General features: G+C 38.9%; 1 protein-coding gene and 1 long non-coding RNA gene across 2 annotated transcripts; one reads left to right on the top strand and one right to left on the bottom strand.

Annotated features, from left to right (window-relative positions):
* Positions 1–5,699: 5,699 nt before the first annotated feature.
* LOC140225929 (uncharacterized) lies at positions 5,700–24,207 on the bottom strand. The gene is made up of 3 exons (XR_011900771.1): positions 23,901–24,207; positions 9,435–9,479; positions 5,700–7,138 (listed from the first exon to the last, which is right to left on the bottom strand). It is a non-coding gene; the product is annotated as an uncharacterized lncRNA (long non-coding RNA).
* Positions 24,208–25,996: 1,789 nt separating this feature from the next.
* LOC140225930 (meiosis regulator and mRNA stability factor 1-like) lies at positions 25,997–34,463 on the top strand. The gene is made up of 7 exons (XM_072305972.1): positions 25,997–26,149; positions 28,242–28,363; positions 30,083–30,459; positions 31,320–31,463; positions 32,408–32,568; positions 33,356–33,479; positions 34,275–34,463. The coding sequence occupies exons 2-7, from the start codon at positions 28,342–28,344 to the stop codon at positions 34,446–34,448; spliced, it is 1,002 nt and encodes a 333-aa protein (XP_072162073.1). The 5' UTR covers positions 25,997–26,149; positions 28,242–28,341; the 3' UTR covers positions 34,449–34,463.
* The last annotated feature ends 29,133 nt before the right edge of the window (positions 34,464–63,596 follow it).

Here is a 63,596-nt window from a genome sequence, read left to right as displayed (position 1 = left end):
ACTTGATGTATTGAGAATAATCTTACGTCTGGAAACGCTTGGGTCTCTCGAATATTTTAACTCATCCGATTATACAAAGAATTCTTAATATTCAATTTCGGAATCAATCAACCCATGAGCATTCCTCTTTTAATTCCTTGGTTTCGTCATTATTTTCATTCATACAACACAAATACCTATGAAATAAGACCAGTATTTAAAATGGTATCCTTTTCTTACTCACAACAATCAAAATATTCCAAACAAAAGGTTTCAAAAATACCGATACAAAAGCCTGGAATTATTATAAAGGAGACCTATTCTTCCTTGAACACAACAATACCTATGAAATAAGAGTAGTTTTTTCAATGGTATCCTTTTCTTATTCACAACAATCGAAATATTCCAAACAAAAGGTTTCAAAAATACCAATATAAAAGCCTGGATTTCTTATAAAAGATCTCCTTTGTTTGTTGCATAATAGAATTCATCCATACAAAGAAAAGATCATCCATCAACCTTTACCACTATTATTCTCTTTTCAATATTTTATTCAATAGAACCATCACAATAGTCACCGAACAATAGAACCAACACAATAGTTACCTAACAATAGAAACCGAACAATAATGACCTGTCAAACAGAACAATAGGACCTGTCAAACAGTTTGATGGTTCCCAGTGGCGACTATTACTACTGATACATAACTCCAAAGTCCCGCCAAAATTCAGAAACAACGATGATTTTCCCAGAACTTCCGCAAACCATAACTCCAATAGGGGGCACTTTTGGGGGGAAAACCCTTATAGGTAGGGAAAAGAGTCTTACTTTGATCCGATGATCACGTCATTTGTATAATCTAGAGTCCCTTTATACTGAGAGTCAAGACAATTTGAATCCATTTCTGATTGGTTCCCGTATTTTAGGCCTCCACAGTGTCAAAAACGGGAATAAAGATTACATTTTCACCAATTGCAAAGATTATAATCTGGAATGGACCAGGGAATTACGGGTTCGGCAAGGAACAAACGGAACGAGAGGAGGAACGGAGAAAGGCATTTGAGAATGGGCCGATCAAAGATTACGAAAAACGTTCAATTTCTGTAATCTTTATTCCCGTTTGTGACATCCATGAGCTGAATTGTCTTGACTCTCAGTATAAAGGGACTCTAGTATAATCTGAGTTCCACTGGCGAGGCGCGAGTGATTGATTATCGATAGTTGCCCATTCAAAGCTATGATAAAAAATCGATTATTAAGGTATTCGTTGTGAACACCCTGTTTATCGATCCTTTTCCTCGGGTTTCAAGGGGGAGATATGGATAATCAATCACTCACGTCTCGTCACGGGAACTCAGATTATACAAAACTGTAGAACAATCGAAATATCGCAACGCCACGCCACTGCTGAGTCCCATTTGTTCGGTGTTGAAAATACTTGTTCATACCTCATCTAAGAATTATTTTCTAAACTTTCCAATTTTCTACGTAAAATTTTGAAGAAAGAACGGATCCTGTTCTTTTCCAGCCCTCAGACCCATTGCAAAATGTGATCCTATATAGAGACTTACGGCCATGTGCTAAAAATTGAACCGTTGAAGATCAGTCGGAACGATTAAAATTATATTGAACGGAAATTCTCTCTCGACAAGGAAGGGGGCTAAAAATATTGCGATTCCCTCCCTCACTACGTTTCTGACCCCGAAATAAAGACAATTTAAACAAAATTTCTTGGAAGAGGTGTTCCGAGAGCTCCGGTCAGCGACCGACCAGCCAAAACCCCAGGGGCGGACTGGCCCTAAATTAAGTATGGGGCGGGCCCCTAGGGGGGTCTGGGGGGCCCCCAGTAGAAGGGGGGTCCGGGGGCCCTCCCCCGGAAAATTTTGAAAATTAGGCCCTTTTAGAATGAATTTTACGCTATTTTAGACCCTATTCTTTAATATTATTTTTGAAACATTATCCAAAAAGAGACCAGAAATGCAAAACTTAGTATATTTTCTTAAACTGGATGAAAAAAATGAGAATCAGTTGTATACTTGGAATTCAACTTTTATTTTCCTCTTCCAACGAAAAATTGTGCCAAAGCTAAATTAGTATACAGAAGATACATAGAATCAAGTAGAATAGTAATAGTGACAGTCTAAAAAGAACACATTCTGAAAAACACAGTTCGGATTTTTTTGTTCGTTTGTTTTTTTAAATGTACTTTTTAGCCGCCAAAATTGACAACTGTCTTAATTTCTTTTGAACGTTTTATTGGATCCTTTCTTCGCTCTGCTCATAGAAAAATCAGTGCCGTTTACTAGTGAAATGACGCGTAATGAATGAATAAATCGATGGTTAAATTCTGAAAACACGTAACTCGGAATCCGCATCATGTCAAAAGAGGCCTTATGTCGCGGGAATTTTTGAATTAGAAAAAAGTCATTGGGGCTGCCCATACAATACGTAACGTATTAAGGGGGGAGGAGGGGGGTCAAGCCCAACGTTACGTAACTCTTTTTTGCCATAAGACCTTTTTTTTCCTTGTTAATTTAAAAAACTGACCAAAATAGGGGGGAGGGGCGAGGCTTGTGTTACGTATTTATTTATTTTTTTTGAGGGGGGGGGGATGGTTCGAGCTTGCGTTACGATGCGTTACGGAGGGGGGATGGGAGTAAAAAAATCGGAAAAACTGCGTTACGTATTATATGGACAGCCCCCATTATGGATTTCGCTAAAGGGGGGAAAAATCGCCGAAGGCCCCTACGAAATCCCTTGAGGAAGGTAGGAAAGGTTCCCTACTAGGGGCCTCCAAAGTTCAAAATTGCATAGAAATGCGCCCTCGAGGCCTCTCTGAATCAGTACCAAAGGGCCCCCGGCAAAAAGGACCCTTTTGTCGAATCGGCGATAAAGAGCCCGGTGTCTTGAAGGTCCTTAGAGGCGGTATAAAACCGCATCAAGGCCTCTTCAAATCGGCAATAAATGGTCCCTTGGAAACGGCAAAAAAGGACTCCTTCGAATCAGATAAAGGGGCTCTTTTAAGGTCCTTAGAAGCGGCAAAAAAAGGCTCCATCGAGTCTTCTTCGAATCGGCAATAAATGAGTCCTTCCGGGCTCTTCCCAAATGACAAAAAAGGACCCCTTTGGACTTATTCGAATCAGAAAAAAGGGCTCTCAAAATGCAACGCCCTTAGATACGGCATGGCATAAAAAAGCTCCTTCAGGGCGCTCTCCGAATCGGCAATAAAGTGTCCTGTCCTCTCAGGAGTCTCGGGCCCCTTTCTCGAGGACGAACCGAAAAAGCCCTCGGGCGCTTCTTCGAAACGGCGAAATACGGCCCTTCAAATCGGCCAAAAGGGGCCCCTCCGGGGCCCCTTTTGGCCGATGAAAGTGGGGCGATCGCCCCATCGCCACCCCGGCCAGTCCGTCCCTGCAAAACCCTGTTTGACCTCAACTTTGGAAAGCTTAGGACGCCGGGCGATCACAAAGCGTGCCACTTGGTAACGCGGCAAGGGCAGACTCGCAGGAGAAATTTCCGGTCCGTGAGAGCTTTCCTGGCCTCTCGAGTCGGAGCTCCTCAAGATTATTTCCTGTTTTGTTTTCTACCTCTTGTTCTTGCAATTGTTGCTGCGGCTCCGCCTGGGGGGAGGGGGGAGAGGGGGCGGAGGGGGTGGCGAAGGCGTCATCAACTCCAAATAACTCCCCCGCCCTTGCGGGACTTAAGTACCCTTAAGTATCCGCATCCTCCCGTCATTAACTCGTTACGTAACGGGACGGGGCCCGTGATGCTGCCGCGGTGGGCGCCGTAATCCGAGCGTCCAGGAATTCCAGAATCGGATTCACGGGTTTAGCCAGAATCTCCCTAACTCCATCGAGAGATGCCATATTTTTTCTGACGTTTTATTTCTACGCCCGAAAAATGAAATGAACACTGAAAGAAAGCTCCGGCCGTAGAAGCCGTACTTACGGGTTATACAGAGATACCGTCCGCGTTCCGGGCTCAGAGGCCGAAAGTTTCGGGTGTAACACCCGGAGTAGTCGAAGCTACGGCTTCAGCACCCGGAACTTTTGGCCTCTGAGCCCGGAACGGACAGTATGTCTATGCAGTCTGAAACTTTTGTTTCACTGAGGAGGGGCTTATTTTTGTTAAAACCATCCAAAAATGGTTGTTCATTAGATAAAGGACCTTTTGGGATGTTCTAATCGTCAAATGTTTGTACAACACTCTTCAACGTTGGTAATCTTAACTGAATTCTAATGTTTTTTGAACCGAAGTTCCTTTTTTAGTGGACGGCCCTGAGTAGAGACTCTCCAATGTTACATCCCAGAAATGCTGTTTTATAACCGAGAAGAGCGGTAAATGCAAACATGAAATTTCGAGAGAATAAACCTAATATTCTCCGAGTGCAAAATGTCATCGAATAAATCCTCCGTGCTTCTTCGAGCGTTCAATTATCATCTGCACGACTCCAAGAAATCATTCGAGTGATGAAGAATGGACGAATTTCATCTTTAGCTACGAAAACGAGGATTGTTCATTTCACGTTACGAGAGACAGTACAAGCCACCCTCTGCGTACTTTTTTTTTTTTTTTTTCTGCTGGTTTAATGGTTTTTTTTTTTCTTCTTTTTTTTCTGCTGGTTTAATGGCTTCGTGTCTATGGCACCTTCAGCCAACTTTAGACAATGTTTAGTGTCCGTAGACATCAGGCTCCATGCTCCAGGCTTTTCTAATTTTCAGGGATTAGGGCCGAGGAGAATCTGTTTCTGCAGATCTACTTACTCGTCAATTCCGTGATAATTAGACGCCACCACCGGGATTCGAACCCGGGACCTGTTGACGTAGAGTCAGACGCGCTGACCACTAGGCCAACCTGGCCGGCCTCTGAGTACTTGAGTGGTTACGTTATCGAACTACAGGGCGTGGCTGGGGAGCCCCCCCCCCCCCCCCACACACACACACACACAGAAAAAGCGTGACCGTACGTAGCCACTCAATGCTAGACCCCTGCTAGAACCCCCCTCCCCACAAAATTGTTCCAGTTACGTCCACGTTAAACAACTGACAAACTTTAAAGGTTTAAAGAGTCAGCAAAGAGGGAGAGGGGTACTATTTCGCACAATGTAGGTAACGGTAAATACTGTGTTCTTATGGATTATGTGCACTTCCTGCTGTTTTGTCGGAAATTGTGTTGTTTTTGCGTACTTTCTGCAGCTCTCTAGTTCTCGGATTTTTTCTCTTGGGGGGGGGGGGAGGGGGGTACACTCCACGAATTTTGCTATTTAAGGGTGATCATTCAGTTAATTGGACGTATTTCTGTTAAACGGAACTAAGCGCCATGGAAAAGCATTGCGAGTATAGGACGGAACGAGCATCGCGTTCCGTAACACCCGCCAGTCCAGGCCTCCCTCCCTCTCCCTTCCTCCCCCTATGGCGCTTAGTTCCGTTTGATAGAAATACGTCCAATTGAAATTAGATTTGTAGAAAGAACTCGATATAGAATAATAAATTGTTACTGCTTTAGGACAGCTATCACTATCGGGAAGTTTCGTGGAATTATAGAATTCTCTGTCCTCTAGGTTTTTAACCATAGGTACAATGTCCTGACTTTTTTAAGATTTTGGACATGAAAATGCCTTAAACGAGGTATATCTTGTGTGAAGTTCGAACTCTTCTGAAAAATAATTTGGAAAACTACGTCCAAAATAGTATGAGGAAAAAGTAAGTCGATAAGAATATAGAATTCACACATTTTATTAAATGCCATACATTTTGACATAAATTTTCATTCGTTGATTTATAAATTTACGAAAAAGACAGGAAAAAAATGATAAAATAATAGGGGAACAACGTAATGAGATCTACGGTAGTATGAGTTCATACTATCAAACACACAAGCGAATTTACAACTCTTTTTCAAGAAGCCTTAATTTTCAGGGGTGAACTTGGACACTGATAAGCCTTGATCAAGTTTGAAAGAACAGCAATGTTACTACAAAAGAAGGAGATGCTCTGCCACCATATGAAAAAGAAGGTGTTCTGGCCTTTGAATTCGAGCTGATAGGCTGGTAAAAGCCAGGCCAGCTGCATGAAAAGCCACAAACAAGTTAGGATGATCAACTTACGCCTCTCTATTTTAATATTGGGCAAGCAAACTGGGAGAAAAGGAAGGAACCATACAAAATATTGAGCTGTCAGAACAGGATTGTACATAACCACGGTGAACGTGAGACAGAGCAAGCAGAATGGTACCTGCTTCACACTGCGAAGTCTTAAGGAAAACGCCAATAAAAGGACTAGTTGGGGCAAAAACATCATGATTTTGAAGACATTCGTTTGGTTTAAAGTTGATCTTAGGTACAAAAAAAAGAAATAAACGGAGAAATTATGACGAATGTCTTTCCTGACCAAGTGATAGATGTATGTTTCGTACAAAAATTGATGACCGTACAGGGCGAAAAAATAAGCTGTGATAATAGCTAAGGTGACAATGCACGTCAAAACAAATTTCAATCTTGGAATATTCAACTTAAATAACTGAATAAATCGAATTAATTTTCGAAAGTAAGATTGCTGCTTTCTTCCATGATGACTAGATTCTAGAGGTACGGCTAAATAATATACTAAGCTATAAACGATGGGAAACAATCTCAAATGGATGGATAAGCCATGACAAATTCCAGCGAGGGCATATCGCTCCTTCAAAAATAAATACAATGTCAGCAAACTTAAAAAACAAATTATGGAGTCCGAATTTCCTCTGGTCGAAATGACTATGGACACTGGATTGTAAAGCCATAATAAGGAATAACCAACGGCCGTGGAGCGTTGAATATCATTATTTACCAGCAGAATGACCTTCTCTATGAGAAATGCTATACAGATATCAAAGCAAGAAAACAGGATTTTCCCGAAGACATGGTGCAAAAAAATCCCTGGAGTCAGAAGATATGCGAGAAGGGGCGTGTAACGATAGGTCGATCTCGTGTACGGCGAGACATTTTCAGTGACGTAACGAGCAGCGTCCATGAAGACCCCATAGTCAATGTCTGTAAAGGGCACACTAAAAAACCGATCTTGGAGCTCGCCGTATCCAATGAGCAACAATCTAACAAGGAAGCCAATGATGCAGTGTTTCGACAATGTGCGCATGATTCAACTTCTTCCAAAATTTTCACTGAAAAAAATCCACCACAATGTTTCAATCTAAGGTATTGGAAAAACTTCACAATTATTTCAGGGTGTCTACTAAAACAGGCTGGTCAAAAATAAGTACTTATACAGTACTTTTTCAGTACATTCTCAAAAAATTCAGTACCTCCTCCAACAGAAAAATCCCGTACTTTTTCAATACTTCCATTTGATGAAATGAGAAGAATTTCAGAAAATTGAAATTGTGGCAAAAATGACACCAACAAAAAAAACAAAAAATTCCGGACCTTTTTGCGGAATTTCCACACTTTTTCAGTAATTTCGGACCGCCCTTAAAAAATCAGTACTGTTTCCGGACTTTCCTGAAATTCCGGACTGGTAAACACTGTTATTTCTTCGAGTCAAGTCTACAAAGAACCATTGCAAGATGGTAAAAACTGTTACAGCAACAGAAAGACAACTCAAAAAATTTTCCTCTCTCTTTTTCAAAATAACAAAAGCATTCAAAAGTGTTGACAGTGCATAATGGTTTGACGGTAAAATTACGATTGAGTACGATTTACTGATTTTTCCGCCTTTTCCTTTCCGCATCAAAAACTAGCCGACTAGGCCCTTAAATTCGAAGATTCATGGTAGGAAAGATCTGACGCTATTGACATCGTGGACTAAGTTCGCCTGCCCTCAATGTGCTTAAGTGCCTGATTAGTTTGTTTTCGTCTCAAGATTATCACTGCGCGGTTGCGTAGCGTATTAAGGACCCTACGCGTTTACGAGCTTCCTTTCGTTTATTTTGACGTCAAGAATGTTATATCAAGAAGGAACGCAATGTAAAGAGTGGAAATTCAAAACTTGGTAAGCGCCATCCGGTGTTGATTGAATTGTGCAACTGTTTTTCTCATTTAAAGGACATCCAAAGATCTGAAAATTATATATCTTGTCATGAAAGCGGGAGAATTTCCCCATAATGATTCACTTAAACGAAGGTACATGTATTTAGGCTCGGTTACAATGGAGAACAACACGCACAATATTAGCGACACTTGATGGCGCTTAACAAGCTTCCAATTTTCTATCTGTGAGCATTCTAAGGTTGCCAAATATCCTCGGATAAAATATTTATTTATGAGAAAAGTTATGCATATTTTGCGTTGAAATATTCAGATACTTCGGATCAGATTGTACAAGAAATTCACTGAGCAACAACTTGCAGAAGGATATGCTCAGGTTTTATTGTTGAAGAAAATCGGCATTTCACCTAATTTAAGAAAATCTGCCGACGTCCTGAGACTTATACTGCTGTGCTAAGGAGGAACGTCGTATGAGCATTCAAATGCTGCCAAATTTCCTCCTGGAAAATATTTATTTTGGAAAAAAGTTATGAATATTTTTCTTTGAAATTTGTTAACGTTTCAGATCAAATTACAAACAAAGTTATGTGAAAAATCGAAAGAAAGATATTTAAAAATTATCGTTCCGAAAATTCGTGATCTGTCGCAGGAAATTTGGCAACGCTTGAAGGTTCATACGGCGTTTCTTCCTTAGCACGGGAGTATACACGACAGGGTTGGTTAGTGTGATGTCGGCTCTACACTTCTACAGACTATGTCGACGGTGAAACTACCAAACCACGTATCTCGTTTGCGGTGTTTAAAAATCTACGCTCGCATTTTATTTTTTTGAAGTAGACCAAATCAATATCATTCCTTGAAATTTTCACAGAATTTTCTCCGCACGAAGAGGAAAAATCACAGAAATTTTCAAGACTGAACGTTAAGTAGTTTTTCATTTAAAAAATGAAGTATGACAGGAAGTCTGCGACGTCGCAAACCGAGATACGTGGTTTGGTAGTTTCACCGTCGATGTGCCCTTTCAAACATGGATAGAAATTAAGTTCATCGAAATAGCCGAGAATGGATCTTATCATCGTGGCAATACTGAAACTTGATTGTGACCTAAGAAGAATAAGTGCTTCGATTGCGACGTTTTGAAATTTTACTTTTCACGGGATAGTTAACCAGCTTTGTTAGTGGGAATTTTCACCAATTTTCTCCACGCAACGAGAGATCAAAGGTTTCTTGTTAAATTCTTTGAGTATTAAAAAATAAAGTAAGAAAGGAAATAATGCAACGTAGCAAAACCGAGGTACGTGTTTTCTATTTTTGCTATCGATATGATAATGAAGCTAACGGTCCCAGACGGAGTGAGTTACAATATTCGCTCGTTAATGTCATGATGTGTTGAGTGGCATTCAGAGCAAGCAAATGAGTCTCGGCTATTTAGATGAACCTGATTAGTGGTAATGATAATGTAGATGTACTTACGATAGAATAGGTTCAGCGACATAGACGGGGTTATTGCCCGACGATCTGTAACAGAAGAATCATGAAATCAGTCGGGGACATAATATAAAAAAGAAGTGCATGAGACTGAAAATACAGCATCCCTTTCTTCATCGAGAGAGAAAGGAATATGATATTATTTATCGTGATGTGGCGATGCAAAGAAGTTAAAAAAAGGGAGGTCCAGTAACTGAATAAGTTACGTAGAATATTTTATTATTCGAGACAAATAGTTTGGGAGCAGAAAACTTGTAAGGACTGCTTCATGACCTAACAAACGTTTGGACGTATTTCTGCCAAACGGAAGTATGTGCATTAAGACATGAGCCCTGAGACCCATTAGAATACATGCATAACAGGGCTCACGTCATGATGCACTTAGTTCCGTTTGAGCTCAGGCTCCACGAGGAACGACTAAAATCTCAATTCTGCAAGAAAATTCCATTCGATAATTCCGTTCTGGAACCATCAATAAATAAGGCGGAAAGTTTAACAGAAAGCTCAAAGCCAAAGTCCGCGAATTCTATCCAAGGGCTAAAACGTGGAATTCGCGGGAAAATGAGAACAAGTAGAAAGAAGTAGAACACTTCGGTAAAACTACACAAAAAAGAGGGTTGTCGTGTCTTTTCTCTGCAATCTTCTTGGTGATTTTACACAATGCATATTTCTTTTTTTACAGCTCAAGAATTTTCCTCATGAACGGCCCCGAAGGTGCGTGTAAATCCCGATCACAGTACGTCTACGAGCTTTGAAAAATACTATTCTTGACTTTTCCAATATTATGAAGACCAAGGTAACAGAAACTTCCGACCGTTGAAATCAACTTATTCATCGATCAAATCGACGATGAAATTTAGAAGAAAATTGATTTTCTGGGTTTATCATTTTCAAAAGTTACAATTATCTAGGATCCTCTTTCTGACAGTCGTAAATACTTCAAAGAATAAGAGAAATAAAGCAAATGTAAGGCTCCTTCACTAATTTCCCTGAAATTTCTCTATTTCCCCGGAAATTTTTTGAGTTAAAAAGTTTTCCTTGACTTTTCCCGGTTTTCCAACCTCTGCATCATAATTATCTGTAGCGCATGCTATTAAACGCCAGTTCAGCTTATATCCAAGATGGCTGACATTCCACCCCCCTCCCCCTCCAAAATAAAATCAGGCGCAGGAGCACCCCATTGAAGAATGCTCAATCGTGCTTCAACTTTAAGAGAGCATCACTACCACACTGAGGAAGAAAGACGCATGATCCTTTGGACGTTACAAAATTTCCTCTGAAACTTACGAATATTTTCCTTCAGATTCTGATTAAATTGTAAGTCTGCTGCATTATGTCTGAAAATTCCAGGGATAACCTTAATACAGGGTTGCCACAGAATTTAGATAATTAAGCTCCCTGACATTTTCCTGATTTCCCTGACACATTTTGGCGAAATTCCTTCACCACTAAAGCTATGCCATATGGTTAAAAAGGCAGAATTAGAAATATTTTTCAGAAAAAAATTGTCGTTCGAAACGTCAAGCCCATTCCGAAAAGCAATTGAAGGTGACTTGATGCTTTTTCCCCTCACATTTTCGTCATTTTCCCTGACATTTCCCGGTATCCCTGACAGTAGCAACCATGTTCAATACCTAACCTCAAAAATAAACATTTCATGGGTAGAAATACGGCAACAATGAAATGTTCATACGGCATTTTTACACAGCAGGAGCAGGGCAGAACCTCGGAGCCGCGCGAAGGCGAGACTGGTAAATGGACTGCCACAATTTCCATACTCCTCGGAAAAATTCCTCCTCAGGGTCCTGATTACTTCCTTCTTCTCGGTGAAATATTGAATAAGCGACGACGAGAGGAAAGCGTGGGCCGACCGGAGTCCGGGGGGAGGGGGTGGGGGATGAAAAATCACGGCACGAAAAAAAATGAATGGACGACCACAATAAACGATACAACTCAGGGCGCGAACATAAATAAATGACAAACGAGGAAACAAGCCCTGAACCGAGGGGGGTGGCGGGGGGCTCGGCGGTTTATTCGCGCAGGGGGGGGGGCAGAGGGAGGGAGGGGGTTGGAAATCCGTGCAGCGATGCTTGGCTGCAAATTGCGAGGGTACGGGGGGAGGGGGGTTGCTTTGGGATTAGTGGAACGGGGGAGCAGTGCAGTGGAGGCACTCTGGCATCCAGCTCCAGGCTTCAGCTTTGACTACTGTGAGCGGAGCGTAGAAGGATGCTGCAGTGAAATTTGAATCCTTCCGCTCCAGATCCTGCCCTGCTTCCGATTTTTGAGCGGAGATTTTTAAGATGAATTAGGTTGGTACATAAGCAGTGTCCGAAACTCACAGGCGCCAACGCGCCAAATGCGCCTAAAAAATGAAGGCTCTGCGCCAACGTGGCCCCTAAAAATTGCCCCCTAAAAATACGGATTTTCATAGGAAGTCACATAAAGAAAGAAAAACAAATATATTTGAATGAAAGAAGACTCAGAATTTTCAGCACTACAAGTGAAAGCTTTTTCTATTCTTCACGTTTTCATTCTTAGTGCTTTTGTCTTCCTCAAGTTACAGCTAATTACTGGTTCTGTTTCGAAAACATCTTGCGTCTAACTTTCCACTGAATGCGCCGTAATATATAGGCAAAGAAGCAATTTGGCCTCTAAAATATCTTCAATGGCGCTTAAAAATCGGGCTTTATGGGCCACATGGCTCCTAAAACTCAAAGCTGAGTTTCGAACACTGTTCAAAAGGAAGCCATCGATGTGTTCCAGTACGCTTACATTAAGCTGTAGAGAGAAACAAGCAAAGCTATTTCGAAAGGTATCGCATACGAAAAATACTAGGCGAATTTTATTAGAACGCCTGGATGCAACTATTCGGGTTTCGCGGATGTCCGTGTTGCATACGCACGGATATGCAGGCGTTTTGAGTCTCCGCGCACTCACCGCTCCACGTCGCGTCGATACGACGGCGGGCAGTACTGCCACGATTCGCGTGTTTATTTTCAATTATTATTCTATAAAAACTATCCATTTGCTAAATACAATCCTAGCTTTAGCACACTTAAATTACAAGGTCAAAACTGCAATAGCGGAAAAATAAAACCGACAAGCATGGAGGCTACTTCAATAATAATCATCCATCGCATTGCTAAGGCGCGACGATACAACTATTCGTCCTCTCCGGAATGCGTGGGGTATCACGCCACAATTGAAGGCGTTTTCGAAAATGCAAACTTTCCGTATCAGGATTCTTGTTTCGCATAGATAGGGTGCCCACTAAAACTGGCTGGCAAATGTTAAATACTTATAGAGTAATTTTTCAGTGCCTTACAAGCAGAAAAACTCAATATTTTTATGGTACCGTAGAGTGACGAAATTCGAAAATACCTAGTCGAAATTCACGCGCAAATCGCAAACAAATGAAGTAACCAGGAAGTTCGAAGCTCGTGGGTAGCCTGAGAATCAACTAGCTTCACAATCTCGATCTGGCGCAAAATACTGCACTAAGAATCATTGCGCGACGGATTGCATATTTTCCGGGCTGTTTTAAAAAACACAACACCAGTGGCATGAAGCAAGAAATTCTGGACCTGTATAGGAAATTTCCGTACTTTTTCAGTACTTCCGAACCGTCCTAAAAAAATCAGTACTACTTCCTGACCAGTTGACACATTGGGCCTTCAACGAAAATTCCTAAACTTTACGGAACGACAAAAAATGTTCTGATCCCTAACCTCCTCGTCTCGTCTGTAGTGACGAAAACACTGAAAATCGGGCGAAGCTAACAAAAGAGACTGACTTTTTGAAATTCCCTGATTATGGAAACCCTGAGGCTTCCTTCAAACTCTCTTCCCAGGATCGCCACAGTATTTGGAAGATAAAATTCCCTGACATTTCCCTGACACATTTGAGTAAAATTCCCTGACAATTGACATTGCCGGATGGTTGAAAAGACATAATTTGAACAATTTTTCACGCAAAAGTTGTTGTTCAAAACGTCAAACCCATTCTCACAGGCAGAGAAAGGTGAATTGACAATTTTTCCCGGACCCTTTCATCAATTTCCCTGATTTTTCATCAGTTTCCCTGACATTTCCAGGTTTTCCCTGCCTTTTTAAAATTCCCTGACATTTTCCGGTTCTCCCGGTATTCCCTGACTGTGGCAACCCTGAACCTTCCTTCGAATTCCCTTCCGTGCTGAGTTTTGAGCCACCCTGTGAAAAACTAAATTTGGAAATTTGAAGAATGCCAATTGTTTCTGCGACAAATTTAATGCGGATGAGTATATTAAACAGCGCTTAATTTACGTCAAAAAAGTGCTTTAAGCCCGGACATGGCGTGTGGCGGCCGTCCAAGTGACTCAAATTGAAGGAACAATCGAATCCTACCCGGACTCAAAATCCGAGTGTGGGTCCTCGGGGATGAATCGTGTTGGTTACTTTGACCGAGCCGAGCACCGAGGAGTCGAAAGTATGCAGCATGCAGCACGTGTCTGCCCGCCTGCTCGATAATCGGGATTTCTCGACAGGATCCGCCGGGATTCGGGGCGGAATTCGACAACCCTGCTTAGCGCCGAGCGGAGGCTGGAGCGGAATGGGCGGAAGGGTGAAGGGATACTGGGATAGGGAGGAGGGGGGAGGAGGGATTAGGATAGACACCGAGTTCTGCAAGCCGGCTCGGCTCGGCTTCGCGCGCACTCAAATCGATTGCCCGCACCTTTGCCAGCTTTGCTCCACTCCGTTGACCTTACCATCCTCCTTCCTAACCTCAAAATCCTTCTTCTTAATATTTTGGTGGCTTTCACTCCAGTAGAGGAGCCTACAGCCATCTGGAGACATTTATTATAATTTTTTAGGAGTAGGATTTATTAAAAGTAGGGTTGGGAATATTTGTGGTGGTTGTCTTGAAGAAAAAAAGGGTAGAATCTAGAAGAAGAAGATCAACACCATTTTTACACCCTGAGACCCTCCAGAACGACTTCCTATACCATAGTTAGACAACCTTCAAATTCTACCAAAGGTGCTCCATTTCCCGCAGCTAGAACCGAAATTCGGAACTTTTTAGATTTTCCTGAATTTTTCCCGGAACTTTTGAAATTCCCGGAACGTTTCGGATCTTTTGCATTTTACAGAATTGTCTCGGAACTTTTGAAGAAATTTAAAAAGATTACCGGAATTTTTGACGGCCATGGATTGGGAGCACTGCTACCATAGTTCCTAAATGTGATCCGTTTTCAGCAGCAGGGACGGTCTGGACTTTGGTGCCAGAGTGCTTCGGCACCACAAAAATCTTGACGGGTGTCTCAGAAGGGCCCGGGAGGACTTCTTTAACTCCGGAGGACTTTCTGGTAGTCAGTAGGGCCCCTCCTGAGAGGAGGATCAAACGTATCAGCGACCCCAGAATTTTCGAGCCACTGTTCAGAAAACGGGATCCACGGGATCTCATCATTCGCATAAACTCAAAATTTAGTTACTGATGACAACGTAGGGAGGAGAGTTCCCCAAGCATTTCGGAACAAAAAACGGGCTTCATGTGGCCTCAAGATAAGAAATCAAGCACTTAGTGAAGAATTCTTAGGCATGACTAAGAGTATACAACCTGATCACCAACGGCTGAGAAATGGGGGGCCGAGAAATAGATGGAGAAAAAGGGAATTTTGGCAAACCATCTCGCAAACTGTTAAAAAATTTTCTCACGCAGGATTGAGATTTACAGGGGTGCAGAAACGGTTCAATCGGCGAATCGCAGACTGATCGCGGAGCAAATGAAAAGGCACCTGAAAAGGGGTAAAAAAAATGTGAAGATAGGAGGCATAAACCTGCTGAGCGAATTCTTTTTACGAAGGAGACTGTGTAACGCGCTCTCTTATGCGAAGAAAATAGTTAAGCGCGCTCTTTGATGCGAAGGAAATAGTAAAGCGCCATCTTTTATACGAAGGAAACGATAAGGCGCACTATTCTTATGTGGACGGCAATGCGAAAGCTGCCTCCAAAAATGTGAAGGCGAAGAACTTTCTGCGCCCCTGATTGAGAACACTGATCGTCGGCGGCTATGAAAAACTGCACACTCGTTACTTTTGCGATAAACATGATCATGCATAGAATTAAATACCCAAATTCCACGTTCTAGAGTTACTCGAAACCATAAGTTTCTGATCCGCTCAACATGATTTTCATGCTTTACCAAAACAAAAACCAAATAACTCAGTTTGCTGTACTACCGTGCTGAGGGAAAACGCCGTACGAACCTTCAGGCGTTGTCAAATTTTCTTTCATAAAACGCGAATTTTTTGGTAAACTTATGAATATTTTCTTCCCAATTTTTAGGATGATTTTGTTCGCAATTTTTGGATGATTTTGTTCGCAATTTCTCCTAAAGATTCTGAAAATTTAAAGGAAAAATAATCATAAATTTGCTCAAAAATAAACATTCCCTCAAAGGAAGTTTGGCAACTCTCGAATGTTGAAGCGGCGTTCTTCCATAGCACGACAGTGCACCTCCTGCGCGCAACGGATCCACTGCTCCAGTAGCCAGTTCCTAAAATATTCCCTCCCTGGACACAACAGTTTTGACGTCCGTGCGTAATTTTTGCGTCAGCCCTCATTGAAGGCTCTCTGAGAGCGCGGAGACGTGCCATGTATTCCGGGTGGCTTCCTCGTTCGTTGCTCATGTCGCACAGTGGATCGAGTTAATGGGAGAGGTCGGACAAAATTTGGAAATTTTAAAAGCTCATAACTCCGTTTATACAAAACTTTGACGTTCTAAAAGTGAGTCCACCCTGTAATTTCCTTCCAGAAAGACCCCTAAAAATTTAAAACAAGACGAAATAAACATCAAAATTTGCAGTTAAAGTCAAAAACATCATGTCCGACCTCTTTAATTGACTCGATCCACTGTGTGTCGCCGACTCTCCTATGGGCGGAGTGGGCGGGTTCAGATACTAAGCCAAGAGGTTTCTGTCGGTACATGATTCGGTGACCCATTTTAAATATGCTTGATGCGGGTAATGGCAACCGAGTGTCGCGAAATCAAAAGCCCGCTTCAATCCTTCATGCTTCCTCCGCCCGCGTCGTCGACTTTGATGTGTCACGTTCTTTGAACAATCTATCGCGAGCTTCTATTGAAGCAGGCTTTAATCGCTGGCTTGAAATGGTTTGTTGACGTTCGTCCCCGTTGAATGCCTTCCACGAGGGCCCTTGTACAATCGATTTCGAGCAAGAATCAGGAATTTAAAATTGAACCATAACCTATACTTATAATTTTTGCAAGGAACACCGTGAAGCTGTTGGTTCTCTTTGAAACCTATTTCAGGGTGTCCGCTGAAACAGGCTGGCCAAAAATCAGTACCTTTACAGTTCTTTTTCAGTATATTCCTAAGAAGTTCAGTACTTTTTCAGTACCTCCGATGGACAAAATTCGGCAAATTTCAAAAATCTGTATTTCCTGCTCAAATTGCGACAAAATTGACAGAAAAAATGAAAAAGTTCCGGACCTTCTTGCGAAATTCCGCACTTTTTCGGTACTTCCGGACCGCCCTTAAAAATCTGTGCTATTTCCGGAAATTCTGGACTTGTAGACACCCTGCTATTCTCAGGCACCGAAAAACTCTTGAAGTTAAGGCCGCAATGGAGGAGTGCACATAGGAGTGCAGAACAGGCCTTAACTGAGGGAATCTTTCTGCGAGTTCAGGAGTTCGATTGCATACAAAACCGAGTGTATTCTAGTGTCACTAGGGTGAAATTTTACGAATATGTAGGTCAATCACAAATTCCCAATGCTAGCTGGAGCAATGGCCCAACTATTCAGGTCCAAAAGATGGATACGTTGGAGGAGACTACGAAGGAAGAAAAAGAGTCTCAAACTGTGCAGCAACATTGAAAAAAAAAAAATAATAAAGTGATTGCACAGATCAGGCTTAATCATGTTTTGATAGATACATCGAGCTCTTCTCTAATGCTGCCTGTGGTCTGGGTTTATCTCAGGAAGCTTCCTGTTCACAAATGAATAATGATGCAAGATTTGTAAAAAATGACGATGGATAAATAATGATAATGGGCCTGTTAAACACCAGAGATATAGTCGGCTGAATAATCTGGGTAAAATCGCTAAAAAATCATGATCAGCACAAATAAAATTGACTCATTAACGCCCACTTGGCATGACACTTGTTCCGCACTTTCAAAACTACCACTGGTACAGCTGGCATTTTCCCCGTTTTCCGACTCCTTTTTTTTCGAGGGGTATTAATTGGATTGCATTTTGCAATTAGGAACTATAATTTCTGGCTCCGTTTAGAAATAACGAATGTACCATTAGTTTCCCTAAACACTTAAGTTTTTTTTACAAATGAGCCAGAAATTATAGTTCCTAATTGCAAGATGTAGTCCAATTATTCAAGGGAGAAATGTATAACACCCTAACCTAAATAAACAAACAACCAAGGAGGCCGTTAAAACATCTTATTGGCGCGTAAGGTTTTGACAGTATGAGGCGTTTTGATTCGGGTTTTTCCACCCACATGGAGCGAAAACAAGGCTTAAAATTTGTGAAATCGTATGTGAGAGAGTGTAATGCCAGTTAGCAAAGTTTGGGCATTCCACGTGAAAAATAGTATATTTGCCTAAGTGCACGATGCCTATAAATGCGAATTTACCTCTTGCAGAACACAAAGTACGAAATGAAAAAATACTCGAAATTATGTACAGCCTTATAAGTTGAGCCGAGAGGAACAAATGTACCCCGGATCAAGTCCTAAACTCGCGCAAATGGGTGGGTTTCATAAGCACGTTGAGCGCCCGAAGTTGATCGCTACGGCGCCTGGATGCAACTATAAGTGTCCGGCGGTTATCCGCGTTGCATATGCAAACAATTGAAGGCGCACTAGCAAGAAACAGTACGCCGACCGGCCACCGATGATTGCATTTAGTGTCAGCGCGACAAGGCATCGAAATGCGATATATTAAAGCATTGGTAAAATTAGGTTTTGCTGAAGAATGATAGAGTACTTCCAGTGCGACTTGAGCTGTAAGAGTTATTGTTAGGTTTGGGAGTTGATTTTGGCAACAAACAACGGCAACAAACGAAACAATGGCACCAAAGTATTTCTCGCGCCTTAAGTCAAAAGTCCTGGGTACACGACAAAACTTGGTTTTGAAAGGTTTTCTTACACTTGTGATTTGATTTTGAACTGGGACTGGTGCCACTCGCAACTTACTCTCGTACTTATTCTCGCAAAATACACGAAGTTAAATGTGTCGAATTGAAAATCCATCTCCGTGAGGACGTAAGTTCATAGGCAGGGTGTCTACTACAACAGGCTGGCCAAAAATCAGTACTTTCACGGTGCATTACCAAGAGATTCAGTACTTCTTCAGTGGGTACCTTTATTTGACGAAATTCGAAAAATTTCAAGAATTTGAATTTCTCGCTCAAATTGCGATAAAATGACAAATGATGAAAAAAATCCGGACCTTCCGCGGAATTTCCGCACTTTTTCAGTACTTCCGGACCGCCCTTAAAAAATCAGTACTATTTCCCGAGAAATTCAGTACTTTCTCAACAGAAAACTTCAGTACTTTTTCAGTACCTCCAATTGACGAAATTCGAAAAATTTTAAAAATTTGAATTTCTCGCTCGAATTGCGACAAAAATGAAAAACAATTCGGACCTTCCGCACGTTTGCAGTGCTTCTGGACCATTCCTAAAAAATCAGCACTTCCTCGACAGAAAACTTCAGTGCTTTTCCAGTACCTCCACTGGACGAAATTTCAAAAATTTGAATTTCTCGCTCAAATTGCGTCAAAAATGTCAAAAAATTAAAAAAACCCGGACCTTCCGCGGAATTTCCGCACTTTAACAGTTCTTCCGGACAGCCCTTAAAGAATCAGTACTATTTCTTAAGAAATTCAGTACTTCCTCAACAGAAAACTTAAGTACTTTTCCAGTACCTTCAATGGACGAAATTACAAAAATTTGAATTTCTCGCTCAAATCGCGACAAAAATGACAAAAAAGTTAAAAAAATCCGGACCTTTCGCGGAATTTCCGCACTTTCACAGTTCTTCCGGACCGCCCTTAAAAATCAGTACTATCTCCGGACTTGTGGCCAACCTGATAAGGTCCAGTTAAGTACACGATCAAATTGAGCCATCAATTTGGGCCTCTCATTGGTCGCATCCTCACCTCAGGTCTTTTTCCACCAATCAGAGCTTCAATTTGATCGTGTAAATGGACCAATACGGCGTTTTCTTTCTGGCGGATCGCGGCGTCGCAGGGGCCGAGGGCAGCGCTCTCGCGCGGCAGCGAGCGACGTCGGCGTCCCTTTGGTCCTGCGCAGCTTCATCGGGAGCGGGCCAAGCTCGTCGAAGGCGAAGCTCCAGGAGTTGGCTCTCGTCCCTGATCCCGACGGAGCTGCTCCCTGCTCGCCCGTCCCTCCGCGCATCCCCACCTCCGCCACCGCGCCCTGCCCTCGCCGCCCGCGGGAGCTTTGACACCTGACACTCGCCGCTCGCGCTGGGTTCGCCGGTCGCGGCTCCTGGCACCTGTGCCTCGCACGCCGGATCAAGGTCGTCCATCAATGAAGCCTCCCCATCTCAAGTACCTATCTTCGGCCTGAATTTCACCGACTCACCCAGAAAAAGCTTGTTAGTCGAGGAATTTCCAACTAACCGTTCATCATCGAACAGGGCTCAGGCTTTTTTTCATTTTTCAATTCCCTTGCTTTCTTCGCTTTTCCTCAACTTCACTGGAAAAAAAACACATTGGATCCAGAGTCCAGACTCTTGAAAACATTGACAAGAAAAATGACTCTTGATTCAATCAGATTATTTTAAGCTTAAATCAAATGGAAATCCGCTTAAATTAATACGCTTGGTTCTTGATTTAAGCTTAAATCTGATTGAATCAAGAGTATTTTTTTTGTCGATGTTTTAGAGTCTGGACTCTAGATCCAATGTGTTTTTTTTTTGCAGTGTTCAAAAGGAGGGGTATCGATAAGGGCCTTTTTGCCCCGCCCCGCCCCCCCTCCCTCCTCCCAAATCTGGAAATGTACGCGGGTTTTCCAAGTTGACCCAATGTAGTTTACGGAAATTATCATGATTTGATCCATAGACCACTGGATACAGGTTAAACGGTTGCCTAAACATAGGTCTGCAGGCGCATTTTTGTGAAAAATGCGTAATTTTCTATCACTCCGAGGCTTTTTTGACACCGAGCACATCGTCTAACAAAACGAGCTTTTGATGTGTTATCGAAGGGGCCGAGCAGAAAAAGGTTGATAAAATATGACGATCTAGCCTCGAGACAAGATGGCACTATGTGATGAGACACGTAAACAATTTCCAAACGCGATTTTCCCATGAATTTCGGGTCATTGGGGTCTTTTCCCAGACTTAACCCCTTTCTATTTGACTGTCCCTACTGCCGCACAAAATAGATAGGTCTTATTGTTAGCCTTCCCATAATGTAAGCCCCTTGTTAGTTCCTCGAATCTTTCACAATCTTTACGCTTGTTCTAGACAGTCTCCCCACTTCAAAATGATATCACGGTCGCGCGGTTGGGAAGCTTTCTGCACTCAATAATCTACATGAAATTTCGCGAGAAGCACGATAGTGCCAATAGTTTCATTTACAATCAACCCTCAAGTCTACCCTCAAGTTTAAAAAAAAGGGATAACATTGAGGTCGTAATGGTTGAGCAACCCAAGTTAGCGAATAAAATAATTTTTTTTAAATGCATTACAGTACTTAGCAGTTGTTCTTTTAGGTGGGAAGGAGTCTTGCGTGGACAGAAGAAACTAGACCATTCGCGGATTATCTGATTGGGAGACCCGTGAGAAACTGGGAAATTCCCGTACCCGGCCCTTGATTTTTCGGGAAACTTAGATCTTTCAGGAAATAAAGGCAGCTCAGTGACGATGATGACGGATGGGGTAGAAGTAGAACTGGGATTTCATTCCTGCCTCGACTGATGTGAAATATTTCAAAATCGAAGTAACGACTCTAGGTAGCAATATGCGCCTTTGGAATGCGATAGTGACGACTTGGCTGGTAAAAACTCCGAGAGGCTAGGGGGAAAATGCTAGGGAAGTAGAGAGAAAATGGTACAAATTGATTCATGATAAGGGATCCGCCGAGCAGAAGAGAGGGGGTTAGGGGTTAGGATTGCATCCATTGCATACACCATGCACGGCTCCTCTGCCGACAATCGCGACTAACTCATTATTATTTGTGCTTTTTGTGGTTACTTCGGAAAGCCTGATATGAAATGTCGAACTTGATAAGAGGTGATGGTTGCCCAAAACGACATTACTTAACCTTGTGAAGACTCATTGAACAGAGGTTTCTCTTTTATATAATCATCGGTTTTCGAATGAGGTACCCCAGCTTTAAAAATAATGTACTTGCATCCAGGTGATAAGTGCTACGAATTGACGTGTGTCGCTCTGCAACGTTGAAAACTAACCGTCGTACTTAGATAGGTACCACTTTTCAGAGGGATGTTTATCTTCAATGAAAAGTTAAAAAAAAAAAATGGGTACATCACATCCCCTTGTCAAATCGCGAGAAAGTAAAACCACCCTTATGGGACTACAGGAGCGTTCATCAATTGGGTGACATGTGACTTTCTGGGAAGGGGGGGGGGGGGGTTGGGGGTGGTATTAGTCAGCATTACAAGGAGAGGATGGAAGGGAGGTCAGGAGTAGTGTTACATAACCCTCTCATATGGTCGTTGAAACTCCAAATTTTCAGAAATTTCTTGCAATTTCTAAACCAGATTTGAATTTTCTTACCTTCTTACAGTATTTCTCGCTTCTCTGTAGACCGCCAGCAACACCAAACAATAAAATACATGCATCATCATCATTTCTTTGATGTTATTTGTCATATGATCAATAAAAATGCAACAAATTGTGTACAGCTGTACATTCAACATTTTCCCACAATTCTGGAGGGGATCTGAAAGGAGGGAGGGGTCTGGCAAGTGTTCCATAATTATTGATGGATGTCTGGGGTTGCGCTTCGAAGCTATCCAAAGGGAAGGGATCGAAGACGGGTTTATTTCTCCAGATAAAAATTAAAGATTGTCAAAGTTTTGTATTGGTTTCGTACCAACCCAAATGTACTGCGAATAAAAAGTTTTGTACCCATCATGTAAACTACAGAAATTTAAAATAGAGGAGAAGGGGCTAGGAAAATAAAATCCCCCCACCTCACAAATTGTTCTTTCCAAATCAACGGTGCAGAAAGTTGCAAAATTCGAATAAATTGCTGCCATTTGCTGTTGTGCTTCGCAGCCATACTGCTGATTAGTCTCATGGAAATATGAAAGATTTTCTGGCAAAATCCCCAATTTTATAGTAAAATATAAGTTTTGCCCAATTTATAGAAAGTATTGACGAAACAAAGCAAACTTAGTCCTACGCCAGTAAAAGGGTCATCATTTTTTCAAAATTCCCTTACTTTTGTCGCACACAGATCATTAGATCAGACATTTTCTGAATCCCTCAGTGGAATTGATCTTGAGAGTGTACGGGGTATGATATTAATGACTACATGATTTTTCATCGAGTTCACGCCACATGAGTTTACTTTTACAGTGTTGACAGAAGATCCACTTTCTTGATTCTTGCAATTACTTTTGATGCTGAACCAACACCAAGAGATTTTTTGTTGCAGTCTAAAAGTGTAAATAAATTAGAGACCCTACCAAATGAGTTTGGACTTATTTGGTAGGGTCTCTAATTTATTTGCGCCTCCCTTAAATAGACCTAATCGTATATTACTGCTCCTCCCTCCTCCGCTAGAGCCCCTGCTGAAGGAAGGAGGTCTGGTAAAATTCTGAAAACTTACACTAAATTATTTCTTCCGGTAAGAAAAACCAAAGTAAAGAACATAGCTAGAAATACTTTCTTAAAAATTTTTCATAATCAAGTTACACCTCCAGTTCTGAAGGAAACAAATACCTAACAGTTGTAAAATACTGCAGATGAACATCAAACAAGAGATGCACAGCTTTCTCTGCGCCAGCTTCTAAGCAACGTAACAAAATCTTGGATAATCATACATAAACCTTTTTCGACAAAATGATACAGCTATTGGGTCTCTTTGTAATGCCTCCGCTAAACAGACATTGTTAGTGCTTTGCAATATGTAATTGAAGATATTGGACCACACCATCTCTCAGTGCATCAAGAGGTGTAATATTTGAAATTATAAAGTCTCCGTTACTCTCAATGGAATTAATGAGTAGACAAAACAAAGTAATCTGAATTTTGTGTTGAAAGAGGACTGTAGTCAAAAGTAAATGAGAGAAAAAGATGTTCTTGGAAATGAAATTTTGATAAGAGAGACAAAAGAAAGGGTGCAATGAGTTACCGATAGAATCTGCGATATGAGGAGAACGACTAGAAAAGTTGAATGAAAACTTGAAGTTTTATAGATAAACAAGAAAACTTACAGACGCTTCAATTGCTATCCGTGGAATCGGCGAGTGGGAAGGAGACTTCACAATGGCACAAAAACACCTCGTAAAATTAATAGAAGCACAACAGTAAACCTTCAAAGCTTGGAATATAAAATACTAGGAAAACTCTGACAAAAACTAAGAAATCATTTTACATCCTAATGGGCACTAAGTGGTTCACAAATCACAAATCACTGTTCTCCGATCTCCCGAACGCGATTCTCACCGATACGCCATTTTGGCTACGGAATGATAAAATTGAATTTATCTCCTCCAGGCTTACCTCACCCCTCTCACCGCCTCCCTTCATCCCCTCTCGGCGTCCTCCTCTCTCCCAGAGCCCCTCTCCCAATTGGGTGGAGGATGGTTCTTTCTCATGTTGTCAAATTGACGTGCGGAGTTTGGAAGGAATTTATTTTTGAATCCAAAATGTATCCGGTTTTGAGCATCGTAATTAATTTCAGCACAGAATCTGTTAAATAAGCGCCTCACAATCTCTCTTCAACTTTCTTTTTCCGTTCCGGGTCCGACATAATGAAGTCGCAAAATAAATGAGATCTGATAACAGCGCAGGATCGTTGATGAGCTGAGAAACAACCGATTTAATATTCGTTGATCTGAAAAATTCTCCTACTAACATTCAGAAGGGACATCGTCGGAGTTGCCGCATCTGTGTTTCTTGACTTCTGAGTTTTCTCAACGTAATTTTGGGCATGAAGGGAAGGAGAGGAGCGGAGGGCTTGCTTTTCTTACAGCCTCTCTGAATTTAAAAAATCTTTTGAATGACGTCATTGTCGCAACGATTTCTAAATTTGATCTAAACTTTGATCAAAGAGTACAAAATTTGTTCGTCCGAAAAAAAAAAAAAAAAAAAAAAAAAACACTGAAGCATCAGTTTTTCCATTTTTCCTTGCGAAAAATCAACAGCGCAACAACACGCATCTCAATAACTGACATTGTTGCAAAATTTCCTTACATACCTACTCTGCAGGGCACAGGGTGTCCCAAAAGTCCGTATACCCCCCCCCCCCCCAAGACATTGAATCACGCACCCCCCCCCCCCCCACACACTTTTAAAATTGTCATTAACCGAGCTATTTTGACGAAACTTGGGGAATGAATCTAGGTCAAAGAGAACTACTTACTTTTTGGCATATCCAAAATCAGAGAGGCGGTGGCCCGCGCCTCTAATTTTTTTTCTAATGGCAACCCCCTCCTTTGACACCTATCCTCTTTTGACTCCTTTGACATCTATACCTTCCGCGCAACCTAAGACAACCGAGAAAAAAACCTGGTACGGGTGATCTAGAACATCCTGTAAAACAATCATGCGAGGGGAAAAAAGTAGGTGACTGGAAATTTGCAACGTCGCAAACCGAGGTACAAGGTTTTATCATTACTATGTTCCACAAGTACCTACTTGAGTAGAGTCCTTCAGAGTGGCAAAATCTCATGAAAAACAAAAACTTAAAATTTCACGTGAAATATTTCATGATCCAGTTTATGAAATATATTGAAAAATACCGGTTCCTTTACCATGTTTCTCAAAGTGTAAAATTTGTGACTTTCTTCTGTTTTTGTATGTTTGAGTAAGGGTTGCATACTCTAGCCCCTGAAAAATATGAAATACTTCACTGCCTCGTGAAATTTCATGAAATATTTTACTGCCTCGTGAAATTTCATGAAATATTTTACTGCCACGTGAAACTTCTTGTAATATTCCACTGAAATTTCCAAACTTTCACTTCTTTCTCCTCTGGTTCTATTGCTTGGCTGGTTAAGAAAATGCGTTCTATTTGACCAATTTGACCGTCTTTTTGTAGGAGAAGTTTTTTTTCAGCGCTCAACGTCAACGGTCAACGTTGTTGGAGGTGAACGAACAGTCGATAACTTCCGTTCAAATTCTAAAAATTTCCCGCCCCGAAGTAAGTAAATTAATTGAAGTTTTAGAGAACGCTAGACGGCTAAAAATGCTAGAATATCCTGCATTAAAGTTGCGAATCAGCAGCCTCTCTCTCTCTCTTCAGAGGAAATAAAAATAAGAATAAAAATTTGATTATTATCCAAGCCAAAATGTGAAGATGATATCCGGAAGTTGAGGGTTTCACCATTTGTCAAGTTGGTTGCATTTGCTTCCGTCTAGCCTAGGCTCAAGGCTGACTGAACTTTTGACTCGACTTTCCAGTTATTTTTTAGTTTTCTCGTTTCTCCATGAAATCAGTGATGTTATCATAGCGCAGCAGGTAATTAGCATTTTGTTTTCATGTTCTCTTCTATTATAACAATACCAATGCTCTCTTTGGACTCGATGTCACATTACTTTCACCTCAACTGTCTGATTTATAGGTTATGCTTTCATCAACAAAGCCATTCTTCATCCTTGAAGCAATCTCCCAAATATTGCTAGACTTTGTTTTTGCAGGAAATAAAAGCAACATAAAGTACACTCAATGATAAATTCCAGTCAATGCACCATCTAAGATTGTGGTAGATCATCCCAATGCCATCAGGTACCCTCCAGTCACCAATGTGTTACCAATGATGCGTTAGTAATTTTCCATTGGTAGAATTTGCCATTCATCGCACCGCACACTTTTCCCCTATTTTCTTGAAGATAGAATGTCCATATTGTAGACGTGAAAACGCTCTTAGAAGCTGCAGTAACGAAATTTTCCAGCATGAGAACCTTATATTTGATGGTATAGTTGAAGTATGTTTTCTCTTTTTTGTTGCTACCTTCCTGCTTTGATCGTGTCTCTTCCATCCAATTTTCCCTCTAATTTACAAGCCTTACCAAACCATTTAGTATAGTTAATGCTCTCTGGGTCTCTTTGCTTTTTAACTTGCTCTCTGCATTGTATTCTGAATTGAATTTCGCCTTGAAAACGAGAGGTTTCCTGCCTACCAGCAAGTCATGACAACCTAAAGATTAGATCCTGCTCTCAAATGTGAAACAATTTTCCTGTAATTTGCTCCTCTGCATATTCCACTCCTCTGCTATTACTTTCTCCAGTATCTTTTGCTTTAAGATCTGAAGATATACGTCTACCTTGATTATTTTCTGCCTTTTCTAAATTTTACCAGAAAACGTAAGTAGGTTTGATCCACCCTTGAATTGATAATGGATCTATTATTGACACTTTCAATAACCTCCCGTATATTTGCTAACAGTATGCATGTACAGAACCATCATCCCCTCGCATGGAGTATAAAATTCTCTTTTACCAATTTGAATTGTTTCATGAGAATCACCGAAGCATCTATATTGAAGATCACAGATCACTCAAGTCCACACTTTTGCTAAGTAACTCACTAAGTCCTTTGAAAGCTTGGTGCTAATCTCTAGAATAGTCATTTTATTTTAGAGTTTTTCTTGGCAGACCTTGATTGACCCCTTCACTGAAAATTCAGTCAAGAGTAGGTGACAGATAAGTTGATATTCAAGGTATTCCTCACCCTGTATGTGCCTGCCAAGTTTTGGGCTGTTTCAGCCTGTAAAGTTTTTTCAATTCAAGGTAGAAATTGTGAGAGGATTCTAAAGTAAATTTGGTGTGCTTGAAAGTGCTACTGTTGTCATGTATATCTGTTCAATGGGCTGTGTAGGTAATTTGGTAAGTAACATACAGAACAGGAATATGTAGAATCAGAGCTCTAGCAGTTCTGCCAGGCAGGCTGTTTTAACAGCATAGCCTTGTGAGTGAATATTGATGGTATTGAGTGCAGGGATGGTTTACTTCAAAGAATTTGCCACATAGTCCCGAGTCTGAAAATAATTGGCAGTGATACCCATTATTTAAAATCAGCTGTACTGTTTCATGTGAGCCGGGAGGTTGGTGGGGCGAAAAGTTCTGGCATTGCATGAAGAACAATTTAATCTTATTTTTTCAATCGTTGTGTGCCTCGCTTAACTGGGGTTGTTATTAATCTGTCAGAAAAATTAGAGCGAAAATTTCTCAAACTTACTGATGCCCCTAGTGCGCTTCTGATTGTACACGTATACGTACATGAAAATTTATGGCTTTTGTTAATGTGCAACATCCCTAAGCAAAGGATGCGTAATTAAAGGTGGAAGGCTCTGTATTTTAACTGGAATTTTTTCACAAGTTCCTTGTAATCTCATTCTTGTAATATTTTGCAGCCTGAAGGCAACTGATGGTTTACCAAATTCATACGCATCTTGTGTGGTCTAGTCTTGAAGTAAAATTTGACCACCCCTTTGTTCGAATTCCCCTCCCCCCTTACTTACTCCCTGGACTTTACTGAAATTATTTTATCAAATCAAATTTATGTAATTCTCAGTTTCCTCATGCTGTATGTTTCCTTTTTTCTTTTCAGTTTTGAATTTAAATGATAAGTACAAGTTTTTATCTTGTAGTTATAGCAGAAATCATGACAAGACACATTGCGAGTGCAAGCTAGTCGATATACGTTGAAAATGAAACGTAATCGTGCAAAAGGTATGGTCTCTTTATTTATTTGTTTTTAAAGTTCTCTATTTTTGTCTTGAAAGACTCAAGTGACGCATTAAACACCTACTAACCCCCCCTGTATGAATAAAAGTGTAATGAAGCATTGAGTACACTTGTTAAAATATTTGAAAATACTAGAATTTAAGTTTTACAGGGTAGGGTTCTATCAACTAAAGGGGTAGGGTTAAATCAATTCTTTTTTAAATACATTTTCAAGTATTTCTTCTCAAAAAATGTTTCCCCTAAGCCAAATTTTGCAGTTCACACTCTTTAAAATCGGATACTAGTTTTGAATTGTTGTTGATTGAGTTTAAAGGTTTTAAATGTATTAAAAATATGGCCTCTTTTATTCACTTTTTTTAAATTGAGTCATGTTTAATTTTAAGTTTTTGCTGTGCATTCACCAGGATCTTAAAAGTATCTTTTTTTTTTTTTCATTTTTGCTGCTCATGCATACCTGTTTTGTAGAGAGTTTGTTTCACAAATAAATTGCCATGACACTCTCTTGGTAACCTTCAGAAATGTCAATGGCAGATAAAGTATGAAAGAAACATATGTTTTTCAATGTTATGCAGCTTTCTTTAGTTACCAAGGAACAGTTTGTTCAGAGAAACTAAAGCTGTAATGATTCTAGAAATTTCTCACTCTGAGTGTCTCACTTTTCACGTGATTTAAGAATCTAGTTTTTGCTACACTGCTAAAAATACCATGAAAATGCATGAATTTGTAAAACAGAAACTCATATCAAGTGAAATTCTGAACAAAAATCAAATTTTGTGTTAATGAGTTTTTCTAAATTTTTAAAGTCGCATCAATAACCTGGCAAACTATTTTTAAGTCTGATACTGATGCCAAGTTCTACAAATTTTAATTTTGAAAGGATTGTGGCCGTTAGAGCTTCAAACTCTCCGTTTTGTGAACGTTCAATAACTCTTTATTCTCTGTAGATTAAATACTTTTCTTTCAAATTGTTGACATTCACTAATTGCAGGAGATTTTACTTTCTCTCTCATTCTTGAATTTTCATGTAAATGTGAGTGCTGCTTTTCGAATTCTGGTCCAATTTACCTGTAATTCTATTCTCACTAACTGTTTTAAGACCCTTTTTGGAATTTCAACTTTCAAGTCTGTAATCAATTTTAAAATATGTTTCACTACTCAAGAATCGCAAAACAATAAACATAGGTACGCACAAAATAAAAATGTAGGTATGTCATTTTTTATGACCATTAAGAATTTCACCCCTTCAAATTTCTTCTACTTAAAAATTAAATATCTTTATGTCTTACTTTCCCACTTTGCATCAATTTGGCGCCAAAGAATCATATTAATTCAAATAACCAATATTTTAGTTCTGAAGACAGGAGAAATATTTATTTTTTCTATAGCCACAGATGAAAAGTAGAAATGAACCGTAGTGTGTTAGTGCATGAGAAAGATACCACTTTCTCAAAGAAGTAGCATAAGCAACTTTCCAGTTAGTCTCTTTCCTGAAAAGCAGCTCTGCTTCCTTCTTTTAGAGAACTGAAAAGAAAATTCAGGAAATGAACGGGGGAGGGAGGGGACTTTGATTGCTTTCACAAAAAAAAACTTCGGGGCGTATTCCAGCACTTTCAGCACCCCTGTTAGAGTCTCTCTAATATTCAGATTAAGCACTTTTTATCCTCTAAAATCTCGTAACCCTTTGACTTTTTTTTTTTCTCACAGGTGTGTCGAATTCTGTCGACTACCACAGCTGCAGCGAGCTAGAAACGGGGACTTACATTAAACTGACCTGTGATAATCGTGAAAGAACCCAGTCTCCTTCCTCAACAAATTTCAAATTTCCGCCCCCTCCACGGCTGCGAATCCCAGCATCCTCAAGTGCGAGCCGACTGCCATCTGCATCGGCCCTATGCTACCAGACTGTCTCAGATTTTGAGACCAACTCGGACACAAGCCAGTCGGACTCCAACACAGAGGTTGTGAAAAGGTCATCGCCCATTCCTATAAGAGGGTATCAGTCTGATGGTAGTCCAGTTCAGTATTCCATTCCCAAAACCCTGCCGCCTATTGGAGTGTTTTGGGATATTGAAAACTGCCAGGTAGGTAATTTACATAAAAATAATAATCAATTCCAGTAGTTCAATTTTTTGCCAGTGGAATATTTGAAGACAGCTTACGGATTCGCAGATAGACAGTAGGAATAGAAATTCTCCAGCCTCCACTCTCTCTTTTATTAATGAGATTTCAAAATTTTCTGGATTGAAATAAAAGCATAAGTACCTATTGGGACTAGTTAGCTCCTTCATGTATTCTGCTGTAGTCAAACATTTGTTTGAATCTGAATGATCAAAAAATTTGTGGTATCGGTTGAAGCATGAAGGTATAACACCATGATGGTGTGTTATAAGCTTCAGATCGGTCATAGTCAGGGAAAATTTGAAATAGTCGGAGGCAAAATTGGGTCTGGGAAACTGGGAAAAGTGAAGACATAAGAGCAAAATGACCCAAAACTCATAGTAAAATTGCTTTCACAGAAATGATGAGCTTTTGCACATCACATCACATAGTTTTAGATCGTTGCCTGGTTGGATCAGTAAATCCTGAAATTACTCTATCATTATCCATCATCATGCACGGTCTCAATACAAGAAAATTCCGGAAAAATAAAAAATTTTAATTTTTCAGTGCACTTCCTTGCACTTAAATTGTTTCCTGTAAAGCATTTCGGATCTTATGAGGCTCCATCCTAAGTCATCAGGAAACTGCTGGAAAGCTGGAAAAGTCTAGAAATTCCAATTCTAAATGTCTGTGGCAATACATAGGACTGAACAATTGAGTCATAAATAGATCCTCAGCCTCCTGATTCACATAAAATATTTAGTCATGAGTCTCATCAAATACACTAATTATATGTTTTAGATGTATGTAAATCACTTTCATGCTTCTTGGTAAATTTCAGGTTCCTAGAGGTCGTTCAGCGGTTGCAGTTGCTCAAGCTATTCGTGATAAATTTTTCAGTGGCTACAGAGAAGCTGAGTTTTTAGTTGTTTGTGATGTCAAGAAAGAAAATGCTCAAGTCATCCAAGAACTCAATGATGCACAGGTAAGTCACTACTAATTGAAGCCCCTTTCTTTGTTGATGTTTTCTGTCCTGTCCTCTTCTTGCTCTGATTTTTTCTTAACACACTTAAAACACAGTTGGCAAAATAATGCAGTCCTAGGGTTGACGAGACTAATGAAATTGTTTGATCTCAATCCTGATAACAGGACAGGTGCATCAATGCATATTGTCTCTCGGAAACTAATATTAGGATGTATTGATACAGAAGCTAAGTAAGTGCAGATGATGATATTAGAAAGGAACTATCTATTAAAAGGATAAATTTTACTCGAGTATTGGAATCTGTATGCTAGCTTGGGCCAACTTCAATGCTCAGGCGCTGTCACAAATAGGGGACTTAGCTGAAAGAAGGCTTAACCTAACAAGCTGGAGGTAGAAAATTTTCTCTGAAGCTTCCACATACAGAGACTCAACTCAAGTGACGTTTTATGAAGTGAAAATTGCATTGTGTCAAAAGAAGCTATCTGTAGGAAAGGAATAAAAAACCCAAATGACCCTAGCTTTCAAGGGAGTCTTAGTGGTTTTTGCAATGTTCTTCATTTCTCGTGCCCTGCAGGTCAATTCTCTTCCTCTTTCCCTATATTTTCTCTATTGAACATACTATTATACTGATGTCTATTTCAAAACTTTCATTCTTTTGCCGTAAAACCTCTTTACTGTTTTTTACTTGGTGTAAAAAGAGTTTTTGCTCACAAAAAAGTGTACCACCCTCAGATATTCCCACTAATTTTAAACCCTAGGTAAACTAAATCGAACAAGTCAATCATGAAACTCTCAGAGTAAAATTGTCTAAGATGCTCTTTATCTTTTTCTTACTGCAGTAACATAATGATAAATAATGTGGTATCAATCTGATGATCAATGAAACTTCAATAGAAATTGTGTCTCATTTTTTGTATTGGATCATCTTTTTCTTTTTTTTTCAGGTAAATTTAATTCATGTTAGTTCAACAAGTAAAAATGCAGCTGACGAGAAATTGCGGCAGTCAATCAGACGATTTGCAGATATTCATGGGTCTCCTGCTGCCATCATTCTTATCTCAGGCGATATCAATTTTGCCGCAGATTTATGTGATTTAAGACATAGGTGAGTTGGTTAACAAGCCACATAATATATTCATGTGATTTAAAAATGCATGTGAGTCTGTATTAATCCCAGTAATAATATGACATAAGTTGGGCAAGTATTAGTAAGAAGTATGATGTAAGGAAGGCAAATGACCACATTGCTGAAAAAGTTGAAATTGAAGGATTGGTAGTGCTCTGCCTAATGGAGTGTTCTACCGATATTTAAGTGCAAGAAATGCCTTAAACGTTACATCATAGAGGAATTATGGTGGCTTGAAGTTTGTAGTTCCAAAAAATTAGTTCTCAGAAACAATTATGTGAAGTTTTTTTGTTCTTTTGTGGCTCATGATTGTTAGGTTAAAATGCAAGTTTGCTCCTATGTTGACTTCAGAATAATCTCAAATGCTTGCTATTCAGCTTTTAAGATCGTAAGAAGTATTTATTGTTGAAAACTCAATTTTAAAAATTTTGCTGCATCTCGACAGATGAACCAAATTCTGGGAAACGTTTATTGTCATACATTTAAATAGTTCCAATGGAACATATTCATATAAAAACAAAACAGGTTACAGTGGCCTAGAAAACAGAGCACTTTTGTGTACCCCCTGAGTTGTCAATTTGTAAATAAATCTGTGTTTTTTCTATTTCTCATTGTAATCTTGCTTGAGGTTTTTAAATTTTTTTCTCCCTCCTATCTTAACTTGTTCAATACCTATCAGTGCTTTCACTAGTCTAGCATGCAATAGATGGTGTGAGACCCTCAGTCCCAACTCAGGATACTCATGTAAATTATTTTTTTTTTCCAGGAAAAAAATTCATGTTATATTGTTACATAATGAAGTTTGTTCAGAGAATTTAATGTTGTGTGCTACAGAAAATCATAGTTTTAAAGCTTTGACAGAGACTCTGCCATTGCGGGGAGCCCTTAAGGTACGTCTTTTACGCATACTAATACTTCTTTTCTCGTTAATTTGGAGGTACTAAAATCATATAACATAATGTTTTATGATGTATGTAGCTTCAGAGTTCCTAAGTAATGATAAATGCTAATTTTCTAAGAAACGGCTTGAATCAACAGGGTTGAGGGTGAGAGGCAGATAGAGATTCTCTCTGTTGACAGAAAAAATTTCCTGGAAATTAAATTTACAACCGCAGCTGCGAAACCATCATTTTCAAAGATATGTTTTCCCCCATAAAAATCTTCAGTGTCACTGCATTTTTGAAAGCATTTCTATAATCTGAGCTCCACGAGTTCCTGTCCTCTAGAACTTACAGCTGTGGTGTCCAAATTGCCAGTTTATGTAACAAAAATGACCCTCCTGTTCATGGTGAAATGATAATTTTATTAGCTTGCATTTTCTCAGTGTTAAAACTTGCTCATTTATAATTGAAAGTATCATTTCTTATTAAAACCAGCAAATGAAAATTCTGCAATTTTTCAAAGGTTAAGAAGCACGAAGACTAAAAACCATTTATTTTCTTTTCTTACCAGAAGTTTACAAGTTATAATGAATATTCCAATGAATATTGTAATTGTTATTGTATGGAAATTGAATACTGTGAGGTAAAAAAATGTTAAACTCCAGAGTAAGAAATTGAACTTGAAACCCACGTAACGTTCAATTTTTCTAAAATCTATGATCAGTAATTCTTTTTTCTGTTCTAAATTCTTGATATTTTTCCCTTATGTATACTGATTTTCAAATTCATTATGTTTTTCCTTAGAATGGCAATCAGCCAGTTGAAGTTTTGGTTTCAAACTTACCGTTGGGTCAAGATGCTGCTAGAATCAGAAATAGATTAAAGAGGTTATCAGAGAATTGCGGGGGTCGCGTTGGCCTAGTCATTGATCACACCACCAAAATTCGCTTTCCCTCTATGGAATTCGCCCTTCGGTAAGTACCTTAATCTTTCGTTTTGTTTAAAGGTGGATCGGTATAATTGGGAAACTGACATTTTTCAGCGATTGCAGGTTACAGAAAAAAGTGAAGTAAGCCACATCAGATATTGTTCAAATTGTACAAGTTCATCATTTTTAAGGAAGAAAACCAGCTTTAACCAATAAAATTTTCCCTCCTGCTTAGCGTATGGTTTAGCTATCGGGAAGCTCAGTTATATTAGTCCAAGAAAAATAAAAATACCGTCGCTCTCTAGTTTCATGAGTAGAGAAAATTCCCAATGTGCAAAATGCAAATGCACTCAGAGCTTCACAATCTGCGTGAGAAATTAGCGGTTTTTGAGCTTCCTGCTTCAAAAAGGATACTTCAACACAGGTGAATATTCTGTTAGAGGAGTCGTTCGAGCGTCAGCAATATTCATCATGGCCGACGCCAATTCGCCAAAACACGTGTGGTCGGACAAGATAACACCTGAACAGGGTTAGACCAGATAACAATCGGCGTATTTACGTTCATATTTTCCTCGCCTGCCTTGATTGACCCTGAACTCTCCTCGACTTACGCGGGAACTGCGGAAGCGTCGGCCATGATGAATATTGCCGACGATGGAGCGACTCCAACTAAATGTTCACCTGTGCCGTAGTATTGTTTTTGAAGCAGGAAACTCCAAAAAACGCAAATTTCTTACGCAGATTGTGAAGATATGAGAGCATTTCAGAATTTGCCGATGTGCCCATTGTGATTTTTGAGGCATTACTATAGGAAACAACTCTTATTTTTGCTCTGGCAAAAGTTTTCAACAGGCCCATTCTAATAGATTCAATCCAACGTTGGAATCTCCAGTCAGTGATCATTTTATTGTAACCCGGAAAAGTCAGGGAATTGTATCTTGCAGCCATCCCTCGTTTTCAGCTAGGGTCAATTACTAAGAAAATCTTGTCATTGGCGAGACCTCATTCTCATGCGTCAAAATGAGAAGGGGGATAGAATTATCTTGCACCATTTGCATAATTCCCCAACTACATCTATCATCCATATTTGTAGCTTTGATAAAACAATTGCAGCGTCGGCTACGTTATTTTATCACAGAGATCCTACTGCACTTTTTCTCCGTGCTAGAGTGTCAAAGATCATGGGTCTTCTACAATAAAATGGCTGCTACGGTTTTCACTTTTTCGCAATTTGATACTTCGTTCTTCCTAATGGAGCGGATATGCACTATATTTGCTGACTCCAAATAGATGCCCCACCTCTGAATTGGAGCTGGTTCTCAATTTTGAATTGTCTCTATTATAGACAACCTTCAAAGAATGTTTGACCCTCCGGTATACTCTCCTCCTTTTTTTTTTGTCTCAGAATTTTCTTTCCGGTCATAGGATCAGACAGTTCTCAAAAATTGAATTATTCTATTAAAAACTAGTATGATTTAAAAGTGACAAAACTTTAGAAAACGTATTCAATTTTTGATACTTTGTAAAGCGGCAACAGCATGCTGCGCATCATATTTCCATACCGAAGACTTCTCTATCCTCCAGCAATTTCTTATAACTAGTGAATAAATGAGTTAAGTAGTTGCAAATTGAGATACCGTGCTGCAAAAAATCATTCGTTATTAGGCATATTCAAGCTTGATGAATTTGCAAGCAGTAAATATCTGTGCTTAGGCAGAGATTATTTTTAGCAAAGCCGAGGAAACTTTAAGGAATATTATTTGTATTTAGCAATTGTCCAGGCAAAACCAGAAAAATGATTGAAATTGATCAGAGATTTCTCAGCAAAGTAAGAGGAAAGGCTAAGAATTTCAGAATGTTATGATGCAACCCTAAGTAAGAATCATCTGAATCCAGAATGAGAAAAAGTTGGGACTCATTTAAATGGCTAGAGATCATGAAAGCTGACTCAAGCCAACAGAATGATAATACCAAAGACTTGGTTTGAAGACTCATTCTATTTTATCAACATTCAGTAATAACATTCTCAGAATTTTTAAATTTTTCCATTACCAATTCGGCTAACATAGACTTTACCTACTTGGACGTTGTTGACACTCTCTTTTCCCTCAGTCACTGTGTGAGTCGTTTACTCACAGTGTGAGTAAGTCCAGGCTTGCCTTACATATACCCCATGTCGACAAAAAAATCGGAAAAAGTGCCACTTTTGATTAATGCACGATTGCATAGTGCATACAGCAACAAAAAATCTAAAGATTCATCTATCGATGAGCATTTATGTAACGTGACTCCAGCAGTAGCGTAGCCAGAAATGATTCATATGGCCAGTGGGGGGGGGGGGGGGGGGTCGGGAAAGACCTAAGATACATAATGCCTAATAATCACAAAATTTAACGTTTTTCCCGAAAATGTATCAGTCACGGGGGAGGGGGGGTCTAGAACCCCTGAACCGCCCCTTTTTCCAGGCTATGCCGCGCCACTTGCATCCACCCAATCAAAAAATCGAATCTTCTTATTATCTTTTAACAACTGCGGATCATCGTCGTTTTGCAGGCTTTCTCGGGACTTCTAGGTTTGTTTAGACATAGCGATAGACACAGAAGACTTGGGTGGTTTGGAACGATCCTATTGGCTGAAATGGGTGGTTCCTGTGGAACTAAAGGCAGAAATGCTGAACTAACTATAGGGTCTCTCGTGGGCTGCCGTTAGTTACTCTATTATCTACCTCCTTTGTCCACTGCAATCACCCTCTTCCACCAATAGGATGGCTGTATTTTCAGTTTGTCTCCTTTGTCTATAGTTTTGTCTATCAGTTACAATAATCGGCCCGCGCACTCTAAGGATCGCGGCAACCGCAGGCGGCCGTGAAGTAATTCCCACAAGTGATGACCTAATTTCCGCGAGGCAAACGGAAAGTTTCGCCACAAGGCAAAAAGTTCGATGACGAGGAACTGTTGGTGATTTGAAACTTTTTGCATCCCTGGCTCTGCAGGATCAAAGAGAAATTCAGAAAGTTGCCCGATTTTGTAGACTCTTACGGCTGCTTACGTATGACCGGAGTTATTCGCAGGTTTTCGTGGACACTCGCGTATAATCGCAGATATGCATTGATCCCCGCGTGTTAGGAGGTTTTTCCGCGATTTTCATGTTACGTCGCGGTTTCTCACGTCCGATCTCGGTCTTTTGCTCATTCACCACGGTTTTACGGCATGGTGTCTAGTTTTTTAAAAACCGGGGAAAACCGGGATTCATCAGGGAATGAAAATTTACCGGGAAAATCAGGGGAAAATCAGGGAATCGGCTCCAGAAACCGGGAATCTCTTCTCGAACCACCCAAGGATCATTTCGTTTTCAAATTTGGCGGTCTAATCTGACGTGTGCCAAAGAAATGGCTGTAAGATGAATTAAGTCGATATGCATATCTAAAACTCTGGAGAATTATATTCTTTTCCCCAAGAAAATCCCGGGATAGTGGGAGAAAACTTCGGTTTCTCATCAGGGAATGAGCTCCTGAAAATCGGGGAAAAATCAGGGAATGAGCTTTGCCAAGAAAACTAGACACCATTCTTTACGGGCACACGCAAGAGCTTTACTCAAAATTGCCGTGAAAAAATGAAACGACCGAAAAAGTGAAAAATGAACCGGTTAAGGCGATCCTGAGACTGCCCTTTCAGTGGCGAGGCGTGGATGATCGATCATCGAAGTTTTCCTATTTGAAAGTATGGTGAAGAATCGATTATTAAGGTGTTCGTTGCGGGCACCCTGTATATCGATATTTCTCCGTAGGTTTAAATGGCTAATCAATCGATAAATCGCAAATCATGCCACGCCACTGCGCCCTTTTTGCACCCAGCGCATTTACGAGCTGTGAATTGGGAGGGGGGGGGTGCCTCGTAGGAAAAGGGCGTAATATGCATCAAATTGCTTTTTTTTCTTTTTTTCTTCTTCTTCAAGTAGCCTATTGGCTAATCCCATTCAGTTCTACTCTTGCCTTTCTTCTTCTTTACTAGATTCCTTCCCTGTCTACCTCCGTCAATAGTCTACCTTCACCCCAATTATTGTTTTGCCCAGCCAAATTGCCAAAATTGCTCAGCTTTTGACGTGTTTCTTTTTCCAGTAGGGTCATTCATCTTTACACGTTCGTCCTCTAAAATTTTCCGACGTGATCATTTTACAGTCAGTTTTGTAATTTTTTTAACGGTCTTGAGCACGTGTCAAGGACGAATTCCCTTCCTCATTTCCTCACTTGGCTCGAACCTCGTTGTGTTTGACTAGAAATGCCAGCGCCTTTGAGCACTTCGCGAACATAAATGGGAGCCTATCACGAGAGCGTATTTCCTCCTATGATACCGTGCTGATAAAGTGCATGACCGCGAAGAACAGCTCCAGTAAACCCGTCTGTTACAACAGCAGTTCTCACCGTTGGAATTTTGTTTTTCCCCGCAGAAATCCTTGTTAGAATTGCTCGAAAAATCAGCATGAGCACCGCTCTTGCCAGCTCGCTCTAATTTCTCACTGACCAAGCCCTAACGGAAAAGAGAGTCGTTTGTAGAAGAATGTGGCATCATTGTGTTATCACCCGATGTTTCCTTGATAATCGAGATAAGTTCGTGCTATCCTCATAGCGCAAGGCTCGAATTCCTTTGGACAAAAGAGTGGTCACCCGAAAAATGCGTCGTTGTCAACTTTTTTTTCTTTTTTTTTTCTTTTCTTTTTGTGTAATTTATACCAAGCTTGGTTTAACTCGGCGCATTGGACAGTATTGCAAATTTTTCATTTGTTTTGCTACCACTAAAAATGGTAATCTGTCAAGTTCGTTTTAAGTGAAACAAAATCGAAGCTTTTAATTGCTTTAAAAAAATTATCTCGTGGACTTTTCCAGCCACCTTTACCTCCATTTTGCCCTCGTGTTCTGTATTTTTTCGCAATTTTTAAGAGTTATTTTCCTCTTAATGTTCATTTTTTACATTCCCTCAACCCTCCACTCAGGTCACACGATACCTCTGCATAAAAATTGAATTTTGTCGTGCATTTGGCAATGCCGCAAAGTTTGTGTATCTTGCGCGTATATTCACGGGCGGAGGAACCATCACCTTCGAGGTACCGCGAGTCGTATCTCATCAGTCAGCCGGCACACATCCATAGGAATCGTACATTTTTTAAACGTCATTGTTACAATAATTTGAGATTTATTACCGTTATCGTTGAATATTATAGTTTTAGTAATCGTTAGTTTTAAGTATTTTAATTTCGTGAGATCATCGACTGTTTTACCTCCTGTTTTTATGATTCGTCGCCCCAAAAACATGTATCCGTACTCTGCTTTGCGTCTCTGCGACCTCGAAAGGTACTTATCATCTGACAATCTCATTTTCATGCCTTTTCACTCATTTTTTTCACGATTTCTTTCAGTCACTTTGCCGACTGTAAAGTTTCCTCCAAAATTTCTGAGACTCTTTTTTTTTCTCTCTGTTAGTCGAGTCCGCACGCTGAAAGACTTTCACTCATTTTTACTGTTTTTGTCCCCTTGATTTCTCCGGTTTTTTTTTCTTACGTCCCGCAGCACACGTAGCCATCTTTTACAGTCAATCACGTTTACTCTTTACTCAAACTTTTCGAACTTTCTCGTCTTTCCATGACCACCCACACGTGTTTGACGAAGGTGACATTTACGTAGGGTTACAACATGACACGTTGTGGAATGCCTCTACGTTTAAAAGTCGAATCAAGTTTACTTCCATCAATGCTTTCAGTATGCCATAAAGAGAAGAGCGTCCAGAAATGCTAATAATTTTTACCTTATTATGACTCGTGGCGGAGTTAGGAAAATGGAAAACTTGAGGTGGTGAAGCAATTTTTGACCTGATCGTAATTCATTGCCTCTGAAAATTGGTTTTGTACAGTTAGCATCTGAGATAACTGTAAGTTCGCCAGCATTTTTGAATTTTTTTCCGCAAATTTTTAGTTGTTCTAAGTGGCAAGCAATGTCATTCTCTGTACGCGGCATGCTATGGTTCGGTCCAAAACCCCGTCCCACCTCAAGCCCTTATTTTCCTAACTTTATCACAATTCATAGTCTGATGTTTCAATACTGCAAAATGACATGCACAACTGAGTAAATTATTTCAGTATCTCGAAAGTGTGCTGCTCAGTCGCAGGGTGAAAAAGTAGAAGAAACCGATAAAACTGTGCACTGGAATGTGGTGTATCCATTCCTCGATGTACTTCAGACATTTCTAGAGAAACTGCTAATTTCCGAAGATTTTCAACTGCATTAACTTGGTCAGATCATCTTTTCTGCCGTGCCAAGGAAAAAACGCCGTATGAGCCTTCGGACGTTGCCAAATTTCCTCCGGCAAATTATTAATTTTCAGGAAAAGTTTTGAATATTTTTCTACCGATTTCTCATATAATTTTGTTCGTAATTTGATCTAAAGTGTCAGAAAATTTTCAGGAAAAGTATTGATAATTTTCCTCAACAACAGAAATTTCATCCAAAGAAATTTGGCAACTCTCGAATGTGCATACGGCGTTCTTCCTTAGCACGGCAGTATTAAGTTATCCTGGAAGTTTTAGTGTATTTCCCGAAGGAAATACACTATTTTTTCCATTAAAGTTTCACATTTTTTGATTCCCTACGTCTATTTTGGGAAATTGTCTTTATTGGTTCGTTGTTCGACGTGAACGTCGGCATTTGACTCATTATGATCCGTGAAATTATCGCCCTCGTTCGCTCCTGTAACTGTAACGCCTCCTGATAGGCGCGAGCAAGAAATCCGTGAAGCTATGACCACGTGTGCTGTATCCTTATCGTCGTGCCTTTAAAGCCAAGGTCCCCGCAATCATGTTTTGTGCTCATGGTCTGAGCAGGGTTACCACAGTCAGGGAATACCGGGAAACCCGGAAAATGTCAGTGAATTTTTAAAAGTCAGGAAAACCTGGAATTGTCAGGGAAAATGAAGAAAATGTTGAAAATGTAACATAAAAATTGTCAAGTCACCTTTATTTGCTTTCTAGACTGAGTTTGACGTTTCAAACAATAGATTTTGAGTGAAATTATGTCTTTTTAACCATCTATCGTATCTTAAATTCTCGGGGAATTTTACCGAAATGTGACGGGAAATCAGGGACTTTCAATTTCTTCATTCTGTGGTTACCCTGGCTGAGGCAAACCTCAAATTACAGAGGGTAGCCAAGTTTCGAATAGTCAGAGAAAACCTGAAAAATCGCCAATTTCACTCGAGCTCTCCGTTTTCCGAACCTTCAAAATTATTTTTTCCAGTCGAAACATGGGGCCTTTGCAGTGCATGAGATTACAGCCGTGCGAATAGAGACTTTTTTAGCGGTTAAATGACCCGCAAATTACGATGGTCACATTAAAAAAGTCTGAATATCACACTCCTTTACTGCGCAAGTTTGCGTTGTTTAGGAACGTCGCTTTTTTCAAATGGTCCCGCGATCTGGGGGCAGGTGTTCTTACAACAATTAACGCAACTTAACTCCGCGCCCAGTTCCGGTCAACTAAATCTGACAACATAACCTAAAAAGCGGAAGGCTCGTGACATTCGTGAATTATGTAATGTAGGAGGGATTTCGTTGGATATTTAAAGAGTTGAAGTCGATTTCGTTACCGCATAAAGCGTACTGGGGGACCATACTGAGGAGATCACGTTGGCGTTTGTAAATCAAATTAACTTGAAGGAAAAAAAAACAACAAACAACAAACAACAACAACAACAAACGTGCAACAAACGGACTCGGCAGCTCAGTCCGGATAGATCACACGTGCCCGCCGTTGCTTCGTTTCCGGGGATTAGGAAAACTGCCCCCAGACGCGGAAATTTTGAAAAAGCGCTTCCAACATCGCAAATTGCGCATAAGGATGTGATTTCAGACTTTTTTAATGTGACCCAATCGTAATTTTCGTCAGTAACCGCTAAAAAAGTCGATTCCACGCTTATCTCTTGCATGCACAGCCAATCAATCATGTATTCAACTTTTTCTGTCAACTACACGAAAGAGAAACTCTCTCAATAAATAAAAGCTCCATACTGAGCAATCGTGTGTAATAGTCATTTCTCTGGTTAAACAAAAAACAATAAGATCATCCACACCTGCAACTTTTACGGTCATATTAACCAAGATATCGCCCCCTCAAAAGCGGTTTATGACGTCATTCACCGCGACAGTGACAACAGTTGACACCCCTCTGGTTTCCTCCACCTTCTTTCATCATCAGGGGGACGACATTTATACTGAATACCTCAACGTAAAACTCGGAGGAAGCAAGTTGGAAATAACGCTAAGTTCACTACCGCGGTTGATGACTCAAAAACCCGACTTTCAAAGGACGATATCTCGATAATATTAAACTAAGATATTCGTTGTGGACTGACCTTATGGTATAGCTTATCTACAAAATCCAGCATCAAAACGCGACCTGTGACCAGCGCAACTGTCCCATAGAAATAAGGGAATGTAGGATCGGGAACGCTTGAAAAGTTCAGGAAAGTCCAATTTCGGGATCGAGAACTCGGAATTTTTTATAGAGCGGGGATCTCCTCCCATCACGATGCAGTCTTTCAAGCTTTTGAGCTTGAAAGTTGATTTTCGAAAAATCATGTCATATGTCATGATTCCTCGTGAAAGGAGTTTCCTCCACGAAATCGAGGCTTCGCACCGCACAGTGATCGAGTCATAAAAGGTCACAAAATTTGAGACTTTTAAACGCTTTAACTCGTCCATACAGAACTTCTGTTCGAAAGTGGCTCCATGCTTTCCCCGAAAATTCCTGTTGTAACACCCACTTCAATTTCAAAGTCGAAATAAACATCGGAAATAGCAGTTTTTAGTTCAAAATTTTCATGATATCTCTAAATGAGTCGATCCACCCTTCGCCGGCTCATTTCCGTTATCACTTGACATTAAGCACTTTTACGAAGCGCCTAAACACGAGGACTTCGAATCAAAACGTTCTATTACTCCAATTCAGAACAGCGCGAAAATTGAAAAAAAAAAAATGTTTTGCGCTCTTACATCAGTCACCAGCGTTAAATCAAAATCCCGGGAAGCTGGCAGTGGCAGGCGTGAATGATCGATTATCTATATTTCCCCTTTAGAAAGCTTGTAAAGAATCGATTATTAAGGGTGTTCGTTGCGCACACCCTTTTAGATCGATCTTTTATCCGAGTCTAAGTCAGATTAATCGATCTACTCGCAAACACGCGTGTATTAACAAAAAATCCCCCAATATCCAGATAATCCGTCGCCGAAAATCCTTGCTTGCGTGTCAGAAAGCCCTCAAAAATTAGACACACTGACCCCAGTGTATGAACCAAACGGTTTATTGTTTGCCACAAATTGTAATCATCGTATTTTTCACTCCCTAAAGCATGAATGACGACTAGTCCGAGAGAAAGCGATTGTTGTTTGTGCAGGTTGACAACTATATTAACTCATACAACTTAAGAGTATCGCGAAAAATGAAGGCGCTCTAAATCGAATCGTGCAATTACTCATACGCATCATCGTAGCTGGCGTTAAACAATAACCGCATGCTAATCGGACCGGAGATTGCGTAATTTTTTCGTAGGATGTTTCGCAATTTAAACTGTATACATTAGTAGGAGTAGTGTCGGAATTGGACCATAATTGACAGAGAAAATCGGAAGAATCAAGAATTCACATTATTCAATGTCTGTGCAACCCCTGCTAGCTTTGCAGGTAATCCTCTCAAGGTTTTGCGTTCTATTATACTAATTAACGTATTATTTTCTATTTATACAAACGTTGATTTTTGTTTTATCTGTGTGTTTCAGGCGCAGAAAAATGATCAAGAACGAGTATTGGGAATATGATCATCATTAGTTACCCCTATTAGATTAACAAACACTCCTATAAAGTTAGCTGAAGTTATCAAAGATTGTATCCTCTCTTGTCCCTCGCCAAATAGTTTTGGTTCTGATACTTTAGAGAAATCACCAAAAGTGATTCTTCCACAATTTTCACCATATTTCCATCTGATCAAGACTAACTTCAAACTTGGCCTGGTTGAGGTAGGGGGTAGCAAACCATTAACTTCATCTTTATTAATTTTGTCTCATGCTCAGTTGGATATCAATTCTAATTTTTTAAAAAAAAGTCTTGCTCACCTTTTTTATTATGTTATTATGAAATGATATTGTTTTATTTTCAGATAATTTCATAATTATCATTCCGAACACAAAAATTTCAAGTTTGATAGTACACAACTAATCTGGGTCCTCATATAGATTCAATTTTAGGTGATTTCATTTTATTACCTAAATCATTTTCTTAACGAGATACAAAATTTAAAAATTATTTTCTGAATGAATTGCTTTACTTTTTAAGTTATTACATTCAAAGTATCACAACGTGCATACGTTAAAATCCAGTTCTTAAAATAGACATTTTTTCCCCGATAAATTTTTCTCCGTACATTTTAAGGGTACAAGACGCTGAAGCTTTGTCAAGAAAATCATTTTTTGCTCATTCTTTGGCGAAAACTTTCACTAGTTGATTCCAAAATTAGGGTAACAGAGTATTTTTGCTGCATGCACCTTTGCCAGCCAAAAAAATTAAAAATGAAGAATTGATAAGTTGCAAATTTTATTCAATTTTTCTGAACTCAAATCAAGTTTATAATGAATCATGTAGAGAAAATCTTGAAGTACGAATATTGAAATCTGTGACCTTTTTAGGCACTTCTAAATGTAGTATTAACAAAGGCGCAAATTTTTATAGCTTATTTGATATTATCTTTTTTGTTTTACTATACAGTTATAATTCATATTTCCCTCTAGAATTATAATAATGAAATTGCAACGTATTCACACAACACCAGCTAGAAATATACTAGCAATCAAAAAATGTGATTCACAAGGAGCATGTAATATTTGGTCTTCCAATATCAGATGAATGACTATTTATTAAATCTTTCTTTTTGTAACATGTTAAACTTTCTGATTAGGAGCATTCCTGAAATTTCATAAATGTGGTAGTACAAATAAAGCGTCTAATATGTGTCCCGACTGTTTTTAACAGTCAAATCTAGAGAACATGCACACTCAAATGTTTTTTCTCATTTCCACACTATTTTGACTATACATGCTAGTTTCCCACTGTTATTTTCGATGAAAGAAAAATTAGGAGAACTTGAATGTCAAATTCCTTATTGGTCCATATTTGCGTCCCCCGGGCCGGGTTCTTGACATTAAATCGATGTTGCGAGCATATCCAGGGATTATTTAAAGAAACCTTTATCGAATGATAGTAATGCTTGTTGAATTGAGAAAAAAAATATGTCATTTCTTTTTCTGCTCCATCGATAACTTTTATCACGCCCTAGAATCATTGTCCCACAACAGTCACAACATCAGGAGAGACATGGGCAACAATGTAATAAGCGCTAAATGATTGCCGTAACGTAGTTTTCCAAAAACAATGGTGTGTTTGATTGAATAGTTTCACAAACAACCACTCATCACTCGTAGATGGCAAAAAATTCTGATATTCGCAAGAATTTTTGTGCTAGTATTAACTGCCATTAACGATGCCAAGACACAATCGACTTCGAAGCACCGTATAACTAACAGGCGCTCAAGCAAGTAGGCACACACTGCAGCTAATATCAGCTTCGTAAAAATACTTTCAAAGTTGCTTTAGAAAATTTCTCTTAATTCCATCCTCTTAGGATGTGCTACTAACTATCCGTGAAAAAAAAAAACACCAAAAGTCTTTACTGGGTAGAGAAAGCTTAGAATACACTATACCATCCTTCCCCTTCCATCTTTCCCTTCCATCCTGGTCCCATATGGTTGTCCATCCGGTCCCATGTCCCATTTAGTGGACAGATGAAAACTTTTACAACTGAGACTTGCTTTTTATCCCTGTAGCTCTTTTTTCTACGATATAAGGAAACTGTACCCCAGTATTTTTCAACGAAACTCAATTTTAGGCGAATTTGAAAATTCTAAATCATAGATGCGGACATACCTAAAATCTATCTAACGCCTAATCAACTGAGACTTGTTTGTGTAAGCCTGTAGGCCTCTTTCGACCGATTAAGTGATACTTGGTACACGGGGGTATTTTTCAATGGGGAACTTGAAATTTTTAGTCGAATTTACATTTTTCAGATAATTCGGTGAAATCCTATTTGATGTTGCCGGACGTGTGCCTATTAAATTGCTTTATCTTTCAGCGCCTAATCTTTCGTTTACGCAACTGTAACCCCGGTGTATTTTGAAATGGAAACCGAATTTTTTAGTCGATTTTCACAATTCGAAAATCCAAGAATTGCGGCGTGGGCCTGAAAATGCCGATCTACACCTAATCAGTCCTGAGTTAAGTTTGCAAACTTGGTACCCGGGGGGTATTAGTTTTCAATGGGAAATTAAGGTTTAGTCGAAATTGTCAAAATCAAAATTCCAGAGATTGCAACGTGGCCTAAAAGCTATCTTAGACACCTAATCATCGATTAAAGGAAAACTTGGTATCGTGAATATTTTTCAATGGGAACTTCGAATTTGTCCTATCTTAAAATTCTAAAAATCCAAGATGGCTGGGCGTGACTATGCCCTATAATGTCTTCCTCACGCCTATATCAACGCTTGATTTACGCGGAACTTGGTACCAGCGGCTCGGTAATTTTTGAATAGGTGTACTCGAAATTTTATGTTCAATTTCCCATGATTCGTAACATCTAGAGATGGTGTGGTCTCGTGGTCTTATAAACACTGTTCTCGGTGAACTAACTCAATTGATTTTAAAATGATAACTGGATTCGGCGGTGGAGAACCTTGGTTTATTAGTTTTGGAAAAAGGAGACGAGAATATATTTTATATGGGTTTTTTTTTTTATTTTTTTTTTTTTTTTTTTTTTTTTTTTTTTTTTTTTTTTTTTTTTTTTTTTTCTTATTTTATTATTGCTTGTAGGGTTTTCTCATTGTTTAGTCTTATGGCTCTAACGAAATTCGGAAAATTTCCCTTCGGGTTTTTTTTTCTCATCGTTTGTCTTAGATTCTTCCTTGAATAATTGACTCTACTGCGTGAATAATTGCTTAGTAGATCTTTTAAAAGGAAAATTCCGATTTTCTTCGGTATAAAATTCGTTGCTGTAACTTTCCCAGGTATATATCGTCACTGATACAGTTAAATGGTGAGGTTTTTGGTTCTTCAAGTTACTCTTAGCGCCATAAAGTCTTCTCCTGATAAACGCATTGTGCTAAATCTATCGGTGTGAGTAATCAAAATAAAATTAATTTAATATATAAAAAATAGCTCGACCGGTGTTGATGTCTACGCAATACGTCTTTCCCTGGCTTTAGCTTCCACTTCTAGTGGGTACCCCCCACTCGAAGTTTTAAAATTCGGTGTTTTTGATCCATTTTGTATTGAATATTCCAAGAAATAAAAGCTTCTTCTCGTGTTAAGGAAAACAGTGCGCATTTTGATAAACAGACGGAACTGTCTAAAAGAAGCAGAATACGCTCCCGATATCTTTCATGACGGATGATTTTTCCTTAATTTTTTTGGTTCTGCAAGATATGAAAGGGTATACATGTGTTCAATTATGCTTTAATTTAGTGCTCGACGATGCTTTTATGACATTGTGTTAAATTTTCAATTAAAAGTATTCATATGTCACCTCTGGGACGAAAATTTGGGAAATCAGGCAAATTAGAGCACATTTGGGACGAGTGATACACTTGACGTGGAAATTCGGGTTTTAAGCCCAACTATTAGCTCGACGAGCTATATTTCCTAAGTCTACACCTAATGACATAGACAAAATAAAGTTTGGTTTGCCCAAAATTCACAAAAAAATTTTGGGAGGTAATAAAACCTGAATTTGACCCTTATTTGAATTCCCCAAATACTACCTAGAACAATACGCTACTTGACAATTTTGGCGATAGTAGGACTATTTTGGCTCAGTTCTACAAACCGAAATAACAATTTGCTGTTTCCAAGCAAGGTTTCATCCACCATCGAGGACTGTAAAAGGAACTGAAATTTTAAAAAAAAAAATTGGTAACCAAACCATAAAATTACAAAAATATCCATTTTTTCATTGTTCTGTAACAGTCAGTTTACACATAGCAGTATTTACTGTTTCCTTACCATTTATTAAACACAAAACATTACATGAACATGACATTTGTAACATAAAAATAAGAAGGAATTATAAAATCATTGTGGATTAAAAATAAAATTTACAGAATGTTGTGCATCGTCCTCCTTATTTTTGCAGAAATCTTCAGAAGGTACAATCTAAAATACTTATGTTAGACACATTTGAGTTATTCTTCCTCTTATTAATATTCCCTTGATTTAAATGACACGCCATAAAATGCAAAAAGAAAAACCAACAAAGAGTAAACAAAAGCAACTTTTTACAAAATTTTTGTCGAAAACTGGTAGAGACTTCTAACTTTTATATGAAAGTAGTAATGTTACCCTGTGGTTTTTGTTCAAATTTGCTGCAATCACTATTACAACTTTTCAACAGCCTCGTTCAAAGCAGTGTACAAAATGCATAACCTCGAATCATGTTGAAATATTTTCTGCTTTCAATAGACCCAACTACACCAGATGGGAACACATCTCTCAGTACCGTTTCATACTCCTAGATTTAATTTATCACGATCACCTTCTCATTAACTCTTTCAGAACAAATGTCTCATATGCCAAGATCTCCCAATTCTTCAGCCCGAGAGAAGACACAGTAAACAGAATTAGAACCTATGCTAATACAGGATTCAGAAGGTAAACCTAAGTTTGATTACTTTTTCTGCTCTGCCATATTTAAAATCACAAGGAAGGTGGGTCGCTACCCGTTCTCTGGCTTCCCCTATGTAAAGTTAAAGATTATCAAAAATCGCTGGTAAATGCTTAGTGGCCCACCCAACTTTTATAGTACACATTCTCAATTTATGTGTACTAATTGTTCATTATTTCAATCCAAAATTTTGATGCTGTTTATATTAACACTGGCCGTTTAAAAAGGAGGTAGAAGGTTTTTTTTTTTTTTTGTTATGGTGCCTTTTCTTCCCGACCGTACATTTCATTCTACTTAGATTTTTTCATCCAGTTTATAAATTTGTTTTGGAATTGCTTAACAGTGATAATAATTTAGCGTGGCAGCAAGACAGCAAACAATTATGAATAATACGCTTTTTTCTCCAATGAATAATGAAACTCAGCACAAAGAACCATCAACAAAGTATAAACGATATTTAAAAAAGTTCACCCCTAACAACTCTGTCTCGCCTTCCAGTCAGTTCCAGAAATATCCTGCCCATGAAATATCATCAAGCGATTTATCATGTATGAAGTTAGATCTTCTGTTCTTTTAGTGATTAATTCTTATCTCATTATTCCTTTTTCCTACAATCCTTACTTTGGTAGTTCCATGTAAGTAGTCAAGAAACTGCAAGACGAAAAGATCATGAAAGAGATTTAAATGTGACAAAAAAGTGGAAGTGTTAGTAAAAGAATGTGACCTTTTTTAAACGTTCAGAAATCCTCTTAAATAACTAAAATGAATGCAAAACCAATTAATTGAAACAAGATCTCCTCTTTTATAATGCCGGACGCGCATTCCAACCTTTTGAGCAGCTAATATTTTTTTCTGGCTTAACGAATTATAATTTAAAAAAAATAAAAATCACTCATTAACCTTGAAAAGTAACAGAATTTTTTTATCAATTTGATGCATCAAATTTCCAATCTCCTTTTGAAATGCTATAATGAAACTTTGAAGTTACAGCCCTTTAATAGACCTCACGGTTAATTTTTTCCTGCTGTTTCTTTGATACTGATGAGATTGCGAGGAGGACAGGATTTTAGAATATTCAAGAAACACCCTTTGAATTACCTCTTGCCATAAAGGATAAAAAGTCCTGGATAATTCTCAATTTTTTTTTGGTTTCTGTTTATAATGTTTTGGTTGTGTTCCAGCATGACACCATCCATTCCTGTAATCATATCAATAACATAAATTCCCTCCACCACAATTATACATTTGCCACGTCCGTCCCTGCCCAGTGAACAACGCTCTGATGTCAACGAGCAGAGTAAGATATCAAGTAGCTATTACTTTATCATCATTCTGTATCCTCTAGTCTGTAATTGCCAAGATAGTATCCAAAAATTTTTAGTTATTACACTACAGTTTATCTCTACTCTATGGTACTGCCGTATAGCTAAGAAAGCATCAGCGCATTTCTCTATGAGCCATGGTTAGCACATGCTTTTTATGTGTCACGAGGTGCTCCCAGCATGCCACTTACTGAACCTCTTCGCTATGACGGCATGTAGTGAAGCTCCAGAGTTTGAATGTAATAGATTAGGATTCAGAGACAATATTAGAATCAAGTAGAAACGTTTTTCAGAATCATTGAAACTCAAAGCGTTGCTTGCCCGTAGTATATATGAAGTAAAAGTTTTCTCATAGACTATAAACACTATTTTCAATTTTGGTTCTCTCAATGTTGGAGAAAATTTTTCCTCCGGCTTTAAATCAAAGGATTCAATTCATCCACGAAATTTTACAACGCCAATCAACCTAATCACTCTCACTTCTTCATTTCTTGTTATATAAATTGCCTTTTAATGCGAAAGAATTCTTAAAACAACAATAATATACTTTCTACAATGTAGCAGTGACCTCTAACAACATATACTGCCGATCTTTTCAGAGATTTTTTCACCCAATCGGACCACTACACACTAAACAACCTGAATCCTCACTACCAAAAGTCTGGCAACTCTCTATCGTTTTCTCAATCCGTTGTGATTGCTGTAAAAAAATCGGGACCCTAACATGATGCTAACGCTTGCCCGTATCCTCACCTCACTTTTCCGCCCCGAAGGACAGAAGCACTCCACACACATTTGCATTCCAGACTCTCCCACGCTCCTCCGTCAACCTCATAAGGATGGTGACTACGCAGCGACATCACGGTGCCTAGCTCCAAGACGCTACAGTTGCAATCCTCCAAGCTTCACCGCCGCAACAAGGTCGCTATCGCGGATCCTTATCTCTTATTATGCTCGCAGCTGGATCACCTCATAATCAGTTCATTAGGTGAGTCAAGATTTGATGTGGTTAACGGTAATTTAAAAAAAGTAACTAATTTTTATCAAAGTAACAAGGCATTGCAATAGACATATTTCCATCCTAATCTCATGCAAATTTGTTAATGGTATTGGATTGTTAAAAATCCGCTCACAAGTCCAACATAAAGTTTGTAGTGAAAGCAGTGTAAGGATTGATTAGCTCCAAAAACACATATTGTATTCACCAGAAATAATTTTACTTCTGTTGCGTTTTTTGAGTTTCTTCTTATATTTGACGACTCCTTAGTGAAAGTGATCTCAGCTGCTGTGATCAGTTTATTGAACAGCGTAAATTTTTTTATTGTTTTTTTCTCCCCCTCTTCTTCAAACAATTGTCGCATTTTTAGTTGCACAGAGTTGGTGAGTACTCAATGCCTGGAACTACATTTACTTATCAATGCGCTCAAAATTTATGAAGTCTTGTCCAATTATGTCAATATTACCTTTTGCATTGAAATACAATTACCAATTCTTACTTGAATCTACATAAATTCTTCCAATAAGTTGAAGAGGCATTTTGAACGCAAATGGAGCTAAAGTCTATTGTGCCTGATGACACCTACAATGCTAGTATTCCTTTGAATCTAAGGCTCATCACAAAATGGACTTGGCTCCTCTTTGTCCTTCAAAGATTCTGCAAATAATCCGATTAAAAAAAAGTACTGATTTCCGTCATCGATGATGTGAGTCGTTGTTGGAAAAATTTTATCTTCTCTTGACACAGGTATTCATAACCTCGCAGAGAAAAAATTCACATAATAAGGTGGCCTGACTCAATTTGTTCATGTAATTTTTTTTCCTTTGGTTCTAGAATCCTCAGATATTCGCTACTTCTAGAAGACCTGGTATCGCTTTTACCCCTATTTAAATTTAGTGACTCTTCGAAAGAGATACTTCTCCTCACTGAGTGATCTCAACTCTGTATAAAATTGGAAGACGGGTGTATCATCCACAGATGAACCCCCAAGCGCTGGATTTCTCTTCAATCCAAATCATAGACTTACTCCTTCACCCAGATTTAATTAATCTGGAGAAGCAGCGACTCATTTGAATTTTTTCCCCCCTTTTTTTTCCATCTTTTTTTTCCATCCTTTGGAGTGAATTATCCAAAAGTAATGGTAAAAGACATAGAATTTGTGTCGATTTTTGTATGTTTTTTGCTTATTATATGTTCGTACTTTATGGAAGATTGAAATTGTAACTCTAATTTGGGTCAGAAACTCTCGACATGTAAAAAACACAGTTGTGCAAATGGAAGTCACAATCCTGTTTAATACTGCTGAGCTGACTCGCAGCCAAAAACGAAAATCTTTTTTCATTATGGCAAAATTCCCTCAATTCGATAATAGGTAAAAAATTGAAACAGAAAGAAAAGAAGAGAATGTCTTTCGAAAATTTTGGGGTGAAAAGTTTTAAAATTGAAAGGCCTTTGAAAAATGAATGGCCCAAATCTTTACTGTCTTCTCGCCTTTTCTAAGCGGACCTGGATTATTACACCCCCCCCCCCTTCCCAATATTGCGATATCCTTACGATCTGAAACAAGACATAATATCAACTTACTGATTGCAGATTCGGTATGCGCGTTCTTCCATTGAGCCACTTGCAAGGCTAAAACAGTTTTTTTAATCCCTTTATCTGAGATTTAGAAAGGTCACTCGCTCAAAATGAATCAGATTTTCCTTTTCTTAAACAGTTTGTTAGAGCGTTTTGACTGAGTGGGTTGCTGAAAATTCTCTCTGGTTTAAATATGCCGTCCCTAAAGATTTTTTGTACTCTGTGCAGGAATTCTGAATGCCGTACTGCCACGTCATTGCGCGGTGATCAAAATTCTGATGAGACTGGGCTGGCGAAATGGAGCATCTCTTCTACCTTGTGTCAAAGTTGGATTATCCTTTCCTTCTCAGTTTTCTGCAAATTATTAAAACGCTCGTAGCTCTCATAACAACGAAACTACCATTATCCAGGTATAGCATTTTCTCCGTGCAAGTCTGTACTCAATGTCTTGTTCTACTCTAATTAAAAGTGGAAGAGGCTTGTTACTACGCTTTTGCCTACATTAGCCGAACCTGCGCATGAACTTTCACCAAATATCCAGCAAAGTCATAAATGCAGTACACCCAACTAATTGAACAGGATTCAGCCAGCTAAAAATATATAACATAATTTAAGACCCTGCATCATGGCGATCAAAGAAATGTAATTGTTTTTGCAAAACTCCTTCGGCAGGGGTCCAGCAACTTTTTTGCAACAGCGATAATGAGCAAACTTGTTGAAGAAAAAAATCAATAAAATTCGTCCTAAAAATGATAGATGAGTATCAATTTTTGAGGCAATTTAATGTAAATTGAACCTATCAAGTTCATTGTCATCATAAAACTTCCTGAAACTTCTCTGTGCAGTTCTACTTTGCTGATTTTCTTAGTTGCATGTGTGTTATCAGGCTGAATGTGGGGGTGGACGCGCTGGAACCTGATGAGAAATGCGTGCCACTAGAGCATCTTATCTCTGTGTCTTCCGGTGGTAGAAATCGTTCCCAAACAACTTTCAAGTTTATTCTGCCGTGTGATTCTTCCAAAATCCAAGTGGATGACCTCCAATCTGATGGGATAATTTTCAAGTACTTTTTCAATCATAACCACTGGATGCTGTAAGTAGTTAACTTCAAAACAAACTCCCCTATCAGCGTAAATATTTCTTGTGTTCCAAATTAAATATAAAATAAGTGATTATAAAGAAACAAAGAACCCGCACAGACCTGGCTCAGCGGCTCTCTATGAAATCGATGAAACTTTAATAGATGTTCTACAGTTCAAAATTAAGGGAAAGCAAAAAATTAGCTCATTTTAGCGAGTAAAACCAGATATTCGCAATTGAATCCCGGACTATTTTCTATCATGGCTGCACATGACGGAGGAATTCCGAGTCCCCTTTTCCTCTACGAATGTTCGCTTTCGTGATCCACCTCAAACGTCACACACGGTAGAACAGGTGCTTATAGCGCTCGTACCGGTGCGAATGCCGTACTCCCTCCTCTCCTCCTCATCTTCAATTCTGTTCAGCAAACAACATTTCAGATTAAACCGGCCGGTGCGCGGCACGGGAGAGGTGCAGAAGGAGGGACTCCATGATCGCACAGCCTGAACGGAGCGTCCTAATGAAATGAGGATTGAAACAATGTGACATCGTAGTTAAAACCTGGGGGGAGGGGTTTTCCTGGCCGAAGTGTTCAATGCAAGGTAAGGCGATCCGCGGAGAATATACCTCCGCCGCACAGAAATAGTCCGGGTTCACGTCGCAATATTTCACGGCGTCTACTCCAGAAGTGAGCGAATTTTTTGGCTTTCCTTAAGTTGAACTTTTGTATCAATCTATTAAAAATTTCAATCGACTTTCATAGATAAGCCGCTGAGCCCATGCTCGGTGCGGGTTCCTTCATCGTTATAATGTTTTTAGTTAGAGCCTGCCTTGGCAATTGAAGCCATAATTTTGAAAAGAGGTAGAAATCCATACTTTTCATAATCGTTTTTTTTTTTCCTATGACAAACTCTATTTTACTTAACATACGCATCTCCTGTATGTCTGTCTTTGGCCGTTCCAAGAAGCGGCCCACAGCTGATTTTTTGGGGTAGGAAGAAGTACGGCAAAAGAGTTAAAAAATGCCGAAAAGACAATAATTGAAAATTAGGTTTTGAAAATTGGACCTTTGGCATTTAAAAAAAGTACTGATCAAATTAATTACTTCGGTCCTAATGTTAATGATCCCTAATATTACCTTTACTTAGACTGGCCAATCCCGTAAATTTTTCGGTTAATCTAGGCCTGACAATATCATTCATTATGTGAATCTCGACCTTGGCTTCCATTTCCAAGGAAAAAGCAGGCAGGTAAATCTTTGTGCGGTAAAGTCCAACAAATGACATCATGTTAAAATTCTTCTTTCTTCTCCTTTTTCCTAGGGCCACTTGTGATAAGTCTGAAAGTGGCAGAAGTCCGATCCCTGATCTCCCTGCATCTGAGTCTTTATCAGTCGTCGAATTAGCCGATCTTTTTGAAAACGTTTCCTCACTGCCGCATGCCATTCAGTCAGTTTCTTGTCATTGTTCATTCCTGCTTATCATCATCTCCCACTTTGGGCGCCAGTGCCGTGTCGCTGACTATCGGGTACAATACACCAATCTCATTATAGAACTCTTCGATCTCCTTGTAAATACTGCCGCGATGTCCATCCAGGTAAGGTCTTCGAATCTTTTCTGATAATGTCCAGAGATTAACTATTGTTGAAAAAAGCAAACTTCTATCAGAAGAACCACAATTTGATATCATTTTGTTCAAAAAATAACTCAGCTCAAGTCTCTTGGTGATTTTAAGCTTGTTTTCAGGAACTATACTCAGTAGAGATAAGCGCATTTGATTGCAAGGAGAAACTATTTGTTCAGGTATTAGAAACAGAAAATGCCTGAACAGTTAAAAATCTCAAAAATGGTATTTACTCCCCAAAATGAAATGTAAGGGGTTGTGTATATATTGTGCATCAGGTCATGAAGAGTTGAATTTCTCCTTTGTCTATTATTCACCTAAGAACGGACGTGCATTTTTAAAATTTCTTACCGGTTTCCCCCGAAGAGTCATCCGAGAGTCACAGTGGAAATGCTCAGCTTTAATAGTTACTATAAATTCATCTCAATTTTGGAAATGAGATTGAACAACGTAAACAGAAATCAACCATTTCTTCGCTGCTCTTTTTGTCCAATTAGTTTGGTTGTTTAAGTCAGGCACTCCTGAAATAACTCAAAGCTTCGTCTATTTCAATGTTTATTTTTTTGTTTGGAGTTGTATTATTCGAAGTAAGCTACCTATTTATAAAGCACGTTCCATATAGCACCTCTAGTTCTTTAACAGATGTTATTTTTCTTTGACTCCTTTATTGTCCATAATTAATTTTATACGGTTATTCTTTAAAATTTAGTTTTGTAGAAATGGTCTGTCAAGAGACTGTTTTAATTGTCATCTCAAATTGTAAATAATTTTGTCTATTTTCCAGTTTTGGGTGAGTGGGCTCAACGCATACACTAACTCATTGCACATACGATTCAATTCTGACGTTTCACCTCAGATCCTTGCGTGTGCTGAAAGCACAAAACACAGAACAAGCAGTGCACCTATCAGAATTCCCCGTTCTCTTTGAAAATAAACTTGCTCGAAGTCGTCCTTGATCCTTTGATTATGGGCTCTGCTATCTGAGGAGGATCTTTTAGACACATTGTGCCTGATTAACGTCGTATTATGACACAAAGTGAAACGGATACTATCATTGCTATATCCTAAACGGTGAGCAAACTCCGGAGAAATCGAAGACACTAAAATCTTTGCTTGCGCAGGTAAATGAAACGCTTCTTCTCATTTCAATAATCTCCAAAGTACTGTTTTTTTTTTTTCTTTTATTTTTTATTTATTTTTTTTAAAATCTTCCTACTTTTAAATAGCAAATTGAAGTAAAATTTTAGGCCTGTGTACACCTAATATGTAGCCAAAATTTACAAAAACTTCATCCTAATCACTGACTGTAATTACTGGGAATGTGTGCCCGAAAATTACTAGCATCACTGGGAATAATGGGCTGCACCCAGTACCGCAGTATTCATTTAACACGCTGGTACAACACCGGGTGAGCATTTGAATGTTATCACCGAAATTCTTTCAATAAAGATTTATACTCAAGAAATAATTTTTTAAAACGTTATTCTTGAAATTTAAAAATGCACTACATACCTTAAATAATTTTACCATAAAATGTTCTAAAAAATATCATGGAAAGAAATTTCCAAGTGTGGACGCAAACTTAGAGATTTACTACAAGTAATTTTGCAGTTGCTGAATGTTCATTGGGCATTTTTTCGCTAAGCACAGCAGGAATAGTTCAAATGGTGCTTTGGCCCTCAGTTTGCATGCCAGTTTCTAGTTATTTCTCTACTTCATGTCATGATCAGTAAGTAAAAATCCACCTCATACCAATTTTCTCCAATGAGATGATTCCAAATGAAAATTTGCGAATGGAAAGATATAAATACTTCGAACTTTCATCAAGCGATAAGACGCCTATTTTTGTTTTAACTAAGCAATACAATTATGAAATTGTCTTTTAGAATATTTATGGCTCTGAATACTGATAATGAAACCGTGATCCTAATGTTTAATTTTGCTTGTGCACGGCGGTTTAACTGCTGGAGGCCATGCTCCGATAATGCATATTTAATCAGCAAATTCACCCTGCACTATCATCCCCATTATGGTCACCAATGCAGAGTATCTGATTACGGTTTACCAACTGATTGACCTATTTGATGCCATACCAGACATTGTCAAGTGAGCTTTCCCTGTTTATTACTTGCTCCGTTATTGTGCTGTTGATCCTCGTTATTATGATCTCCTCCACCCCCATGTCCTATTATAGAGCATTGTGAAGAATGTAAACACAGTTTAGCTCGGACCATGATCAAAACAAGATTTAAGTCTTATACATCTGCAACTGCGAAGACCCCTGAGAAAAGTTTGTGGCACCACGATTTTTGCAAGAGAGACATCTAAAGATAAAGTTTTTTTTGATGGAAAACGCTCAACAACATGTATTGATAACTCAAAATCCGAACTTTAGATCTAACGATCAATAAAAATTTCAATCGTGAACAATTTTTTGACCACCGTCAAAAAGTTAAGTATTAGCAACAGATGGTACATACTATGTATAATATGGAAGTTGTAGGAACAATGAAAACTCCTGGAAAGAGAACTAAGAATGTGCATGAATCAACAATTATTCATCTTTCATTCGTTACCTTACCTCAAATCTTGAAGTCAAGTAGTTGTTTCTTCCCTTGTAGGTAGTACGATGACAGCGAAGGAGAGCTCAAGTCAAACTAAAAACAGAGAAGAAGCTAATGTTTAAGCAGATCAACTCCTTTGAAACCGTCGTGAAACACTCACGAACCCCGCCTGCCCTCCCGAATGTCAACTGTGTGCCCTCGTTCCTATGCAATATGTTGCTACGCTCTCTTGAAGCCCCTTGCATATGATGCGTCAAGACCTGGGAACCCTGCTCTCCTATGCGGGAGACGCGTATCAAGGTATATTGCCTCAACCACCATTACCTTCTCGCGTAGTCCGATTTTTTAAAAAAATGAATTCATGGAACCAAGAAAGATAGGTTGCATAAGTACAAGGCCTGTACAAGTAAATCCTTCAAAGGAAGGCCCACCAATGGCATGCAGGTTGTATGCAGCCTACTTAGGTGTACAAAACAGTTTTTCCTGAAATGTATGGAATGGTAATTGAAAAAAAAAGTTTCAGTTTTAAGGAACAAAAGGTTTTTTTTTGGTTCGTCTGGAAAATTTAAAATGGTGTTGCCTCTGAAAAATATGATGAAACATGAGGAAATTTGTTTCTATATCCGTAATTGGTCCTAAACCTTTGTCGCACTGAACAAAAAGTACTTCAAGAGCAAAAAATGTGGGCTGCTAGGTACTGATTTCAATACCCCTGATATATTCGAGAAAGGATACAAAACAATTGAGAAGCTTCGGTCAATTCCTGAAGGTGTTATGAACACTAAATTAATCATGTACAAAAACAATAGAATATTGCAGAAACATTCAATACATTCTTTTACTGACTGCTTGTCTACTGTGATACTGTAACAATTCTCCCATAAGACCGATGAATTTTCTTATCTCCAATAGTGTTTAAATCCCTTGTGACTAGTTATCACCTCAATGACACTCTGTTAAATTTAAATGTGGGATATCGCTTCTTTTAACTGATTTGCTTTTGTGAACAGTGATAGAGTCAACCATCAGACCGATGTTTGCAGGCATGTAGATCTGAAGCCAAATTCGAGAGCAGCAATTGAAATTCGCTCGGAGTCTTGAAGGAGAAACCCAGTACAAAATGACGTTTGATGATTTCTGTAATGCTTTCAAAGCTAACTACGTGAAGAAAAGTGTGAACTTGACACTTTAAGAGAAGGAAGACTCATCTGATGTTGTCAAAGTAGATATGCACCTGATATTGCATTAATCCAATGTGTTTATGATGATGGATTTTAGTTTGCATTAATAATTAAATGTCTTATTTAAAACAAACAACTGGGCAACTGCACACCGAATTGTGTTCATTCAACTTTTGTTACCCTTCACAAGATACTTTTTTCTGAAAAATTGTACACAGTACGTCTGCTATACTCCTCTTATAAAAAAAAATATGAAAAGAAATTTTTTGAACAGTACATCCATTTAAAAAATTGTGTTTTATCTCACAAAATAACAAGTGATAACCGTATTAATATCTTAACAAAGAGTTAGTACCCTTCTTTTCTGACTTGAGATATAAGTAATGGGTCAATAATGGGATTCATCTTACCAGTTCCCAAATTTTTCCTACAATAACGAAGTAGCAGAGTATTTTTCATGCAACCAAACTTTGAAAATTTTTGTCCTAATGAAAAACTCAGTACCAAGGTGCACTGCAGGTTTGTATCTCCTAAGAATGTAAAATACATCATAACAAAAACCCCAGAGTATTATATCGAGGTGTAAAAAGTCATTATCCACCCAAGCGCCTTGCAACAGTAAAAAGATGTTTTGACACCTATTAACTAAGTGTAGATTTGTCACCGCACCACGGCTCTGAAAAAGTCAAATGTAATCAACCACATCTTTGTACGCCATAAGGGGACACACTTAAGCAATTAATATTTTTGGCCCTTAAAAAATTGGAGTGATCGACGTCCTAACAAATTAGGCTGTCAAGAGGGCATCTAAAATTTGAAACCCATGCAAGTTGAATTCTGCATTTCAAGTCAAGTAATGTACCTATCAAAATTAATTTTGAACTCTGACAATTTCCAAGTTATGTTTTGATTACAAGGTTTCTAATACCGACATCTGAACACACGTTTGAGTTTTATTACCAGGGTACAAATCAAATATGGCCACTGTGAATGTCACTTGCGTGACCAATCGCAGTCTGTATTTTCCCGTGACATCTACCAGCCATTCTGCGGAACTGAATGGACGGCGTGGCTCTAAGCAACCTTGCTATGGCCGAGGTCCTCCGCTTGATTTGTACAGCTGGTCCTAAACCAACACAAGTAACAATCACCAAACCTCCTCTCACTGTCCCTGCAAGCTGTTCTCACACTGTGCTCACTTCGCGGGTTCAGAAGGCGCCACGACGAAATCTTGGGTGCTGAACAAAGAGCTAGCGCAAGTAAGAAATTCAAGTCTCTCCTCTCCAATCTCACACTGACATTTGCTGACAACCTTAAAATATATGAATATAAATTTTTCTCGACACTTTAGATATTTTTGCAGAAACCTGTTTTGGGTTATAGGTCTTTATTAGAGAGCACTTATTTGTTTAAAATTTATTTCTCCGCGAACGCTTCATAGGAACTGTGCCACATTCCGGCGGTTTTAAATGATCCTACTTTGTTCTCGCTCATTTTATAAAATATATGTCTTGCCATATTAAAAAGGAAAACTTTGATATAGTTAAAAATGTAAAATCTGTTTAAAAATGTATCTTTCAGTTCCAGAAGCAACCAATTTTAATATTGTCCTGTTTACGTATGTATAGATGCTAGGCATTCCTTCTGCCAAGTATGGGTTGTTCACCCTCACAGGAGAACAAAAATACCATTGAAATAAATGTAGGTACTTGATTATTGTGCATTTCAAATATAGTGTTGTAATCATAGAGCAACTGTAAACGAATAAATAAAGAAAACAAACAAAACTAAACTACAAAACTTGTAAGAATAGAACATCTCTACCTATATTACAACTGCTTATTTTTGATTGGAGGTGCAAAATTGAGTGATAAAAGTGTATTCCGTCCGTCTGAAGTCACAACACAAACTCCTTCTGTTAGCTTGATTTAGACTCATTACGTTAAAGTGTAAGATTTTGAAGTCTTAGTTTTGAAAGTATTTGAGATGGAGAAAGTTTCTCTTTCAGAAGATTTTACGGCTAGTTTTATATCCTAGCCTTCATTTCAACTTTGCAACACTGAAAAGAAAAAAAAATAATTTATTTTCTAAAAGGTCTAAACTTTTACCGCTGCTAACATCTTTATACTCATATTCATTATCTGTAATTGTAGGTTTTTCCAAATAATAACCAAGCACAAATCGAAAAGAAAAAAATACAAAATGCTAAAGAAGAACTCACAACCACAAGAATGATAATGAGTACTGGTTCACTTTTGAATACACCTTCTAAAATTAATTTGTTTTTTTAAACTGTGTCTGTTTCAACTAATGCTGGATCTGTGCTTTACTATTGTATTACTTTCAGTGAAATTCATTTAGTTTCTCCTATAAACATTGAATGTTAGTAAAAACACGGCACAAGCCATCAGGTGCAGACATTTATAAAGTGCAGAAGTTATATAAGGCCTTTATTGCCCATCCAAAAGAGATGAACCTTGTTTACGTTTTTGATACCCGTCCATTGCTGCAAGTTCAGCCTGGTTCCATGCGTTCCTTGAAGAATGCTTGGATCGCTCATCCAAGGTAGGCATATCAGAGCGGTTACATGCAGATCCCTAGCCTTAAGCTAAATTCCATTCCAGGGATGAAAGAAAAATCCCTCCAGTATCGTGGAATACAGATTAAAATCAAGTATACTGAAGTTACTTATTGAGTTGCCGAAGGTACTACCATAACATTGTGAAATTAATTATGGATATTGATGTGAAAAGTTAAGGAGAGTGTAAGAATCATGAAATCGTTCCTCTTTACTGAACTTTACTCGCTATATCACGATAATGGTGTTGATATTTTTTTTTAAAATATATTCTTAACTTTTTCCTTTTTTCATTTTCATTTCCATAGAACTTTCAACTCCAGCCCTGGATTCCACGCGGGCTTGTTACTCCTAAAATTCGCCACCATTCAGGCAGCCGCATATACCAACAGCAGTAGTGTGAAAGACGTACTAACAAAAATTCTACTTTGTCTTCTCATAGAACTGATTTAGGTAGTAAAACGCGACGTATGCCCGTGCATATTCGAACATATCTATTTGCATCGTGATTCATTGCACAATTGACTTGCGATGTTTAAATCGAAACTGAAGAACTATCCTCATGTCCCAATACCTGGTCTCGAGTTAATTTGTGTTAAGTCATATAAAATTGTCATTTGATAGAGTACAAAATATATAAATGACCCTTCAAACCCGAGAAATTGTTGATCGCAAGAAACACCTAGAGGATGCATTGTTATACCGTACGTTGAATATGATAAGGACAGTCTGTCCGGTTACATTATGAATCATCGAAACTACCGTACGAAATTATTAGTTGCCACTAAATCAGTCTGTTGTTCTATTATGAAAACAGATTAGTACAAAAAGACATTGGCAAATTTTAGACAATCATATTCCACTTGAAAGATCTCTCTGTTTAAATCTGTCCATCAATAGGTTATGTGAAGCAGGTGGTAGGTGAGCACATTGTGCCGTAAAAAGTTTTAATATATCATAGGCGATTGTTATATTCACTATATATAATATCAGTTAAATGAGAAATGTTGTGATGCTACATCAAGAACTGATAAAGTGCAGAGCACAAGTAAACGAAACCCCATAGTTCGACTGAAAATAAAAGCTTAACAAAATATTAGCAATTAGCTATAGATTCATCAATGGAGAACTGAAAAGCATCGTGGATATCTTTTTCAGGTTCATTCTCTTGTGGAAAGTTCCAAATCGATCAATTCAGTGGGATACTAACTTTTTCAGCCTAGAACAATACGTTTACAAATAATGAGGACGCAGACCACCTTCTGATTATTTCCCCATGCGATTGCCACAAAAAATAAAATGCCATATTTCATTTTGAAGCAGGGAGGAAATTCTCATCAGAAAAATTGCGTGAAAAAATTTTTTCCCAATTATTTTGATAATGTGCAATTATTTCTCAACTTCTACCATTTCAAATTTTAGGAAACATTGTAACAGGCCTTGCCCTACTAAATGACAAGCTGCATACAATA

This window comes from Bemisia tabaci, unplaced genomic scaffold (assembly GCF_918797505.1).
Source record: "Bemisia tabaci unplaced genomic scaffold, PGI_BMITA_v3".
Taxonomy (NCBI): domain Eukaryota; kingdom Metazoa; phylum Arthropoda; class Insecta; order Hemiptera; family Aleyrodidae; genus Bemisia; species Bemisia tabaci.
Note: the sequence above shows the minus strand (reverse complement) of the source record. Positions and strands in the feature narration are given on the sequence as shown.

Excerpts from the sequence above, each read along its gene's own strand:
- LOC140225930 (XM_072305972.1), top strand. The coding sequence starts at position 28,342 with ATGAAACGTAATCGTGCAAAAG. Across the intron at positions 28,364-30,082 it reads GAAACGTAATCGTGCAAAAG|GTGTGTCGAATTCTGTCGAC; the intron begins GTATGGTCTCTT and ends TTTTTCTCACAG. Across the intron at positions 30,460-31,319 it reads GGGATATTGAAAACTGCCAG|GTTCCTAGAGGTCGTTCAGC; the intron begins GTAGGTAATTTA and ends GGTAAATTTCAG.